Source organism: Salvia splendens, chromosome 7 (genome assembly GCF_004379255.2).
Source record: "Salvia splendens isolate huo1 chromosome 7, SspV2, whole genome shotgun sequence".
In the NCBI taxonomy this organism is placed as follows: domain Eukaryota; kingdom Viridiplantae; phylum Streptophyta; class Magnoliopsida; order Lamiales; family Lamiaceae; genus Salvia; species Salvia splendens.
In genome coordinates this window covers 16,002,687-16,063,634 of record NC_056038.1, presented here as the reverse complement: position 1 = coordinate 16,063,634, position 60,948 = coordinate 16,002,687, and the positions used below count along the sequence as shown (strand labels likewise).

Here is a 60,948-nt window from a genome sequence, read left to right as displayed (position 1 = left end):
ATCACACTGATTAGCCGGAATACCAGACTCGGGAAATCGACACCCGAGGGTAATGTTTATGATTTTTGACGCAACTTTTAAAGTTCATGGAAAAAAACAAATTATTGTGAAAGTTCATAATTTTAAAAGCAATTTACCCTAAAACTTTTTAAAAAAAAACAACTTTTTAAAACTTGGTGATACTATGCGTCGATATTCGTTTACAAATTTTGTATCGAAACTAGATTTTGCTAGAGCCATTTCAATCCAAACAAAAAACTAGATTCGCTGGACCCTTTCCTTTCCCTAAACAAGATCAGCGAATACTAACGGAATCGACGGCTCACTATTAAATTACGGTAATACTAATTCTGCAGTTAAGATTTCTGTCCTCTCTCTCCAACACAGCCGGCAGCCCTGTTCAGACGCCTCGACAGAATTCTCGTGGCACAAGTGTGTGTTTTGCGTGAAAGAATGGAGCTCAATGGGTGGGAAATGTGGGTGGGAGAAGCCATTGCCAAACTCCACTCCCTTCAAATTTTACGCTCTCTCAGACCCATTCTCCAATCCGCCTCCATTCCCAACCCCGACCACCAATTTCAAGTTTTTGACGCTCCCAACCAATGGGACAGAGCTTCTGTTGAACTCCTAATTTCTCAATCCACTTTCCAAAAATGGCTCCACAACCTCCCCAGTTCAGGTATTCAATCAATCTCTTTTTCTTTTAAACAAGTTGGGCAAATTTTAGATATAATTCTTTGATTGAAGAACTCAGTAACCCTCCCTTTGTTTCCGATTTTGTTGAGTTTATAGGGGACGATAACGATGTGGTGTGTGAAAATGGGAAAGCGGCTGATAAAGCAGATGGGGAGTTTAAGAAGTTAATTGTCTTCTCCGGAAATGATTACTTGGGATTGAGTTCGCATCCCATGGTTAGGGATGCTGCAATCAAGGCATGCCTGGATGGACATCTCGAATTTCATCACCTCTAACTTCATTGTGTCTGATGTTATTAGTACTATGTATTTATATAAGTCTGCTCATTATCCAGGCAGCTCAAGAACATGGAATGGGTCCTAGAGGCTCTGCTTTGATCTGTGGATACACTAGTTACCATAGGCTACTTGAATCATCGCTCGCCAATCTGAAGCGAAAAGAGGTATGACTTCTCTTACTAGTTCTAGTGAGATCATATTTGTTGGTGAATTTTCAACTGTTTGATGTGTGTAGATGCTGATACTTCGCGATGCCTAACTATCCAAATTCTGAAACTTTGTGGCTAGAACAAGTCTTCAGCTTCCAGTTTATTGAACTCTGCATAGATGTATGATTTGATAAACTATTCATGTATTTATAAATTATCACTGTGTATCCTTGTTGTGTATATTTTTAGCTATGACATAGAATATGTTGATACTGAATAAGGTATCTCTTCCTGATTATTCATGCCTAGATTACTCGCTGCATCCTTCACTGCAGAAAAAACTCCTTGTTAGCAGAAGCAAGGATATTTGCATTCTGATGTTGATTATAATTTATATACTCCCTCCGTCCCCTAAAAATAGGAACTTTTAAACGGCACGAGTTTTAATACAAAATTGGTAAAGTAAAAGAGATAGAAAGAAAATTGTGTTTATGGAAAATGGGTCCCGCCTCATTAGAGAGAAAGAAGTTTCTTAAATAGAAAGTTTCTATTTTTAGGGGACGGACCAAAAATGAATTATTTTTTATTTTTAGGGGACGGATGGAGTAGTAAATAAAGAATAACTTCATTTATAATTCTAATCTTAGAATACACACGGATTGTAAAATCATGGCAGTTCTGATGCTTATGTTCATTAGGCATAGTCTTTAGTGAATCTGGTGACAATCCTTTTTTACATATATAAGGCTGTAGTTTATCCTTTTATTTACTCTCATTGATTAGAACGTACTTGATCGTCATCCCCTGCTTCATGCCATCATTTGTTTTACCAAAAAATTGTCACTCATTGTTCTAATCTTAAATATTAGGATTGCCTTCTTTGTCCAACAGGCTTCTCAGCCAACATGGCCTTCATGACAGCAGTTGGAAATATTGGTAGGCTTATGGCTGGTCGCAAACCATCAAAAGATGAGCGAATTGCTATATTTTCTGATTCCCTAAATCATGCATCGATTATTGATGGTATTCGCCTCGCTGAGAAACAAGGAAATGCTGTGGCATTTGTCTACAGGCACTGCGATATGTACCATCTCGATGAATTATTGTAGGATTCTTTTGATTTTATTATTCCTTTGCCTATATTTTCTCTTTTTATAAAATGTAAGCTGGAAGGCTTCCACTGACTGCTTGGTTAAAAACAGGTCAAATTGTCCAATGGAGAAAAAAGTTGTAGTAACTGATAGGTCAGTCACTTATTGCAATGATTGATCTGAAAATATTTTCTTAGTACTCTGCATTCAATATGTAAAGTTGTTCATATAATGATTTCAGATAGGATGTTGAGTTTTGGGGGAAATAGATTTGATAAAATACATAATGAAGTAAATTTTGTGCCGTCAGTTCACACCTTGTCAAGCTGAATTTTAATATTGTGCTGTTGGAACTTGGATATTTTTTTTCTTGTGAATATCATATTTGTTGAAATCTAGTTCAAATCCAGATTGGTTGTTGATGAAAGGATGTACCTTGCCTCCTAGATTGAGAACTTTAGATCCAGAGACATTGAAGCTTCAATGTTTTATCGTCTTCTCTATCATTGAGATGCAAATGTTTTGCCACTTCTCTAAGAAAACCAGAAACATAAATGTGAAAGAAACAATTCCTCTGATGGCGAGTGCTCTGTGCTTGATATGTATAGGCTTATCAGTTTGCTGATTATTACACTTTGGATACTTGGTTTGTTCATTTTCCAGTCTGTTTAGCATGGATGGAGACTTTGCACCCATGGTTGAGCTGGCAAAGCTCCGTAAGAAGCATGGATTTCTGTTTGTAATTGATGATGTAAGTTCTATTCATTTATTTCAATTGAATAATCTAGGAGAATTCTGCCAAAACGAATTGCATGCTGACTAGCTACTATTGCTGTAAAAAACAGAAAAGTTCTTGCTTTCGTTAAAGAAAATAGCATCAAGGAACACTCTGGAGAGAATTTGTGATGCTGCGTTCCTAATAACGCTCTTGATAATTCCAACATAGTTTGTAATTGTTTTCCACACGTATTGTTGGCATGGCTCATTTTTCTTTGAATTTCTAGGCCCATTCTACCTTCGTTTGCGGACAAAATGGTGGTGGTGCAGCTGAAATGTTTGACTGTGAAGATGCCGTTGATATTTCCATAGGCACTTTGAGTAAAGCTGCGGGTTGCCATGGTGGATTCATTGCGTGCAGGTAGTATTAATCACTTGTAATTCGTTTTAAGATATCATATCGTATGCTAGTGTCCTAGACTCAACCGTTTCTATGATTCTGGATTCAATTTTTTCAACTTGTGGTTCACACAGACACATAGAATTTCAGATAGCAACATGGATTCTGAATTCATCAAATTATGAACTCAGCTGCAAGTTAAGGCTGAACAAGTTATGCATTTAGTGCAACTCCAAATATTGTATGCCAATGTTGGATTGGATCATAGGAAGACTTAAAATCATATCAAATACAAGTGAAGTGCTTTAAAAAAGAAACTCAACCTCATTGATTTCATGTGCTATGCACTCTTGTAGTCTGGTTTGGTGACCACATATGAAATTACTAATCCCCTCGTCCGCCAATAGATGTCTCATTTTTGACCGGTTCGGGTTTTAAGAAATCGTTTGCCTTTGTAAAAGAAAGTGGTAGAAAAGTTAGTGGAAGGTGGATTCTACTTTTTTTATATTGATTTTATAATAAAATGTGATTAGAGTAAGATAGTGGAATGCGGGGACCACTTGACAAAAGTGGTAAAAGTGAAATGAGACATTTATTGCCAAAAAGACAGAGGGTTACTTGTTTAATAAATCACCGAGTAAATTATTCATGTATTTTATTTCATTTGGATGGCAGTAAGAAATGGAAGTTGCTCATCCAATCTACTGGTCGTGCTTTTATATTTTCAACTTCTACGCCAGTGCCGGTTGCTGCTGCTGCCCATGGTTTGTTTCTTATATTTATGTCAGCACATATTTCTCATTTAGTTTCTACTGTATAAGATGAGGATGGGGACTCTTGATTTTTGTCCTCATATTTAGTATGATTAATGTGTAATTACACAAATTTTATCCTACATAATATGTGCTACCTTTCTAAGAGATCGAGATTGTTGCTCTTTATGAAAACTCCACTTTTGCATTATATAAATGGGTTCATTATGGTTGATAATTAGGATATAGTACAGTAAATTGCAGGGGGCTTTCATTTCCAAACGATTATCCTTATATTTTCCGTACTTGCAGCTTCGGTCATTGTTGCGAAGAAGGAAGCATGGCGTAGGACTGCTATCCAGCAACGGGTGCAAGAGTTCCGTGTTTTGACAGGATTTCCTGTAGAAAGTCACATCATTTCCTTTGTTGTGGGGAGTGAAGAAAAGGCCCTGAAAGCAAGCAGGTCAAACACGCGTGATTATTATCAGGCTTTGCGTCCACGCTACCTAACATGTTTGTCTTGATGAAACAGGCATCTTTTGAAATCAGGTTTTCACATAACGGCAATCAGACCTCCAACAGTAGCGCCAAACTCGTGCAGGTATGTGAAATTTCGTCTTAAACCGACCACAAATCAGCTACTTTGTTTGAATTTTATGTAAGCTATGCTTTGGCAGATTAAGAATAACTCTGAGCGCTGCTCACACAACGGATGACTTGACGAAGCTGAGGAACGCACTTGCCGAGTGCGTTGATCTAAACCAGATCCAGCTATTTACTTGCTCCAAACTTTAATCTGCCTTTAGCTACAACACTTTTATTTCATGTCTTGCCTTCTACTGATTATTTGTGTTTCATTTTGGTGACTGGGTAACTCTAGTGCACTTGGATAGTATAATAGTAAGGCATACAGAAAACTAAGAAAAGTCACGCTTACTAGAAATCTCTATGTCATTCAAGAAATTAGTCATCTTGAATGGAATAGAGAGATTAATTATTGTTGACTTTATTCTTATTTGAATTTTGTTACAGGTTGTGGACTTTCAAATTCAATTTGTTTGTCATATTAACATTCACACAATATGACGAAAAAGTATTAGTACAGTATATGTTACTTAAATTAACATTATGTCCGGTAAGTAAAAAGTGAACGTATATTACCTCAATGACATGCAATTTTAAGTAGAACTCCCTCAACTTAGCAAATGTTATCCCCATTTGGCTTGACACAAATTTTAAGAAATGTAAAGAAAAGAGAGTTAAAAATGTTAGTGGAATGTGAGTTCTACTTTTATAAACTCCCTCCATCCCACTCTAAGTGGAGCATTTTTATTCTGACATGAGATTTTATATAGTGTTGTTTTGTGAGTTATGTGGAGAGAATACAGTTAGAGAGATGAAAAAGTAGCGAGAGTGTTATTTCTGTTTTTAGAAATATGTCATTTAGAGTGAGACATCGTAAAAATAAAAACGGTTCACTTAGAATGAGACTGATGTGGTAATAACTTAATAATAAAATGTGAGAGTAATGAGATAGTGGAAAGTGGAGTCTACTTTAAAAAGTAGAAAAAAGTAAATTGGACGGACCAAAATGATAAAAGTTAGTGGAATATGAATACTATTGACACATGTACCGTTGTACGTAGCGACAATCGTAGTGAAGCAACAAGCTGATCCAGCTTTTGACTTACGCCACAATGGTTTGGCTCAAATGTGATTGTTCCATCCTCTTGTTGGCTATTTCATTAATTTCCTTGCAACCCCATTACCAAAATCAGTAATTTAAAGATTCAATAAAAGCTAAATGCAAGATTTGGTTCACTAATAAGGCATGTCACCAGAGATTTGTATCCGTTTAGTAAGGGTTGTTCATGGAAATATTATTAGTAAAGTGAATCCTTGATGGGCTTAGAAATAAGGATTCGGATTTCATAAAATATATAGAGATGTTTTTTTTTTCTTTTTCAAATTAACTCAACAAACAAATACAGAGCAATTGGAGTTATTTTTCAAATATCAAGGTTAAAGAAAAACTACACTTCAAAACTTAGTTGTTTTTCTGTAAAAGTGATTTCAAGATAGACTTCTATACTTCATCCAGTCAAGGAATACTCTCTACTAATAGTGACGAATTTAACAACTAAACAAGACCTTAACGGATGGACTAATTTATTAATCTTCTCCCCCTTATGGATAAAATCATTCATTAATAATCATTTTCTCCCCTGATGGAAGTAATAGTACTATTTGACTAATGATAGAATATTTTCACTCGTTAAGCATATGAATAATTATTGCATCTTCAAACCTATTCGATGCTATTTTTATAATATTCAAAACGTGTTAAATATATTAAAATAGTCATACATACTAAAAAAAAGCCATATACGTTCAACATAGACACCTAGGGAGGTATGATTATTCTCGGAAGATAAACTGTTAGTACATACTAAACAGAAAGTCATGCACAACATAGAGACTTAGAGCTAGATAGGTATGAATATTCTAAGAACGTGAGCCAGCTACCAGTTTTATATGTGCATAAACTATATGGATGTAAAACTTTGAGTGGTTCAAATGAATAATTAAAAAATTTCACTATAATTAACATAGTAGTCTCCATCATTAGTTTAAATTACTAATTCACTAATCAGTCATCACTACTCGGCCTGCTGCACAATTGCCATACTAGCAACTGATTGGTTCATTTTTTGAACCACAAGAGAAAATCTTCAAAAAATAAATAAAAGGTGGTGTGATTAATTTTATGTAAAAAGGCACGAGTTTATCATTTCATATATAGCAATAACTGATCTCTCTGAGAAATTTCTCTTTAAAATTTTAATAGAGACCGTTAATTATTTAAGTGCCTCATGCAACTATAAAAGGTGACACTTTAACCTCTTTAATTTCTTCAAATCTCATACACTATTGCAAATTAAACTTTCTACTTCCATAGCTAAAATAGTTCTCTCTCTCCCTGAATTTACATCGATGGTGGAATCACAGTGGCGTTTCGGAGGAAACTCGAAAGTGATCAGAGCAGGAGCGATGACGTTGAGAGGGGTGATGGACGGAGTTATGAAAATTTTAGATGAAAATGATGGTAGAGGCGTTATTCATCTAAGCCAAGGCGATCCCTTCTCCTTCCCTTGCTACCGAACAGCTGCTTTCGTGGAAAATGCAGTCTCTAATGCCCTACGCTGTGCCAACTTCAACAGCTACTCCTCCACCGCCGGTCTCTCCGCTGCCCGGAGGTATATTATATATACACAAAATATTTTGCATGAGAAATTACATGCATGCATAATTGTTGTACATGTTTCGGTTTAATGTATTGTATAAGGTCGTGTCTTATAAATGTTGTTCGATTAAATAGATAGAGCATGATACTTAATCTCGTGACAATGTCAACATATGATTTTTTTTTTTGATAAAAAATAGTAAACAATTTCATCCCAATTAAGTCTCTTGATAAATAAATCTATTACCAACATACTTAATTATACACTCAATAAAGTTGCAATCATATAGTAATAACTAGCAAGTAACATCTCTATATATTTTGGCAGTGCTGTAGCAGAGTATCTCTCAAAAGACCTTCCCTACAATATAGCAAGTGATGATGTTTTCTTAACCAACGGATGCACCCAAGCATTGGAAGCCGCTCTAACCGTCCTTGCCTGCCCGGGGGCAAACATTCTGCTTCCCCGGCCGGGTTACCCTGACTACAAGGCCAGGGCAGCCTTTGCGGGCCTTGAGGTCCGCCACTTTGACTTAGTCCCTGAAAACGACTGGGAGGTTGATCTGGCTGCCATGGAAGCCTTGGGAGATGAGAATATGGTCGCCATCGTTATAATAAACCCTGGAAATCCATGTGGGAATGTTTTCAAATATGAACACTTGAAGAAGATTGCAGAAACATCACGAAAGATGGGGATATTAGTGATTGCAGATGAAGTTTATGGCCATCTTACTTTGGGAAGCAATCCATTTACACCAATGGGAGTTTTTGCATCAATTGCTCCCATTATTACACTTGGATCATTGTCTAAGAAATGGATAGTGCCAGGTTGGAGAATTGGTTGGCTTGTCCTAAATGAGCTAGATGGCATCCTCACTAAGCATGGGGTACTTTTTTATTTCAATTCTATTATAGTTTAATAAAATTTAATGACATTTTAATAAGTTAAAAGAGATTACACTAACTAAATTTTCTTAACTGCAGATTGTTGACACTATCAAGGGTTTTTTTAACATTTCATCCGACCCTGTGACCTTTATACAGGTTAATTCCTCAATTACATATTGATTTTGTTGACTTCTTTGTTATTGTTTCTATAGTATTGCTATGTGCTCGTTATTTTTGGCTCAAGCATTTAATCTGTATTAATGTGAATAATGCAGGCGGCGCTTCCCGAGATTTTATTGAAGACTCCAACTGAATTCTATGACAAGATTGTAAATCTGTTTAGAAAATCAGCAGATAAATGTTACAAACTTACCAATGATATTCCAGGCATTAGTTGCCCCATCAAACCTCAAGGATGCATGTTTCTTATGGTAATAATCAAATGTCCATGAGGAATATTTTGAATCTGTTTAAAATAAATTTTTTTATTGGTATGACTATAAATAATGAGATTTTAACTAAATTACATGATCAGATCAAACTGGATTTGTCGAAGCTGGAAGGTATTAAGGATGATTTGGATTTCTGCTGCAAATTAGCTAAGGAAGAATCGGTTGTACTTGTTCCAGGTGAATTTTTGTGCCAAAATCTATAATATACTAGTAATATAACAAGAAAATAGATGAAAAATAATTGACTTGTGATTGATCTTATCAGATTTTTTACAAGATTAATTTGTTGGTGGGTGCAAGAGTTGGATGAAAAATTGGATGAGAGTGACATTTGCTGTGGAGGAATCATACATCGACGAAGCCTTTCGAAGAATGAGGGCTTTCTGTGAAAGGCATGCCAAGAAACATACCAAAATATCATATCATGTTGAATCACCTATTTTTTATTTTATTTATGTTTAGACATAACAAATTTAGGTGATTGATTTAGTGTTATTTTATAGAATATGTATGTTTACCTAGTGTTTAGGGGAAGAGGTTGTTATTAACTTATTAACGTAGTCGATGTAATTTCTATTTACATAAGTTCCTTTACATTACACTTGGTAATAGAGTATAAGAGGCTACGTAACAGTGTTAGAATCAATCAATCGATTTCTCTCGGTTCCTTTCTCGAATATGGTCTGAAAACCGCTAGTGGCCTATAATTGTGTAACGTCCCTTATTCAATTATTTGTAGAATTGGAAATACTAATTTATCATTACTGTATGTAATTGATCTATTTAGTGAGGGTTGATCTATTCATATTCGTGTAAAAATGTGTTAGTAAAGTGAATCCTTTATGGACTTACAAATTAATACTCCCTCCATCCCACAATAAGAGTCACACTGTTGAAGTTGAACGTCGATCTCGATCAAGAACTAAGCTAGAAGTTTTAGGGTTTTGAGAAGAAAAATGCATACACTAACTACCGAGAGTAAAGAAAGTATTTTTGATGATGATTGTGAAGTTGTTACCAACCTTCTACTAAAAACAAAGCTACACATTTATACTCATCTAAGCTAAGTGAATGATGATTCACTCGTCAGTTAAAACTGTGAAGAAAACCACCACCAACAGCTAGTTCTCTAACAAACTCTCAAGCTCCATTGATCGGCTTCATGCTTCCTCACGCTGCGTTGCATGGACGTCCGCTGCTATACTCAGCCACATATCATAACACATACTTTGTCATTTTAGTCTGTCCCACAATAAGAGTCACACTTCATTTTTACCATAAATGATAAGTAGGTCCTCCCACATTCCACTAACTCACTCCCCTCACATTTTATTATAAAACCAATATAAAAAAGTGGGTCTCATATTCTACCAGCTCATATTCTTTACATTTCTTAAAACCCGCACCCACAATAAGAGTGACTCCTATTGTGAGACACAAGGAGTAATTCAAATTTCATATAATGAATACTTATGTTTTGAGATATATTTTTCTTTTTCAAACTTGTCAAAATGATGAAAATTTCGAGTTATTTTTCAAACAACAAGGCTATAGATAAACTACACTTTAAAACACTATAGATAAACTACACTTCAAAGCACAGCTGTTGTTTATTGCAAAAATGATTTCAAGATAGACTTCAAAATTCTTGCATCCGGTCAAGGAAGACTCTTTACGAATGGTGACGAAATATTAACCAGGCCGGGTTAAGATGAAATGTGTTATAATATTTCTTATAATATTTTATTAATCATATGGATAGAATCATTCATTATTAATAATTTTCTCCCCTTATATATAGAAGTAATAGTATTTCACGACTTACATTTCATCAATGGTCGCTCTATAGAGTTGGGAAGATGGAGAAGATGAACTATTAAACTTAAACGAATATACTAATAATAATAGAGTTGAAAAAGTCAAGTCCTTTCTCACTCATTAAATGCTTGGATGTGGCACGTTTTTAGATTTAAAAAAATTTAAAAAGTACCACCAAATTTAAAGTTATCAGATCCATCCGGTAACACTTTTAAAAATTGTTTCCAAAATGACACTACCGTTTTTATTCAAATGTGTAAGATTGAAAATTGAAAAGGGTTTCTCTTGTTTAGCCCTACTTGTGTTCGAAAAGAATTAAAATAGTTAAATTTGTGTTGGATTAATTTTTATGTATAACATATTTGTGCATTTTTATAATTATTATTGTAAATGATACGAATTTTAATATACAATTGGTAAAGTAAGAGAGATTGGAAAAAGTATGAAAGAGGAAAGGTAGTAGAAATAGTGTTAGTGAATTGTGGTTCTACATTATTAGTGCTAATTTATAAAAAAATTCATATTTAAACTCTAATTTTGGTGGATGGCCTAAAATGGTAAAACTAGTTTTTTTTTATGATGGATGAAGTACTCCTATTTTTTTTATAATATATACTCCCCCCGTGTGTGAAATGTTGTCCAAATTTGATTCGGCAAGGAATTTAAGAAATATGAAGAAAAGTGAGTGAAAAAAGTTAATTTAATTTGGATCCCACATTTATATACTATTAGTTTTACGGTAGAATGTGAGTGTAATGAGTTATTGGAAAGTGAGGTCCATTTATAAAAAATATATTAAAAAAAATAAAGTGGACAATTCGGCGGACCAAAATGACAAAAATATAGTACAATAAATTTTTTTAGTAAAGCCCTACTAAAATTTATTCCTACGTCCGCCACTGATTCATAATTTTATCATAATCTTTTTCCTATGATATAAAATGATACGTAGGAGAAAATGAAATTGTATAAAAGGGATACTGATTATATGAATGATATGATATTAGATATAATAGATATTTTTATAAAAATAAATTTGGCGATATTGTTTATGAGAGAAGATGATATTATGCAAGAGAGAAAATAATATGTTTTAAATGAGATAATAAGTAGTGATATTAGATGATATTTCGAATTATATTTCTTTAGGAATATGTTTAATGATATTGCATAAGACTATAAGAGTGATGTTGAGAAATTGAGATTACATGCAAGGAATGATGTTATAAGTTCAAAAGAGATGATGCTCAGTTGCTCATCAAAAGAAGAACTCATAATATCCATTCATAAATTATAGTAATATACTTATTTAACGTATTCGACATCATTTCTCACTTATACAATATCAACAAGTCTGTTCCTAATATCATTTGATAATATATCGGAAACCTTTGATGTATTTAATTACAATTTCGTTAGAATCATAGAATTGCCATTAATTTGATACAATCAATGTTTATATTCTCGAATTTGAGGTCTATGATAATGGTGGTGTTTGGGTTCGAGGATTTATTTGAGTTTTCTCGAATTTTTATTTGTTGTATGTAGAATTGAGGTGGCATAAAGTAATGCGCCGAATGCTGCAAAAATGAGAAGGACAACTGTGATCCTGATTATGCGAATCTTTAATATTTCTGTATACATCGAAATTTGTATGAAAAAACTAGACTCCCAATATTGATATTGTAGACAAAGTTATACCCGATTGGAGACTCTACAAATAAAACGACTCGGGAATTTAGAGTCCGATGCGATGAAGAGCGATATTGAGGAATATCCTGTGAGTGAAAACACAAACAATGTACTAGTATATAATATCAAAGTAACAATATGATTAGAAAATTTATTGGCACAATAAATCCTATTCTTATTCGGAAAATATGAAATCGAGTTAAGTATACTAACAGGAATTCTTAACAAGATTGAATAATTTCTTAGAGTTTACTAATGACACTAATACATGCGAGATCAGTACTTCCTCCGTCTCTAAAGAATATGCACTTTGGGTTTGACAAGAGTTTTAATGCAAAATTGATAAAATAAGAGAGATGTAGAGAGAAAAAGTAATTAAAGTATTGTTAGGGTGTCCACAATGGTGGCCCTTGAAGGCCACCAAAGTTGGCTTGGCCACCAAATGTGGATCTCCACAATGGTAAAACCCAAAAATAACAAGGGCCACGAAATGTGGCCTTCTCCAAAATTAAAATTAATTTTGTTTGCTTTTTTTAATGATATTTTTTAATTTAAGTACAATAAATTTTATTAGCCTATAATTTTATATTTATAAATTTAATTTAAATAAAATAATTTGGATTGTAACTAAAAAAAATTTCACAACCTAACCAAAAAAAAGTGTAACAAGAACATCGTTGTATTATATTAATAAAATAGGAAAATTATACAACGAAAGTTTTATACTTTAAAAACAACAACCCGAAAACCCATATCACTATGCGACGCTCCTTCTACGGTTCTAGACCTCTTCAACTATATCAGCCTGCAGTGATGTATGCGATATTTGGCTCCGCATATCCGTGTACCGCTGGATCAAGTATTCATTAGTACGTGGTACACCCATCTTCAGGGGCTCCATGGCAATACCCGAGCTCGAACTAGCACCATCTTCCGGTGTTCATCGTCGGAGTCCATATTTCAGAAGTTTAAGTAAAATAGATTGGAAAGATTGGAGAGAGTGGTGTTTGAATTGGGGTAGAAAAATGGAGGAAAAATTAGGTGTATTTAATAAAAAAAGGAACAAAAAAAAATTAAAAAATCGCGGCCCAACCGCGAAACGTGGCCCGCTGCAATGGTGGGCTGCGGCCACGGCTCCCTTTGGCTCTCGGCCCTCAGCCATCATTCTCAGCTCTCTGCAGTGGGGGCCGCGCAACCGAGCCACGGGCCGCGGCTCCCCCACTGTGGACACTCTTAGTGGAGAATAGGTCCCTCCTCATTAGAGAGAAAAGAGTTTTCGAAATTAGAAATTGCATATTTTTGTGGGACGGACTAAAAAGGAAAGAGTGCATATTCTTATAGGACGGAGGGAGTATTATATTTTGTTGCATCAATTGTATTATTTGTTACTATATTTTAAAGATATATGGAAAATAAATGAGGAAATCAAATCTTGTACTATATCAAATAGTATTCTAAAAATTTATATTTAATTTTATCAATTAAGTAAACATATCCTCCCCCGTTCCATAATAATGGAGTCATTTTGCTATTTTAATACGTTCCTTAGTAGTGGAGCCAATTCCCTTTTAGGTAAAAGTTAACACATTTTTTCTTACTTATTTACTAAATCTCTTACTTTATTTTCTCTTAATTTGTCTACCTTTTTCATTTTCTACTTTATTCTTCCTTTATTAACTCATTTAACACAATTTTTCTTAAATCGCGTGCCGAAAAGAAACACCTCCACCACCGCAGAACGGAGGGAGTAGCTAATTTAAAATACAAAAAATAATTTAAATAATTTAATTCCCTAATTAAATATTCTCATACCCTAGTGAAATAATTTAATACTCTTTTAAATGTAGCGACTTTGGGGGCTAGCCTTTATTAATAGTGTCATTTCTCTATCCCCTGGAGTCCGAATAATTAGGCCAATATGATACCCCACTTCTCAATCATCGACTTGCATTAAAAAATACGTACAGATATTAAAAACTTAAATACCCGAAAAAGTAAATATCAATATTTTACAAAAAGTTATACCTGCACACTCTACTACCAATATGGATGTGTTGAAGGATAATAATTTATTAAGAGAAATAATCAATTTAATTTTGTCACTAAACTACACATCCCCTTGGATCATGTACTATCATCAAGGCTCATAACTTAACAAAGGGAGAATGATTGTATTATGGCTATAATCAAAGCGATGTTGTTACAATAGTAAGTTATTTTCTTTCCAGTCGGCGGGCCGTCTTCTTCCCGCCTTGGTCGAACCTCGGGACAACGGCAGAGTAGCCGGCCGAGTTGTAGAATACAGTGATGTTGATATCTTGGTAGCTTATAGGAACCACGGCCAACACTCTTGAATTTGAGGTCTATGGAAATGCAGGTGTTGAAGGTTGTGGAGTTGTACCTTGTAGAATTGGTGAGGGCAGGAACGTACAACTCTTGTATGTAGAGTCTTGGTTCGAGGCCCACAAAGTTGAGGGTCATCATGGTAATAAAACCGAAGATCAAAATCACACTTAGGGGATGTTCGGTTTGCAAGATTGTATCCTGAAATTAAATATGTAGTGTGCTTGGTTCATGAGATTAATAACACAACTCAATCCTAGATGGATATTAATCATATGATAATTAGTCATAGCTAACCCCATATGACTAAAATAATCTCACAACTCTATCCTAGATTATATCTTGGTATTATTTTATCTAGAAAACCGAACACCACCTTACTGAACAATTACATGCCCAAAATAAACATAGAAGCCCCATAGTTTTGTATTAATGAATTGAATGAAGGAAATCTAGTTAAGGTGTTAATGTATTTGTAGAGATATTGGACATTAGCTGAATTTGTAGAAAATGTTCCTAATTTAGACTGAGTTGAATGCATCAAAGTTAACTTAAAAAGTCATAGAAAACCAATTATATGTATTTGGTCAACAGGCTAGGTGACTATGTGTAAGATGGTGTGGGTGTCACTAAAAAAAACTCACATTTTACCAATGAAATAAACCACGTCTGATGCTATTAATAGTTGATTGGTGACGAAATTTCCTCTTGGAAACTTCATAGAGGATTTTGGCTTCTTGATTACACGCTATAATTGAGTGAAAAACAATGATTTGGTCAGACTTTAGTCTACCACGTGACCTGACCTTAAAATAAGCTGGACAAATTATGAATTTAGTCAAAAAAAATTTGTTGTAACTGTCATCGAAACAGAAGCCGGTGAAATCTTACATGGAAACAACGTTAATTTGGTTAAAAGGATCGAAAATATAATACATGACGTGAATCAAATGTTCATGAATCAAATTGTAGTCCTAGAACAAAAGACCAAGCCATAAGAGAGAGCGGGGAAAAGAGAAACTGTCTGAATCTTAACAATAATCAGCCCTCCAAGATTAATTTCAAATTCTTCTACAAGGCCACCATTGCACTCATCTTCGAAAGAACATCGCATCGATACCTCGCACGCCTCAATCAGAGTCCAGTAGAAGAAGATATGATTGATTCACAAAGACTGTGCATTGCAGTGAAAAAACGCACGACTCGGGCGATATTTGCCCGACCGAGCAATTTGGTAGCATGCCGCGAGTCAGGAAAAATGCCCGACTTGGGCATTTTCTGAACCATAAATCGCCCGATCGGGCAAATGTTACTGGGCCTGCTTTTGAGCTCTAACTATTTAAATAGCTAGGGCATGACTTCTAAAGGACTTTAGGCAGCTGGAACGATTTTTTAGAGAGAATTTGGAGCTTGGAAGTCACACTTGAAGAAGGAGAGAGAGATTGAAGCTTCATCCACCCAAGCCTTGTCCCCCATTGTATCTTTAGCTTGTTTCCTGTTACTATGACTACCATGGGTGGCTAGAGCTTGGAATTACTCCTAATTTGTAGTAGAATTGTTGAACATGAACTTTAATTGAATATTTATGATTTCCTTTACTTTTTAGTTCTTATCTTTGGTGATTATTCTTATCATTGTTGATTTGAGTATGTAAACTTAATTTGGGAATTACCTTAATTCTAATGCCTCTTTAACTTAGAATAAGGAGCAAACAAAGATAAGGAACCTTCGAGTTAGAATCAATTAGGTGATAAACGGGGGTGTATCCTTTGGTTTGAATCGTGTTAGAAGCTAATCTATAGCCTACTATGCGTCTTGTAGGGGTGATAGGTTAGTGAGTAAAGCCTAGGAGTCATGATCAGCCTATCCTAGGTATACTATTCCTCGATCAGTGATCAGCTGCGTATCCAACATAGAACAAGGGGGTACAATTGTACCGCCAAAATAAGATACTAATAATATGTATTGAGATAAATTTGATAAAAATCCTCTCCGGTCCAGTGGCTCTACTACTCATTTTCATAGCTCAGGTTCCAGGTTCGAACCCACTTGGTTCATATTTTGATTTCTTTACCTTTCTTGTTTTGTTTTATGCTACATATTTCTTCACCTTTCTTGCTTTGCTTTATTCTAACATATAAAAGCTTTGCGTATATCATATTACTTATTCAATTATTTTTTGTTTTAATTTTGTTGATACAATGTGTTTACTTATTTCATGTTTTATTTTATTCAGAGAATTAAAATTTTATAGCCTTTTACTTCTTTTTCTATCTTTTTTATTGCTAGAATAATGAATTTACTTTTTTGGTTTACTGTTATTTAAACAATTGAAAGAATAGATGTATTATCTTTTTTATTAGTTAAAACAACTGAAAAAATAAATTTATGTACTTCTTGATCAAATTTTCAAATAATCAAAAAATTTACTTTAAATCTAATTTATGATTTTATCTATTTTGCAGCAATTATGTGCACATCTATATAAAACATTTACAACTAATAAAATATCTATAATTTTTTAAAAGTAATTGACATTTTTCTTAAATTATTTATATCCACAAGGTTCAGTTCTAAAAACTTTTAATCTATTAATTTTTTTTAAATTTTACTTAAATAAATTATATCAAAAAAATTTATTTCCAAACTATATAATTTATGTCTATATGCGACATTTGTATTTAAAAGAACAAAAATGATTGTTAACTTCTATAACTATTTTTCGTACCCCGAATAAAAAATTCTGGATTCACTACTGCAGAAGGATCAATGCATGAAATGAAATAAATGGAAAATAGAAGACATGATGTTTGAATTAGAAAGAAACGGATTTCAGTGTTGTAAAATACGTATCTAATTTATTTATTTTTTTTTTATAAAAGTGTACGAGATTTTGAGTAGACATTTATATTTGGTCATTAAAATGATGTCATTAAGTTCATTTTGTGTTGTGTTATTAAGGTATTAAACATAATTCAGTTTTTTTTATATATTATGGTATAATACAATTAATTAAATATTTATATTTTTTTCTTTAAATCTCTTACATTGCTTCATTAAGTTACGAGATCAAAAAGTGAACGTATGAATTTAGCATGAATATATGAATTTCCATAACTAGCCTCGCACAAAAAATCATAAAACTCTTTCTATGATTTTTCATTTATAAAAATAAATTATAACCATAGAATTTTAAGCCTTTAGATTACAAAGATATAGTAGTATTAATTTGGTCTTTGGTAATATATTCGGGATTTGTTATTCTTTTTACAATTCTTTCTCTTTATGTATAAAAGTCCAAACAAGATTTCTGTTGATTGTCCTCTTTTCCATCCTTATCTCTAGAGAATCTTTATTAATACAGATTTCACCATTTTTCATTCATCATTTTTGTCGTATATAATAGTTCATTTTATTTTTGGTATAAGGTCGGACTCATTCTCCACTAACATATCACTCTAATAACTTATTCTTTCGTCATTCTTCTAATATATTATTTATGCATTAAAATTTGTACTATCTTAAATATTTCTATTTTTATGGGATAAAATGAATATATCATATTAACATGATATGATGTGATAAAAATGGCATGTGAAAAAAGTATTCCATTTTAAACGAAAAATGATGAATAAGAAATGATGACATTCTTTTAATAGACAAGGAGATGGAAAAAAGAGAGAAATATTTATATTTTATATAAAGAAAAATTTCTTTATCCCTCAATTTTCTTATATTTAATTTTTTAATACAATTTTTAATATTTCAAATCAAAAGTATTCTGATTATTTAAAAGTGAGAAAATTGTTACTGAACTACGCGACTCTTGATCGCATAGATTATTGTATGTGAGTGATTGTTGCCCTAGTGCCAACCCTTATTCTCAAAAATTATTTTCTTCGTCCCGTCATAAGCAATATACTTTTCTTGGGCACGAAATTTTAAAAATTAATATTAAAGAGTTAAGGGGAGGGATGATTAATGACAAAGTTAAAAGAAAAGTAAATAGAGAATAAGTAGGAGAGACAATAAAGTCAATCCATCCGTCCATTATAAGAGAATTGTATTTCTTTTTGGGTTATCTCACTATAATTGAGTCGTTTCCCTTTTAGCAAAAAACAACACATTACTCTCTTTTACTATATTCTCACTCTCATACTTTATTCTCTCCCCCTTATTTTATTCTTTTTCCATCTCTCTACTTTATTCTCACTCCCTTAATTTATTCTGTCTTCATATCTCTACTTATTCTCACTCCACTTAACTCACCAAACATCATTTTCTTAAATCTTGTACCTATAAGTATTATTCTTTCTCTAAAAAGGAAAGTACTCACTTATGGTGGAACGAATGGAGTATATAACAATGAGTTACTTATTTAATACTTTGAATGAACTACAAAAATAATCTTTGACAATATGATTTACATATATAAGAGAATTGTATTCCTTTTTGGGTCATCTCACTATAATTGAGTCCTTTCTCTTTTAGCAAAAAACAACACATTACTCTCTTTTACTATATTTTCAGTCTCATACTTTATTCTCTCTCATTTATTTTATTGTTTTTTCATCTCTCTACTTTATTCTCACTCCCTTATTTTATTCTTTCTTCATCTCTCTACTTATTCTCACTCCACTTAACTCACCAAACATCATTTCATTAAATCTTGTACCTATTAGTATTATTCTTTCTCTAAAAAGGAAAGTACGCACTTATAGTGGAACGAATAGAGTATATAGCAATGAGTTAATTATTTAATACTTTGAATGAACTATAAAAATAATCTTTGACAATACGATTTACATATATAGATCACTATCCGTATTGAATTCTATTAACATAGATAGATCCTGGACAAACACTCCAAAAAATACTACTCCATTTACCAAAAACCAATTTTGCTACTAATTGTCATAATTTCACTAGTAAAGATGGTTAGCAGAAGATTAGCAAAAGATTTATACAATTGTTCATTTAGTTGTTGTTAAATTTTGGCAACATACTTCCTCAGTCCCATTCAGGGACACATTTTTCTTTTTAGGATGTCTATTCTGAATGACACATTTTTAAATATAGAAACATCACTCTCTCTACTTTTTCCCTCACTCTTACTTTGTTCAATCCACACTCACAAAACAATACTCCCTCCGTCCACCAACTATTTTGCCATTTTTGTCCTTCCACCAATAAATGTCACATTTGTTTTTTTTTTACTACTTTTGGTAATTGACTCACATTCCACTAACTTTATTTCACTCACATTCTACTATAAAAATAATATATAAAAGTAGGACCACCTTTCACTAATAATGTCAACTCACTTTATGCTACATTTCTTAAAACTCGTGCCTGGATAAATTGGCCTTGTGTTGGTGGACGGAGGGAGTATTACATAAAATTTCGTGCCAAATTAGTAATGCTCCACTTAGAGCGGAACGAAGGAAGTATTAAATTACGCTACTTAATAGTTTAGTACTAACTAATTAGCAACAGATCAAGTCTGTTGATAATTGAGCTCGAACAAAGAGAGGAAATGAAAATGCACTCCAAAATGTCTCTAGTCTACATAGTTCTTTGCCTAGTAGCCTGCTGAGTTTGTAGTCTATGAACACAACAGTCCGATGGTTCGAACTATCACTCCAGAATGTCTCTCGTGGTGTGTTGAAGGTGCACTGTCTCTCCAAAACATTGTCAGCGTCTCGCTGGGTTTGCATCATCCGCCCATAACATCTCCAACGGTTCACTAAGTTCGTGCTTTGCGTATCCAACGGTCCATTTAGGCGGATAACTAAGGCACAAATTCATATTTTTATTCAGCTTAAAATATTGCATGCGATTACGATATAAGACACTTGAGAAAAAATACAGAAGCACCGTAAAAGAAGGGGAATCAAAGAAGAATGAATAAACAAAGGAGGTATTTCTGTTGAAGTGAAGAATCTTCATATTCATCATTGGATTATCATGAATTTATGAGTTTTCCCTATGTTTGCTGTTGTTGAGTTCATTATGACCGAATAGATTTCCATTGTTATTCCTAGCATGTAATTAGACATGATATTCAACTAATTTGGTCTAATTAATCTTCATTCTATGTTTTGATTATCATCTATATGTTCTTTACTTGTAATCAACATTTTTGATACATTATGGTGGCATAAAGTCCTCTCGGATATTCATATAGGCTGAGTCATGCCAAAAACAATGAATGAGAAGACCTCATAAATACATATATTGAGGTCAAAAGTAATGATGGACGGGGAACAACGTGCCCCTGGAAAGTAATGATGAAAGGATTTATAGATAAAAAAGTAAAATCGTTAGATGATATTTTTAATTTTCCAGAGAGCTATACTTATAATATTTTCCTAATTTAGGAACCTAAATGGTGCAAATTTTTTTAGGGATCAAATTGTAGTGCATTTGTCCTCTTAATTGATAGATCGGTGGAAAATATCTTAATGCCAATTATTTTAAAATTCATCATACGTCCCAACTAAAATGACTCACTTTATAATTTGTCCCAAATGAGATGACACATTTTTATTTTTAAAAACTCCCTCTCTTTCCGGTTAATACACTCAACTACTTTTTTCCTCTCCAATTAAAATATTCAACTCTCTTTTTCTCTTTCCGGTTAATATTTACATACATCTTTTCTCTCTACAGTTAAACCCATTAACCAACAATTCTTTAAATTTCGTGTCGGATAAAAAATGTACATGGAGTATATTCAGTGGCGGACGCAGGATTTTGATGGTGGGGGGTCCAAACCAGTGGTCCTAGTACTATAGTATTTTTTAGCGTCGACGAATTAGAGAAACAATTATAAAAAAAATAGAGATATGTGTAAGGTTATTGTTGATAGATGCAATGCCAACGTATAAAAAAAACATTGTCGGAAAAGAGAGTTTTAAAAAATAAATAAAATAAACATAAATTATTAAAAAAAACAAGACTTAATTGAATTCTAAATCGTTGCGATGTAAAATGTAGAACAAGAAAGTGATACTATAAATATGAGCACATAAAACATAAAATAGAAAAATCAATGTAAAATTTAAGAAAAAATTAGTAATATCTGTTATAGTAAAAAAGTATAATTTTATAAGAATCAAACGAAAGTCCAAAGAAAAAAATAAGGAAAAGTAAAGTTGTAAGAAGAATCAGCAAAAGAAATAAACTATGTAAAATGTAGAACAAGAAAGTGATACTATAAATATGAGCACATAAAACATAAAATAGAAAAATCAATGTAAAATTTAAGAAAAATTAGTAATTTCTGTTATAGTAAATTATAATTTTATAAGAATCAAACTCAAGTCTAAAGAAAAAATAAGGAACTGTAGAGTTGTAAGAAGAAACAACAAAAGAAATAAACTATGGTGTTGCTGGGAATCAAACTCGCACCTATTAGGTCATCCGCAACGCTGTCTCTTATCCGTCTCTTAACCGTCTCATCTCTTAACTATTCATGGGCCCTTTGTACTTTTCACTCCATCTCTTAACTAAGAGACAGCACATGCAACCTTCCATCTCATAACCATCTCATCCCTTAACTATTCATTCAATTTCATTTTTTATTTTTATTTCCAACAAATTCAATTAATAAAAACACACTTCATTAAATAAAATAAAATTACAACTTAAAATCCTAAAAAAAATACATAATTAAATTCGTGGCAAAATAAATAAAAAAAAGACATAATTTAAAATATAAATTTATAGAAATTATAAAAACTACTCTGTCGGCGAATCATCCGCAGAAGGCGGTGGCGGTGCACCGAATGGAGGCGGAATAGCAAGTTGTCCCGCCAGATACACAATGTCGGCATGATGGGCTTGATATTGGGCGGGCGTCATCTGGGAAGTGTCTGCCATCGTGGCGGTGAAGTACATGGACATTAGGGAGGAGGGCGGCCCTTGGGAACCCGCCTGGCTTGATTCGTCTCGGCCCCTCCTCCCTCTAGCCGCCTTCGTCACCTTGGTCCCTTGCGGCCGACGGAACACACGGGAGGACCCCCTGCATCGTCTGTCGTGCCCTCAACCTCCTACGAGACAACCTCTTGTGCGGCGCTGCCTGAACCGCCCCCACTAGATGAGTATTGGCCACTCGCCGTGTGCTTCGTGCGTTTCGAGGTCGAGCCCGTGCTGGACTGGACATCGCCGACCCACCTTTCGACGTCTTTGACGGCCTCCCAAACATCGACATGTTTGAATTCTTTGCCGTTGTCGTCGAAATAGACTCGCAAAGCCGATCTCAGAATGTCAGCTCTAGTGGCTCCGTTTTGGTAATGAGCCGCTTCATTCTTGTAGATGCCGCAGAATTTTTTGACATCTTTGTCGACTCGGTCAAAATGACTTCGGAGCATCTTGAATGTGCGGCGGCGGGACCCCTTCGGCTTAATCTTGTTGTAGGCCTCGGTGACCTTTTCCCAAAAACACTTCCGGGATTGTTGATTCCCGACGATGGGATCGTACGAGACGCTTATCCAGGCGTTGTACATAGCCATTGTGTCCTTGCGGCTGCACGGATGACGGCCTACATCCTCCTCCTCTACCTCCACGGCGTCGAATGCCCTGGAGCTTCCACTGCCTCGTCCTCCTTCCGGATTGGGTTCATCCGGATAATCCTCCCTAATTTGGGATAATCCCTCGGGGATACCTCGGGGTGGAGGGACGAGCGTATGCATCCACATCAAAATGGGATGGTTGGTACCCCGCCGGCGTCGACGAGCCTTGGGTGCTCGGCGTTGACGAACCGGAACCGGAACCACCCAACACATTGTACATGCCCCCGCCAGAGTTTCCGTCGCCGGACATTTTGTGATGAAAATTGGAGAGGAAATGGAGATGATTTGGGAAGAATAGATGTATGTTTGTGTGTATAATGAGGGTGGAATATGGGTATTTATAGAGGAAAAAAAGAAAAAATAAATAAAAAAACTGTCGAAAACGGTAACATTACCTTTTAAATTTATTATTTTTTTATTAAATTTGATTTAAAAAAAATGATTTATTGCGTCAGCGTGACGAAGCCCACTCATGGGCCGGCGAGTGGGCGTCGCGCGGGCGTTTGGCGAGCTGGCGCGCCAGCCGTTTCGGTGGGACGGGCGTCTCGGCGAGACCGGGACGAGACGGGATGCTGCAACGCGTCTCGCTGCCGTCTCGTCTCGGAGGGACGAGATACGAGACACCCGCGCGACGCGTTGCGGGTGCTCTCATTGTGATGACTGAGAAGGAAACCAACTGTGCTACTGAACTCTTTCATTATTGTTAATATGGATTCTATATAGTAATTCATAAAATAGTTGGAGGTTTCATGGGTCCCCCAAGACCCTCTTGAGGTCCGCTTATGAGTATATTAGAATCATATGTAAAAAGAAAAACAAAATACACAAAAAAAGACATTAATTTCTAGTGACAAAAAACTATACCAACGTGTCATCTATTTCTTAGACTTATTATCTCCACAATCCCAAATAAATAAACTTAAACCATTTTTTTAAAAGAGAGGGAGTGAAATTATATGGAATTGTATGAAAGTTGATATAGGGTAATGAAAGTCTTCTTGTTATAGAGAAAAGCTTAAAATAGGGTTTGTCTTTTCTCTTTGCATTCAATTCAAACAAGAAGAGAAAAGCTTAAAATAGGGTTTGTCTTTTCTCTTTGCATTCAATTCATTTCCCCATTTTTATACCATTGTCCTCTCTTTTGATTATTCCATAACCGCATCTCGCACTCCCTCCGAATTTCATTTGTCTCTATTTACATTATGTTGATCTCCAATTTCTTTATAAAGTGAGAACAAAATACTAGGTTTTGAGCAAGCAAGAAAAAAAAGAGTTCTCTCTCTATCTCTCTCTAGATCTCGTCTCTCTCTCTCTCCCTCTCATGGCTTCAAACAAAGTCAGCAGCAACGAGCTTCATCACTCTCACCCTGCACAAATAGCTCAACATCATCAGATGCAACAGGATGATCAAATCATCAATTATCAAAATCAATATAATAATTCCATGTTTTCATTTGGGATGATGCCATCATTCTCATCAGACACACCCTTCAATATGTAACCAACTTCCGCCTTATGTTTTATTCTAATTTATTTTTCAAATATATATTTTAATTAAGCATAATTTGTTGATGTGGAATATTTACACAATCAAAGAATCCGGCGCTTATGAATAAGGCTATTTGGATCAACCTCTCTGTCAATACCTCAACGACCAAGATCCATCTTTGTCTCAAGATCAATGTTGTAAACATTAATATACACCTATATCAATTTTATTTATTTTTGAGATTTTACAAAATTGAAATTTTTTCTTTAAGTTTCAATTTGTTTAGCCTTTTATTTGGTCTCAATTTGTATAACCTTTTTTTTATAAAAATTATTGTCCGATTTTTATTTAATTGACTAATTTACATACAATTAAATTAATTTTTTCTGAATTTATGCAGAGATGAGGCAGCACACGCTCAACATTTTCCCTTCTCAGCCCCTGCAAGGTGAACCAATTATTACGGTAATTAGAATTAAAAAATAAAAAAAAACATTTTCTTAATTTCATTATTAGCTTGTTTGAACTCTTGATTTATGATAATGGGGTTTTTGAATCAATTAATCTTGTGTTTTTGGTAGGGAATAAGCTGTGGTTCGAAAAAACCATTTGATGCATCTAACCCTAGAAATGATGTTCAAGAATCAGTCAGCGTAGTTCAGGTTATGACATTAAATCACTGCATTAATTAAATACAAAAAATGGCTATTTTTAATAAATCTAAATGATTCTCAATTAACTAAATTTTGAGATTTATAGTATAAGTGAAATTTTGTGCTAGGATTAATTAATTCCTTTATTTTGGTTTTTTCGTTTTAAATTACTTATTTGCAGCATTGGGTAGACCACCAAGGGCCTACTTCAAAGCAAGATGTTCCAAAACCAACTGATGCAAAGGTAATTTCGCTTAATATTTTTACACATTAAGTTTTTTAACAAATTATTATACATATTTTTTCTTGAAATAATTTTTTTCGGAAACACAAACATTGAGAAGGCTTGCCGAAAATAGAGAAGCAGCAAGAAAAAGCTAGTTCGGATTTCAGTTTTTCAGTTTCGGTTCGGTTTTGATTTTAGCCTGAATTCGGTTTTTCGGTTTCGGTTCGGTTTAGGCAAAAAACTAAACCGAAACCTGAATGCTCACCCCTAGCGGCTGCGTGAGAAAATCGCACAGGGCGTGACTCTCGAGGGTGTTGCATTAATTAATGAATTAATGAATGGATTCCGCAGGTAAGGCGCTATTTGATATGGAGTACGCACAATGGCTAGAGGAGCACCACTGCCTGACGGTGGAGCTGAGGGGTGCGGTCAACAGTACCGGCCGGAGAACGAGATGTGTGTCGCCATCGGCAAATGGTTGGCCCACTATCAAATGGTAGACATAAAACTATGTAAATATACTTTATGCACATAAATACTTTTTCTCTTTATCTTTTTATAAATACATCATCTAATACGGAATTTCCTTATAGTCAACATTACTATTCACAGGCACGCGCACGCACTATACACTTCACGCACGCGCGCACACACACACTAAAACACACATTGATGAGGCTTGCTTAGAATTGAGAAGCAACAAGAAAATGTAAGCTTAGAAAAATGGCATGTTTTTAATTTAGTCAAAAAAAAGCAAGAAATTTTTTGATTAATTACCTAATCTATGAGAATATATATAATGGGGTTTTTGAAACCAATTAGTCTTGTGTTTTTGGTAGGGAATGAGCAGTGGTTCGAAAAAACCATTTGATGCACCTAACCCTAGAAATGATATTCAAGAATCGGCCAGCGTAGTTCAGGTTATGACTTTAAATTATTGCATTAATTAAATACAAAAAATGGCTATTTTTAATAAATCTAAATGATTCCCAATTAATTAAATGTTGAGATTTATATTATATTTGGAATTTTTTGCTTAGATTAATTAATTCCTTTATTTTGATTTTTTCGTTTTAAATTACTTATTTGCAGCTTTGGGTAAACCGCCTAGGGCCTACTTCAGAGCAAGATGTTCCAAAACCAACTGATGCAAAGGTAATTTCGCTTAATATTTTTACACAATAAATTTTATAAAAAATTATTAAATATATTTTTTCTTGAAATAATTTGTTTTCAGAAACACAAACATTGAGGAGGCTTGCTCAGAATAGAGAAGCACCAAGAAAAAGCATGTTCGGGTTTCGGTTTTTCGGTTTCGGTTCGGTTTTGATTTTAGCCTAAATTGGGTTTTTTGGTTTCGGTTCGGTTTGGGCAAAAAACCGAATGCTCACCCCTAGCGGCTGCTTGAGAAAAGTCGCACAAGGCATGACTCTCGAGGGTGTTGCATTAAGTGATGAATTAATGAATGAATTCCTGAAAGGGCAGGTTTGTGTGCAGGGTCGTGTAATCAACTGATCAGGGAGAGATCCCAAAATCTAGTCGTGTTGCTGGCACGAGGACCTAAAAACCTGTTATCAACAATATACCTCAACCCACTCTACTGGCTAGTATAGTGGAGTAAGGGTCGAATCCCACAGAGATGGAAGAGTGCGAAATGTGATTGAAGTGATAATCTGGAAAGGGTTGGTTAGCTACCACGCTTTGGGTTGAGATTTACCTAGACACAAAACTTAAACGGGACCTATACTATCCCGACTGGTAAGATGGTTTCATATCGGGAAAAAGTCGAGTACGTGAAAAGCGGGTTTGGTTTGTAAGACTGAAGTGCATGTGAAAAGTGAAAGTTTACTAAAAATGGACAAACAACGACTGCCACGAATATTCGTCTGAACTGGCTGACGAACTGCCAGATCTGTAGAAAAGCTGGCGAAAAGCAAAGGACAAAGGTAAAGTAGCTGAAAAGTGTAAAGTGGTCCACAAATTAGATCTGTGTGTTATCTTCTCCAACAAGCATGCAACAATTGCAGAAAAACAAAAACTCCATGAACAACAACTTGAATCAACATTTTCTACAAATTTGGATCTAAAATTAAAAGCTAAATCGAGAAGATTAAAAGCGGAAATCCTAGATTATGCAAACTGACTAATGCAAGGTGACGAAAACTACGCGATTAGATATTTCATGCATTGCACTTCGAAGTAGACGATCAAACACTTGGAAATTTACTCAAACCAGATCTAACCTATCCAAGAGAATCCATGCTCAAACAGTTGGAAATTTACGCTAAACTACTAGATCTAACTAATCTAGGCAGGAAGTAAACATTTGCAACCAAAAGATAAACGAAAAGTAAATTTCAACTTCATAACGATCAGATCCAAGACAGAATACGTAAAAATCTAAGTAGCAACGACGATCAACAAAAGGCCAACCAAATTATGTAAAACTAGAGTTAAACTACGGAAAGCGAGTAAAGATTGTTTGGCCCCTCAGGCGATAAAACAGTGTTCATGACAACTACAACGGCTGGATGGAACGATGGTGAACTCCCACCGGCAGAGTACCAGAGTCTTCAAGTGATCATGACTGATGGTCGGGAACGAGAAGTGGCGGAGTTAGTCTCCGCGGTAGGAACTTGGGAATTCCGAGAGTGAAGTGACCTTTTTTTATCTAAGTGAGCCTCTAAGTGTGTATATCCTTCTCCCTTCATGTGACCTTCTATTTATAGAGTGGCTTGCCCTCATTCTTAGGAAGTAATCCTCCCTTCTCCACCTCGAGCCTTGTGGCATGCATCCTGACCTGTATTGCACCCTTCTGGCGTCCTTTTCACTTGAATCTTCCGGTTTCTCTCTTACTGACTTGTACCCCTTTTCCTGCACACTTACGCAACTTTCTTGCAGATAATGCACGTTAAACTCATCATACTAACCAGTAACCAAGGCCTAGAATGTGACTTATCAATTCCGCAGGTAAGGCACTATTTGATATGGAGTACGCACGATGGCTAGAGGAGCACCACTGCCTGACGGTGGAGCTGAGGGGTGCGGTCAACGGGTACCGACCGGAGAATGAGATGTGTGTTGCCATCGGCAACTGGTTGGCCCACTGCCAACGGGTTGACATAACTATGTAAATATACTTTATGCACATAAATGCTTTTTCTCTTTATCTTTTTAATATTTAATTTGTTATAAATACATCATCTAATACGGAATTCCTTATAGTCAACATTACTATATTAGGATTGGTATACTGAAAAGCATATTTCGAGCATGTTGCACGGATAGAATTGCTTGTATATAATAAACTCTACAATCCACTTTTAACCCAAGGCGAGAAGAAGTAATTTTATCGGATTGATGTTTGCTTGTGCATTTATAAGATGTTTCTCAAACATTTAAATGTATAAGAAGCAAACAAGTCTAATTCTTCTACATAGTAGACTGGTCGTGAACAACGTTCATAGAAGGTAACGCAGTGAGTTATTTGTAGAAGAGAAATATAATTTCACAACCTAGATAGATTTTGGCTACCTATCGTGAAAGGTTGCAATGTCAGTCCGCATGTTTTTTTACCTTTGGAAATAAACGACACTGGTGTGGTAGCACTGAAGGATCTAACAGTTGAGATAAGTTTTTCTTGCTATTTACTGAAAGACGATGTCTCGGTGATTGTTATTTATTAATCATTGTTCACATAACATTGAGCTTACGATATTGATTATGCACTACTTTGATTTATCAAATGGTGCGGATTTTTCGCAATCCATGAATCATGATATCTTGAGTAGTGGTGATAAATGTCTAGAGGTGTTAGTATTGTTATTGCAATGAATCATGTGTTGGGTGAGTCCAGTTTGATAATATCCTCAAGAGGTGTTCGAAAAATGTTTTATTATTCAGAAACCCGGCCGGTTGGAATTTATTCCATAATAATAAATAAAGATTTTGAACTAGACAACTCTTGGAAAAATATACTAATTAATTAAAGTCAAATGGCATACTTAAATTAATCAATAGATATTTATATCTTAAACATGGGAAATAATAAATTAAAGAGGTAAAGACTGGATTACTCGTAATTTGGGATTAAACGGGCAGTCAATATTATTATACTATAGTGGATGATAATAATATTTTGTTTGGACTTGTATTAAATTGGGGCTCAATTTAATTAGTAAAAGTCTAACAGGTATGGCCCAAGTCCAACCTCCATGGATCCTTAATCTGACCCATCATAACTCTATATAAAGGAGACTAAATAGTAGACTAATTTAATGATTTTTAGCTTAAATTTCGTGCCCCCTCTTTCTAGAGGAGACGAAAATTTTCATTCTCTTCTGGAGGGAATTATGTCTTCTATTTAGTCAAGCCGTTCGTTTCTGACAAGCTTTGCCCACCCAAAGGTCATTATCTGAGTTCGGGATACAGATTAGAAGATTCATGGTCGAGTACGAAGATCTTCATGTGGAGAAGGAGCAAGTAATCGTCGATTCTTTGGAGAATCAGATCGGTAACCCTAGACCGTAGAATATCATGAATTAGGTTTTAATTCCTTAAGCATGATTTATGTACGTTCTTGTATGCAATTCAATGTTTAACATGTGATTAATTGATCCCATAATCGGTCAAATAGATCTGTGATGCACTTTTTATTAGCACTAAATAAACCTGCAAGTATACAGAGTATATATAGTATAGCTAAAGGTCAATACCGGATATCGAACACAGGGAAAACAATCACAAATTGGCTACCTTCTACTAAGCTTCGTTCACTATTTGGAAAACCGAAAGTTTTGGAGATTTTGAAAACTAAAAACAGTTTGAAAGTAATAAAACAACTAATTGCAAATAATTAAAGAGATAAAATATGAGAGACAAGAGAATTCCAGGGATGTGCGTTCACAGTTATGGTTATACAAATTCCAACTAATATACCATAGCACAGTTTATACTTCGATAGAACGAGTCACATAAGTTTTGCCCATGCGGTACAAGCGTAGATTACTAACACTAGGGTTGTCAATCTTAGATTCGTAACTTCTAAAAGCTCCTAAGACCCTTGAAAAGTCCTCACTTTCAATTAACAGTGCCGTTTTAAGGGAAACTAATTATAGTGTCTACTAAGTGGATCTAACTCGTCAACCTCCTCTCACGATTATGTAGCAAGTTATATTTAATCATCAACGAATGTGTCACTCAAACGTGAAATATTAAGGAACAACTTAGGGAACAAACGAAGTAAAAATAAAATAGATATTAAATAGAAAACGGAATTGTATAACCAAAGTCGTTACTAACACATCCCTAGAATCCTATAAATTTAGTTACACATAATTGAATAATCTAAAAACATAGAATGAAGGGAAAACAAAGTGAACATAAGAACTAAAGCAATAAAACCCAAAGGTTGAATCCTTGTAGCCTTGATCTTCTCTCGATTCCTTCTTCAACCTCTTGCACAATGAAGAACTCTCTCAAATTTATGCTGTAGAATTATAAGGCAAAAAGAAGATCCTAATGAAAAGGTTTGAGGGGATATTTATAGAGGAAATTTCGAGCAGCAGAAAATAATGTAAAAGATGGCTAAGTTTGGTAAATCTTGGGGAGAAAGTAGGTCAAATTCGTGCGCCGCTTTTTTCCAGCGGGCCGCTGCGCCTTGGACAGCAGTCGCTGCATGTTGATCCGTAGCTTCTGCCTCTTGGATAGCGGTCACTACACTATGTTGCAACGGTCGCTGTGAATAATCCTGTAGCTTCGGAAACTCTTTGAGCGGTCGCTGCACACTCCCCAACGGTCGTTGGACGTGTTTTTCATTTCAGCACAACTTTCTCCGGAGCGGACCGCTACTGGCTCAGCGGTCGTTGGGCCCAGCGGTCGCTGTGCATGTTGCAGCGGACCGGTGGGCGTCTTGAAAGCTCCAGACTTCCAACTTTGATTTTTTGTTGTCCTTTTAGGCCAAATATGCACAAATCTCAAAAAAACACGTCAAAATACCAAAATAGAGAAAATATTCAAAATATGGACATGAATTGTGATTTTGACATTAAAAACAGACCAATTAAAGGCCTTAAAATAGTGCAAAATCTGAGCTTATCAACTCTCCCAAACTTACATTTTTGTTTGTCCTCAAACAAAACAATAAAGACACAAAATAGACGCACGGAATGCACAAGGACTAGACGTCATAATTGTCTCAAAGTATGGAATAGATGGATCAAGCATGTATTAACGCCATCAAATCAAGCAAGGCTTATTAGTGCACTTTCATTACTAACTCGTGGAACACCTTGAATTCATGCGCTCACATGTGGCAAACTTCCAAAGATGGGAAGTGATTCTTTCTCTCACTCTCAAAGTGTATAAAAGTAAAGTGTATAGCACTCAAATCATGCATCATGCAAAGTTTATCATAGGCTTGCTCAAAGTCTAATCCCTCCTCTACTCGACGTGATTAAACATCAAAACTCCGAAAGGTCTTTATTTTTTGTTGTAATGTAGGCTCTTTGGTAGGTGAGGAATATATGGCTAAAAAGTGACTCAAAATAAAAATATCCAAAATAGAGAAAAAATGACTCCACTTTTTCAAAAAACCCAAGACAATTTTAACACTTATTTTTCTCCTTTGACTCACTTTTCCAATCCTTTGATTTTTTTTCTCTTCACAACCTTTCACAACTTTTCTTTTCTTCTCATAAGCATCATTTCTATATCAAGCACACATTTTAAAATTATCTATTTCACAACTCGTAGTTTTCTACAATTAAGCACACTACTTTTTACAACTTTCCTCCTTATCTCTCCAATTCCTTTACAAAAGATAATAAATAATATACTAACCCAAGGAATTGTCCCCATTTATTTTGGCTTCCAAAGAATATGCTTAAAGGCTCAAAATTGGCTTCGAAGGGAAAAATTTGAGAGGGTCGAAAATTTAGGTATAAAAGTAGCTAAGAAAAGATGGTCTAACATCCTCCCAAATCAACTTAAACACTATGTAAACTTAGGCAGACTAGGAGCATGTTCTAGAAACATATAAATGAATTCAGATAAATCACACATGAAAGAAATTAGGCTCAAATCTCACAAGGTATAAGCATGATTCAAGGCGAACAATCAATTCACTAATTATGCACCTTTTCACCAAACCATCATATTAAAACGTCAAGTCATACTTAATCAAAGATGAAAAGAACTTCATATCATTGGCAACTCGGTCTAATGTGTCCCTAAACATGCGTGTTTCTAAGTTCTTCATGCTATGTTCATGACATGGACTCCCCCAAACTTACATTTTTGTTTGTCCTCGAACAAAACAATAAAGACACAAGAATAGACGCACAGAATGTACAAGGACTAGACATCGTAATTGCCTCAAAAGATGGAATAATAGATTAAGCATGAATTAATGTAATCTAATCAAGCAAGGCTTATTAGTGCACTTTCATTACTAACTCGTGGAACACCTTAAATTCATACACTCACATGTGGCAAACTTCCAAAGATGGGAAGTGTATTTATCTCTCACTCTCAAAGTGTATAAATGTTATTGTGTATAAGCACTCAAGTTATGCATCATACAATGTTTACCATAGGCTTGCTCAAAGTCTAATCCCTCCTCTACTAGATGTGATTAAGCATCAAAAGTCTGAAAGGTTTTTATTTTTTGGTTATAATGTAGGCTCTTTGGTAGGTGAGAATATTTGGCTAAAAAGTTACTCAAAATAAAAATATCCCAAGTAGAGTAAAATTGACTCTACTTTTCTAAAAAATCCAAGACACTTATAACACTTCATTTTTCTCCTTCAACTCACTTTCCAATCCTTTGATTTTTCTTTTTTCTTTTCTTTCACAACATTTCTTTCTTTTTCTTTTTCATAAGCATCTTTTCTAAGATCAAGCACACATTTTGAATTTTTCACTATTTCACAACTTGTACTTTTCTACATTTAAGCATACTACTTTTATACTTTCCTCCTTATCTCTCCAATTCTTTTACAAAAGATAATAAAAACTATTCTAATCAAAGGAATTGTCCCCATTTATTTGGCTTCCAAAGAATATGCTTAAAGGCTCAAAATTGGCCCCAAAGGGAAAAATTTGAGAGGGTCAAAAATTTTGGGTATAAAAGTAACTATGAAAAGATGGCCTAACATCCTCCTTCGTCAACTTAAACACTATGTAAACTTAGGCAGACTAGGAGCAAGTGCTAGAAACATATACATGCATGCATATAAATCACACAGGAAAGAATTTAGGCTCAAATCTCACAAGGTATAAGCATGATTCAAGGCGAATAAGCAATTCACTAATTATGCACCTTTTCACCAAACCATCATATCAAGACGTCAAGCCATACTTAATCAAAGATGAAAAGAATTTAATATCATTGGCAACTCGGTCTAATGTGTCCCTAAGCATGCGTGTTTCTAAGTTCTTCATGCTAAGTTCATGACATGGATTCACCTTTGGGATTTTGAAAACAAAAACTAGACAAAAAACCTAAAACGAAACCCTAAACTCACGGTCCACCAATTTATCCCCCCAAACTTATTTACAATAAAGTGTAAAATAAGTTTGTAGAGTCGGTAGGGACGTGAGTAAACTACTAAAAAGAAAATATACCTTGAAAATTTCACGTAGTGGCTGGACGGGGCGAAAATTCAAAAAATTCAAAAAATCACGCTGGAAACTGCATTTGGGTAGCGGTCGCTGGGTGTCCACCAGTGGTCGCTACGACGATTTAAAACCTTTCCAGAAGGTGGCCAGCGGGCCGCTGCGGACACTGCAGCGGTCGCTGGGTGTCCACCAGCGGTCGCTACGACGATTCAAAACCTTTCCAGTAGGTGGCCAGCGGGCCGCTGCGGACACTGCAGCGGTCGGTGGCGAGAGTCCAGAAACCCGCGAAAATTTTCATCAACACAAAACGAAAATTAAACCAAAAAAGTACTAAAAAACCAAAGCAAAAATTGTCAAAACACAAAAATAAAATTGTCTTAAAACAAAAATAAATATGATACAAGTGCCCATTTAAAGTCTTGAGCTTGACTTCTTCATTCTTGAGGAGGAGGGAAACGAGCATTGAGGTCTTCAAAAGCGCCATTGAGGTCTTGAATTCAGATAAATCACACATGAAAGAAATTAGGCTCAAATCTCACAAGGTATAAGCATGATTCAAGGCGAACAATCAATTCACTAATTATGCACCTTTTCACCAAACCATCATATTAAAACGTCAAGTCATACTTAATCAAAGATGAAAAGAACTTCATATCATTGGCAACTCGGTCTAATGTGTCCCTAAACATGCGTGTTTCTAAGTTCTTCATGCTATGTTCATGACATGGACTCCCCCAAACTTACATTTTTGTTTGTCCTCGAACAAAACAATAAAGACACAAGAATAGACGCACAGAATGTACAAGGACTAGACATCGTAATTGCCTCAAAAGATGGAATAATAGATTAAGCATGAATTAATGTAATCTAATCAAGCAAGGCTTATTAGTGCACTTTCATTACTAACTCGTGGAACACCTTAAATTCATACACTCACATGTGGCAAACTTCCAAAGATGGGAAGTGTATTTATCTCTCACTCTCAAAGTGTATAAATGTTATTGTGTATAAGCACTCAAGTTATGCATCATACAATGTTTACCATAGGCTTGCTCAAAGTCTAATCCCTCCTCTACTAGATGTGATTAAGCATCAAAAGTCCGAAAGGTTTTTATTTTTTGGTTATAATGTAGGCTCTTTGGTAGGTGAGAATATTTGGCTAAAAAGTTACTCAAAATAAAAATATCCCAAGTAGAGTAAAATTGACTCTACTTTTCTAAAAAATCCAAGACACTTATAACACTTCATTTTTCTCCTTCAACTCACTTTCCAATCCTTTGATTTTTCTTTTTTCTTTTCTTTCACAACATTTCTTTCTTTTTCTTTTTCATAAGCATCTTTTCTAAGATCAAGCACACATTTTGAATTTTTCACTATTTCACAACTTGTACTTTTCTACATTTAAGCATACTACTTTTTATACTTTCCTCCTTATCTCTCCAATTCTTTTACAAAAGATAATAAAAACTATTCTAATCAAAGGAATTGTCCCCATTTATTTAGCTTCCAAAGAATATGCTTAAAGGCTCAAAATTGGCCCCAAAGGGAAAAATTTGAGAGGGTCAAAAATTTTGGGTATAAAAGTAACTATGAAAAGATGGCCTAACATCCTCCTTCGTCAACTTAAACACTATGTAAACTTAGGCAGACTAGGAGCAAGTGCTAGAAACATATACATGCATGCATATAAATCACACAGGAAAGAATTTAGGCTCAAATCTCACAAGGTATAAGCATGATTCAAGGCGAATAAGCAATTCACTAATTATGCACCTTTTCACCAAACCATCATATCAAGACGTCAAGCCATACTTAATCAAAGATGAAAAGAATTTAATATCATTGGCAACTCGGTCTAATGTGTCCCTAAGCATGCGTGTTTCTAAGTTCTTCATGCTAAGTTCATGACATGGATTCACCTTTGGGATTTTGAAAACAAAAACTAGACAAAAAACCTAAAACGAAACCCTAAACTCACGGTCCACCAATTCATCCCCCCAAACTTATTTACAATAAAGTGTAAAATAAGTTTGTAGAGTCGGTAGGGACGTGAGTAAACTACTAAAAAGAAAATATACCTTGAAAATTTCACGTAGTGGCTGGACGGGGCAAAAATTCAAAAAATTCAAAAAATCACGCTGGAAACTGCATTTGGGTAGCGGTCGCTGGGTGTCCACCAGTGGTCGCTACGACGATTTAAAACCTTTCCAGAAGGTGGCCAGCGGGCCGCTGCGGACACTGCAGCGGTCGCTGGGTGTCCACCAGCGGTCGCTACGACGATTCAAAACCTTTCCAGTAGGTGGCCAGCGGGCCGCTGCGGACACTGCAGCGGTCGGTGGCGAGAGTCCAGAAACCTGCGAAAATTTTCATCAACACAAAACGAAAATTAAACCAAAAAAGTACTAAAAAACCAAAGCAAAAATTGTCAAAACACAAAAATAAAATTGTCTTAAAACAAAAATAAATATGATACAAGTGCCCATTTAAAGTCTTGAGCTTGACTTCTTCATTCTTGAGGAGGAGGGAAACGAGCATTGAGGTCTTCAAAAGTGCCAATGAGATAGGTGATGGCCCTCAACTTCCTCCTCCTCCTCCTCTTCTTCTTCTTCTTCTTCTTCTTCTTCTTCTTCTTCTTCTTCTTCTTCTTCTTCTTCTTCTTCTTCTTCTTCTTCTTCTTCTTCTTCTTCTTCTTGTTGTTGTTGTTGTTGTTGTTGTTGTTGCGGCGGCGCCCCACTTCCTTGAGCATGCGAATGCTCTCCGCCCTCATGGTATTGATCGATGGCATCAAAGACGGAGTCCTCCTCGGGGTCGAAGACGGGGTATGCAATGACATGTTTCTCTTCTTGAACTCCCCTTGATGGGGTTAGCCTCAATGGCTCTCCAGTGGGCGGCGGTGTCGAGCTTCCAACTAGGCTTGTTGTCCCACGTATCGACCTTAGTCAAGTATGAGATTGGAATGGGAAAGTGATCCCGCTCCACTTGGAGAAAGATAGCTTACCCACTTGAGTGTGTCTTCAAAAGCCCCACCGCAAAAAGCACTTCATAGGTGATGTACATCTCACCCATGTTCGAGGTGTTCGGCAATCGTCGTGATCAAGCCCCAGCAACAAATAGTGCTCCCATCCTTCTTCGAGATGCGGTCGACGTAAATGGTGAAGAGGATCCCAAAGTTGATCCCCTTCATGTTGAGGAGACTCCACATCACATCCAACTCGGTTTGGGAGAAGCCTCCACCGTCGGTCCCAGCAAACATCAATTGAGTCATAGCCCGATGGAGATACCTTAGGACGGGGTTGCGGATGGAGGAAGACTTGGCATAAGTCGGGATGAAGTCCTCTCCCTCTATAGTCATGGTACCCCAAACACCGGAGTAGTCGTACTCCACTTCTTCACCCGGGTTGAGGTTGTAGCAATGAAACACCTCGCATAGATCCTCCACGGAAAAGGAATGGTTGTTGTTTCCAAGGTGGAAGTCTATCGTCTCGGGGATGCGGGAACGGTGATTTTTGTGCACCTTGAGGGTGCTAAGAAACTCGATGGTGAGTCTCCTATAGGACGGCCACCTCCCTTGGAACATGTGGCTTAAACCATTCCCGTCCCCGACGTTGCTCAACGCCCAAAAATCTTCAATAATCCCCAAGGTGGCGAGGGAAAGCTCGTGAGGGTACCGAGAAGGCATCGTATCTCTAGCCGAGACATTCTTCCACATTGCCTCGTGGACATCCAACGGAAGGCTAATTCCATAGCTCTTCGCGTTTTCAGGCTTACCTCTTGTTGCCATCTTCCTACAAAGAAAAACAAGCTCTTAGAAGAGCACCAAACAAATAGATAAACAAGGGTTTCCCCCAAACTTGCACTCAACCAAACATAAATAAAAAATCAACAAAGACGTGCAAGTTTGTATCAATATGTGTTCTAAAGTGTAGAATGTGAACATGTAAATCAATACCAACACAAAAGAACTATAACAACCCATCCCCCAACGTGAATTAATCCCCCATGCAGAGACGTATCAACATAGATATCACAAAACAACAATCTCTATAATCTACACATGTATTGCAATTCATGGAAGTAATAATAGCCTCACAATGCTATGAACATGATTGCAATTTATAAACAATAAAGAACAAGAGGGAATTTACCAACAAAAACCGACAATTCACCACCCTAAGCAAAACTCTAACCATGAAAAACAAGTAGAAACATCATCACACTCATCCCCATACTAAAACATGCTTTTCATCCGAACAATTCAACAAAAGAGAGCCAAAATCCATGAAAGAATTGGAACTAAACTCAGAAATCAAAAATAGGATTCATACCTTGTGTTGGAGTGAATTTGCTTGATGAAAGCTTGAGAATTGAGATACAATGGACGAATGAGAGGGTGGGTGTGTGTAATTGATAATAAATTTGAGTTGGGGTTATGTGCAAGAGAGAATGGAGAGAAAAGATGAAGAAAGGAATGAGAAACATACCTTTTAAAGAGGCAGTTCGCGTCACTGGCCTTCGCGCAGCAACCGCTGCAGGTCTTCTGAAAATGGCGCGCTCTCCTGGGCCGTTGCGGCTCGCTCAACGACCGCTGCGGCCCGCCCTAGGGCCCGGCCCGTACGTACGCACGTGTAAAAGGGTAGCGACCGCTGTAGATTGTGCAACGGCCGCTACAAGTTAAATTATTATTATTATTTTATGTGCAGAATGCACGAAAATTGCAAAAAAATGAAAATAACGAAAAATAAGGAAAACAACAAATTGGGTTACCTCCCAACAAGCGCCTTTGTTTTAAGTCATTGGCTCGACTTGAAGTAACCGAACTAGGTGGGCGGATCGACGACCCTAGTGCTAAAAACCGCGAATTGAACCAATTTAGTGCCCAATGTTTTCCACAATTTATATTTTCCTTTCGCGGTCTTGATCATATAGATTTCGTGGTCGACTTGCGGTTGAGTTTTCTTCTTCTTCTTCTTTGGTAATTCCTGCGATGGAACCTTAGGAAGCTTAGGCATGCCCCTTTTAGGAGCTTGAGGCAAAGCATTAACAACAAAAATAGAAGGGTTAGAAAAATCTTCCCCTTCTAGTGGTCCACGAGGCTTGGTTGTGTCGGTCATCATGATCACCCTGCATTCATACTCCATCTTAGCTCTTTGCGCCACTTCATACTTAAGCATCGCGCTCTCTATCTTGTAGGTGGACTTGCTAACATTGTCACTAATCGTGATCTTCCCCCTACCGACATCAATAAGAGCTTTGCTTGTAGCTAGAAAATCTCGGTCTAAGATTAGAGGTACATTCTTATCTACTTTCATATCAAGAACAATGAAATCGGCAGGGAAAATAAAATCATCTATCTTTACCAACACATCCTCGATCATGCCCACCGCATTGATTGCAGAGTTATCGGCCAACCTTATGATCACGTCCGATGTTGAGCTTTTCATAGTACTTCAATGGCATGATGTTTATGTTAGCTCCTAGATCGCAGAGAGCCTTGTCCACCTTTCCTTGCCCAATTGAGCACCTAATGATGAATTGACCGGTATCCCTTTACTTTACGGCCTTCTCCCTTTGAATGATTTCGCTGCAGTGATGAGGCAACTTAAGGTCGGCTTTTGTAGGCTTCTTCTTCTTTAACACGGCCTCCCTTAGTAGCTTTGCATACCTAGGTATTTCCTGCAACGATTCAACAAGAGGAATATTAGTATGAACCTTACAAAATATGTTTAAAAAGTGCGTGAACTGCTCTTCGAGCTTAAACTTCATCTTTGGCTGAAAAGGGGGTATTATCCCATTGTGCCGCACGAGTCCATCGTTCCTGGGTGCTTCTGCCTGTTCGATAGCGGCCCGCTGCGGCTTGTGCAGCGGTCCGCTAAGCGTCGGGCAGACCCCAGAATTCGTCTCGGGGTTGCTGACTGATAAGGCTAATTTCATGCATAGGTCTAGGGCTTTAATTCGTGAAATTTCTGGGTCTAACACGCGTTTTAAGCCAGGTGTGTGAAGATTTACGCCAGGTCCAGCAAAGAAGGGAGACAATTGCGTGGACCTAGGAAGAAGGCGAAAGAGTGGACATTATGCGGAAAATTGCTCGACGGAGGAAGCCTCGGAGTTGAAGGGTAGAATAGAGATTCTACGAAGACTCTAGAAGGTTATGTCCGCGTCTATAAAAGAGAGAAGCATGCACGCTGGAGGGATCTTCTCGGTTGGAGACCTCGCCAACAGCTGGTAGCTTAGTTCACTTTTCTTCACACACTTGGGTTCTTTCGTGGGAAATTCAGGGCATACTTGGGGTTCACTTCTAGCTTACACACTTTTCGATCTGGTGGTAACACCGTCCTACTTGAGGGCGAAGAAACAATTTATTTTCTGTTTACGTTTCTGCTGAATTCGCCGAGCTTCGCTGTTCGAGGCTCGGACCTCTTTGTTTTCTGGATATTCTCTGTGTTTATGCAAGTTTCGTTTTAGTTTATGCCGACTGTGTTGATCTTTGTTTGTCGATTATGTTTACTTGAATTCTGAGTTGGATTGTTGGAGTTGGTTGTTTTCTAGATTATCGCAGGTTTGTGGTTGGATCTGGGAGAATGGAGTTTGTTTGTGGATGAATCGGGTTCTTAACTTGTTGATGTCGTAGGGTTGTCTGTGATTGTTGGGATCTAGAGTTGATTTGAGTAGATCTGTGAGAATCGGAGCTATGGAGTTGATTGTGCTGGGTGTTGAGTTCGGATGTCTTGGATCCGGAGTGGATTAAGCATTCGACGTGAATCTGAGCCGTGTTGGTTTAATTTTATGCCTAGCTTACATGTTTTCGTTTCATTTCGTTCAGTTTATGTAGATATGATGTACTTCCGATTCGTAGCGAGTTTCCGGCGTCCCGATTTCTATATTCTGTTCGAATCCAGGAGTATGCTCTGTTTTCTTCATTTACGTTTCTGAGTTGGATAGGAAATTGCATGAGTTTGTTAGTTGCAGCTTTTACCGTACTTACCTTATTCGAATGTCCTGGTCCCCACTTTTTAATTTTTCCTGCTTAGTCATATTTAGTTAATCATTTACACGGTCTAGCGAGTTATTGTTTCTTTCGGTGTTGATGTCTGATTTTACAAGTATTCTGTTTCTTAGGTCTAGAATTTAAATTTCGTGCCTAGGTCTAGTGGTAGTTGTTATAAACCTCAACCCTTTGCGTGGCAGCAGCCGCTTGTTTCCAGAGTCTCTAAACACTACTCACGAATCCATCTTCGTGGGATCGACCCCACTTCCCTATACAAATTTAATAGTAATTTGGGTTGAGGGATTAATTTTTGAAGGAGAGTCGTGTGTGTCCAACGACAACAACACTCTGTGTTCCTTGGGTTCCTGGACCTAGTGATCCAGTGGATTTAAGAAGCGCGGTGTCTTGACCGAGCACTTGTATTAGTGTTCCCTGTAAGCACACGAAACACACACAATCCGACTCAGCTACTCACTTCAAATTGCGCCGTTGCCGGGGATGGATGGTGTGCTTAGTGTTAGTGTTCAGAGTCTGTGGTGTAAATAGTTTTGATTTGTTTTCTTTCTCTTTTGTTTGTAGTTTATGAGCAGAGGCTCAGGATCTACCTACTGGAGCAACTCGTCTGGGAGGAAGTACGGCCAGTTTACTTGGCAGGTTAAGGATACAGCCTCTACTGTGACCACCAGATCAGGGTTCACCACAGGAGATCCGTTCCCGAGTGAATTAACTAGCGATGAATCTTGGACGTCGTCAGGACGTGAAGATCCAGAATCCCCACCCGAATCAGAAACAGAGTCAGAAACAGGGGAAGCAGAGGAGATAGTCATGGCGCAGGTAGTAGATCCAGATCCAGAGATCGGTTCTCTCACTGCCCATTTAGATGGAGAACCAGCTCAAGCTATAGTGATGAATCCACGCCAGAGGACTATTGAGATCAAGACAAACGTGCTCGGCATCTTGCCGACGTTCTCTGGGCGTAGAAATGAGTGTCCGTATGAGTTCTTAAATGAATTCAGTAAGTTGTGTAGTATTCAGAAGAGGCCGAATGATGCAACAGATGAGGATTATCGCCTACGTGCGATTCCGTTTACCTTGAAGGGGAAGCTAACACGTGGTTATTAAGGTTACCCCTGGATTCTATTCGCACATGGAGGGATTTCAAATTGAAATTCCTAGATTATTTCTTCCCATCCAACAAGACGAATGCACTGAAGAAAGAAATATTAGAGTGTAAGCAGGATTACGACGAATCCTTGAGTCAGTATTGGTCGAGATTTAAGGAGTTGTTGGATGCATGCCCAAACCACCGAATGATAGAGGCAGAGACCTACTCTCTGTTTTACGAAGGAGCGACTCCTGAGTCAAAGGATTTAATGAATTCCTCGAGTGGGGGGAATTTCACAAGAAAGAGGGGAAGTGAAGCAAGGGAAATTCTGGGAAAATTGATCGACGCTAAGAAGGCGTACGATAACCCTAGCAATGCTGTGAGAAGAGGGTCGGTGCATGCCGTAAGAGAGCAAGAAGATGATAAAGTGGAGGCAAGGATTGATAGGCTCGAGAAGGCTCTTTTGAACGCGATTGAGAAAACGAATCCACTGACTTCACAAGGGAAGGAGAAATCTCCGGGTCCAGGAGATAGTCAAATTCAGCAATATTACGGGACCCAGGAAGGAGATTATCAGGCCCAGGTCAATGCAATGGGTAGTTGGAATCCCGATGGGAGCTGGAATCCAGGAAGACAGAGAGATGCACCTTGGCGGAATCATCCGAATTTCAGATGGACTGACAATGAGCAGAATCAGCCAGTACCACAACAAAGTCAGCAGTTTGCACCTCAGCCCGAAAGGCAAGGTAACTGGTCAGGAAGGAATCAAGAGGGGCAGGGCAGCTGGATCAATCGGAACCAAGGAAACCACTCAAGCTGGGGGAACAGAAATCAGAATAATCAAGGGAACTCTTATGTGCCAACGCACCAAAGGAATTTTCAGAATAATTACCAGGGCCAAGGAAATCAATACAACAACTCTTCAAGCGGTCAAGGGAACGCTCGTCAGAATCAAGCAAGTGGACCGACGCTGAGTATATGGCCAGGGCCCAGTCAACCACAAAAGTCACCAAAGAGTATCGATGATATGGTGCACGACCTCGTCAATTCTCAGCAACATATGCAAAGCAACCTGCAATCGAACAATGACGTAGTGCATAAGCTTCAAGATGCTCAACAGGAGCAAAAGGCAGCCATGGATATGCTGGCTAAACAATTGTCCCAGATAGCCACTGCTTTGAGTGATATGAGAGGAAACGAGGGAAAGATTCCCGCCTCAGTAAGACCACCAGATAGGGCGAATATAAGTCAGGTTACCTTGAGATCCGGGAAGGCATATGATGGGCCAGTGGTGAGAACGAAGGAAGCGATAAGCCCCAAGGAAGGTAAGGAAGAAGATACTATTCCTAGGTCTGGGAACTTGGAAGGAGAAAGTTCTTTGGTCAAGGATGACCTTAAGATAGGAGATTTGGAGAAACCCTTGCCTAAGTCAACTGAGCCATTCTTCCTCGATCCAGAGCCAGTATTTGAGAACGAGGCAGAAAGGGAGGAGACTGGAGAATTCTCAGCTGACAGTTCTACAGGAGCAGGAAAACGATGAAGCCTTTCCCGAGCCGGGGGGAAGCCAAGAAGAAGAAAGAAGAGCCGGTGGATTTCATGGACATTTTTGGGAAACTAGACATTAATCTACCATTGCTGCAGGCCTTGAAATTGCCGGTGTTTAGCAAGTTCATCAAGGAATTTATAGCTGGAAAGGCTAGACCCAGTGGGAAAATTTTGATAGGCGAGAATGTCTCGGCAGTGATTCAAAAACGGAGGATGCCTTCAAAATGCAATGATCCAGGTATGTTTACCTTACCCATCTCTATTGGTGACGTGAAAATCGAGCATGCTATGTGAGATTTAGGTGCGTCGATAAATGTGTTACCGCTATCTGTATACAAGAGGTTAGTAGGGGTAGGCATGGTGGACACGAAAGTTGTGATCCAATTGGCAGACAGGTCATGCATTTGTCCTGAAGGTGTGCTTGAGAATGTGATAGTAAAGGTACATGATTTCTTGTACCCAGCTGATTTCCATGTGATAAGGATGAGTGATAATGAGTCTGCAGAGTCTGGCGGAGTACTTCTAGGGAGACCTTTTCTACGGACTGCTAAAACTATCATTGATTTTTTGACGGTACTATTTGCCTTGATTACAATGGGGAGAAATATACATTCAGCATAGATGAGGCAATGAAAAGACCTCTTGACGTTGAAAATTTGTATGCTATAGATGTTATTAACCCCTTGGTCCAGGAATATCTTGAGACAGAGTTAATGCAGGAACAGATCGAGAATTCTGAGATGGGTCATGCCATTAATAGAGAAGTAGCCAGTTGGTGTCAAACAATGAACACAAATGAGTTATCAGATGAGGAACTAGCGGAAGCAATTCTGGAATTCTGTACAAGTTCGGAGCTAGTTAGGTCAAGGAAGACACCTTATGTGGCGAGCATGAACAGTTCTGCTGAGATTAAGAAAGGAATGACAACAGAAAAAAATCCCTTGCCCCAGGAACAAGATATCCCCAAGAAAGAATTGAAAACACTTCCACCGGGGCTCAAGTATGCTTATCTGGAGGAGAACGAAAGCTTCCCGGTGATTATTAACAGCAGCTTGACAGAGGGACAAGAAGAGGAACTGCTGAATGTAATTAGGAGAAACAAGAAAGCCATTGGGTGGACGCTCTCTGACTTGGTTGGAATCAGTCCAGATATGTGTATGCATCACATTCGTTTAGAAGAAGGAGCAAAGGCTTGTAGGGATCCGCAACGCAAGTTGAATCCGAACATGAGGGAAGAAGTGCTGAAGGAAGTATTGAAGCTGCTATCCCTAGGAATCATATATTCCATACCAGACAGTGAATGGGTTAGTCCCGTACATATGGTACCAAAGAAGTCAGGAATACATGTAGTTAAGAACGATAAAAATGAGTTGGTCCCTACTCGACTTGTTACTGGGCGAAGGATGTGTATTGACTACCGGAAGCTGAACGAGGCTACTAAGAAGGATCACTTCCCGCTACCTTTCATTGATCAGATGCTGGAGAGGCTGACAGGTAAGCAATATTTCTGTTTCCTGGACGGATATAGTGGATATTTTCAAATCTATGTGGATCCCGAGGATCAAGAGAAGACAACTTTCACGTGTCCCTTTGGAACGTACGCTTATAGGAGGATGCCGTTTGGTCTCTGCAATGCGCCAGGGACTTTCCAGCGGTGTATGATGAGTATTTTCTCGGATCTCCTAGAGGATTGCATCGAGATCTTTATGGACGACTTCACTGTGTACTGGAATTCATTTGACTCGTGTTTGGCGAGTTTGGATATAGAGCTGAGGAGGTGCCATGAAAAGCATTTGGTTTTGAATTTCGAGAAATGCCACTTTATGGTCCCTGAAGGAATTGTCCTAGGGCATGTGGTATCGGAAAGAGGCATACAGGTAGATCAAGCAAAAATCGATGTCATCTCGAAACTGCCTTACCCGACGAATCAGAAAGAGGTGAGAGGATTCCTAGGGCATGCAGGATTTTATAGGAGGTTTATAAAGGATTTCGCAAAGATTGCTCAACCACTCACTCACTTATTGCATAACGATGTGGAGTTTGAGTTCGATGAGGAGTGCAAAAGGGCTTTTCAGTTGTTGAAAGATAGACTAGTATCTGCCCCCATTATTAGAGCGCCCAACTGGAATCTACCCTTTGAAATTATGTGTGACGCAAGCGACTATGCCGTGGGAGCAGTGCTAGGTCAAAGAATTGATGGAAAAAGCTATGTGATCTTTTATGCATCCAAAACACTGAATCAAGCTCAGAAGAATTATGACACCACCGAAAAAGAAATGCTGGCGGTGGTATACTCATTTGAGAAGTTTCGCTCGTATTTGCTGGGGTCGAAGGTGATCGTTTTCACGGACCATGCAGCTATTAAGTACTTGCTGGCAAAGAAGGAGTCTAAACCAAGATTAATCCGTTGGGTATTACTTTTACAAGAATTCAATTGGGAAGTTAAGGATAAGAAAGGAACTGAGAACAAGGTGGCTGACCACCTAAGTCGTATCTTTCAAGGAGAGACCGAGGAAGCAATTCCAGATGCATTCCCCGAGGAGCATTTGTATTATCTGGAAGAACTCCCTAGACCCATCAATTGGGAAAAGCTCATGGCATTAATAGGTCCAGGGGATGCCGAGAAAGGGAAATGTCAGACGAACACTGAGCCATGGTTCGCTGACCTGACAAATTACTTAGTCACTGGAGAGGTACCCAGTTCCCAAGAAATCTCCCGGGCCCAGAAGATGAAATTGAAGAGTGAGGCCAAGTACTATTTCTGGGATGACCCGTATTTGTGGCGAATGGGAGCCGACCAAGTTATCCGGAGGTGTATCCCAGAGTGGGAACAGAGGGATGTGCTGAACCATTGCCATACCCTAGCGTGTGGAGGTCACTTTGGACCTAGGAAGACCGCAAGGAAGGTGTTGGACAGTGGGTTTTACTGGCCCACGTTGAATAAGGATGCTTTTGAATTCTGTCAGAACTGTGTGAGGTGTCAACAGACCAGGGGAATCTCTAGGAGGGACGAAATGCCACAAGTTCCAATAATTGTATGTGAGATCTTCGATGTCTGGGGGATGGACTTCATGGGTCCATTTCCGTCTTCATACGGAAACACCTACATACTTGTGGCAGTAGATTATGTTTCGAAGTGGATAGAGGCAAAAGCAACCGCATCGTGTGAAGCTAAAGAGGTAGCGAAGTTCCTTAGAGCTAACATTTTCAACAGGTACGGAGTACCCAGAGCTATAATATCTGACAATGGGACGCATTTCCGCAACCGGACTATTGAAGCTCTAATGAGAAAGTACGGAGTTCACCATCGTCTCTCCACACCATATCATCCTCAGTCCAACGGCCAAGCGGAAATATCAAATAGAGAAATCAAAGCGATCTTGGAAAAAACGGTGAATCCGTCGAGGAAAGACTGGAGCAAGAGAATTGATGATGCATTATGGGCATATAGAACAGCATATAAAACGCCCATTGGAATGTCTCCTTACAGGTTAGTATTTGGCAAGATGTGTCACCTACCGGTGGAAATTGAGCACAGGGCGTACTGGGCGGTCAAGGAGATTAATATGAGTCCTCGAGCTTGTGAGGGAGAGAGGAAACTGCAACTCCAAGAGTTGGAAGAATTGCGACTTGAATCTTACTAGTCAGCAATGTGGTACAAGGAAAAGACCAAATTGTGGCATGATAAAAATCTCCGGACCAAGGAACTGCAAGTTGGGCCGAAGGTTCTCCTGTTCCAGTCCCGACTCAAGTTAATACCCGGCAAGTTAAAGTCCATATGGATTGGGCCATACACTATTGTGAGTCTGCGTGCAAATGGAGCAGTAGAAATCCAGGGAAGTTCTTCAAACTCTACTCCTTTCCTTGTCAATGGTCATCGTCTGAATGTGTTTAGGGATGCCTCGGAGATGTGTGTAGTGGACGAAGTGCCGCTACACGTGCTTCCTGATATCCGCAAACGGGTCTAGGAAGGAAGTGTTCTTAAAGATTTCCTGGGTCGAGTGACTGAAAAGTTTTTATACCCTGACCCGGGGAATCTTGAGAACACTCGTAAGAAATTTTGTAAATATTTAATCGCTTTTCGTAAATCTAGAAAAACCCAAACAAAACAAAAAAAATAATCTTCCAAAAATATTTTCGAAATACCAGACTCTTTAGGAATGTTTTTGATACTGTCATACCCTAAAACCGAGGAGTCTGGCGTTTCAAGTTTTTGTTTAATGTTTTTTCCTAAGTACGGTTTTGCAGAAGGAATTTGCTAGGGCGAGGAGTTGAGAAGTAATGTTTTGGAGGGAGTTGGCACCGGTTCGAATTTCGAAGGACACCTTTATGGGAAGGCTTACAGTCGCTAGCGTCATGCCTGCAACGCCTGCAAATCGTCCTCTCCCATACCTATCGGTTAATAACCGTGTTCTCTTTTCATTTTCCCTTATTCACTCTCTCTCTACATCCAGAATTCCCCAAACTTCTCTCTAGGTTTTCTTTCTCTAACCCTAATCAAAGAAATTTCTGCCCTAGTTTTTGTCAAAATTTTCTACAGAATTCTTCATGGATAACAAGCCGAGTACCGGAAACACTTCAGGATCCGCCGATTCAAGTGCGGCGGCATTTATGGCGGATATACTACAAAAATTTGGGGGACCAGAAAAGGCGATGGAGGCATTTGCCATGTTCGCGGCGGTAATGGGGAAATCTGCACCAGCCGTTTCTACATCTGCGTATCACAACCGGGAACTTCAGGGGTTTCAACACCCAAACCGGTGGCTGCCGCAGAACCCACAACCGCTGTACCAGAAGAAGCCGTCACTGTTCAAGAACCAACCACCGCAGAATCTCACGAAGAAGAAGCAGATCTGACCACGAGGTTGGAGTTGTTGGCCGTAAGTGAGCCTAGGTTAGGTTCTGTCACTGAGGAGGTAAATCCTGTGTTTGCCGCCGTGGATTTTGTTGAGAGAGACACCCTGCCTGAATCTGTGGGGGTGGGTCTTTCTACTGTTACTGATAGCCATACACAGGGGGAAACCCTTGTTGTGAAGGAGCATACACAGGGGGAAACCCTTGTTGTGAAGGAGTTTACAGAGGGGGAAACCCCTGTTTTGGAGGAATTGGTCGAGGGGGAAACCCCTGTTGTTGGTTGCGATGTTCCAACGAGCGGCGAAGCCCTAACTTCTGAAAGACAATCGGCGGGGGAAACCCCAGAAGTGGTTGAGAGCACCGAAGCCCAATTTGTTACGGGAAGTCCGGGTGGGGTAGAGACCCCTATTTACATCGAGGGGACAACCCCATTGATTGGGAAGGAAGACGACCTCGCGTCTGGCGAGGCACAGGAACCCGTCGACGACGGGATGACTCTAATGGTGGATCTGACTGATGTCCCCGATGGGACCGATTCACCGGTAAACGCAAGGGAAGCAAGGAGGCAGGCTCGTCGGAGTCTGCTTGATGAGATAGACGAAACCGTCCAGCAGACGGAGGAGGACATGCTGGGTCGAGGGGCCGCAACACCTGAGCAAGCAGATTCTCCCAGACCTGACGATGGGGAGAGCAATGAGGAGGAGCGCAGACGCGCGGTCGAGAGGAAGAGAAAGGGGAAGCAGATCGCTCCTTCCTCGACCAAGAAAGCAAGAGGGAAGTCCGCCGACCATTCTCCCTCTCCACCTGCTAAAATATCGTCCGATGCCGAGTCGGAAAGCCCTAATGAGTCCAGTGACTCCGAGGAAGAACAAGGAGTGGAGCTCAATTTTGAGCCAAAAGAAATCTGGATAACTAATGAACTGCTGAATGCGATGGAGAAGTTTGATGACCCAAAACGTACAGCGATATATGCGGAGAAGAGTACCGTGGGGAAACATGCCAAATCGGGAAAGATGTACGATTCAGCAGAGCTTAAGGGGATCTCAAGCAATGACGAATTTCGGGGGTATATAGAGGTAATCAGCTTTGACTGGTTGCTAAAGCATAGCACCCTTGAGGTTCCGATAGACGTGGCACGGGAATTTTTCTCAACTTTCCGGTTTAAATCCACCACCGACTTGGATGCCGATTCCATTAACTTCAGGCTCTTCAATGAAGAGCATGTGATGAGTATCAGGGAGTGGACTCTACGGATGGGTCTGCTAACGCGTACGGAAGATGACGAAGGTTTATGGAATGAGAGAATGGTTAGTCCACCAAAACTCACGCCAGGTTTCAAAGCGCAGAGCGCATGGGAGTTCTTGACTCATCCGAGGGTGGGTCAATTTAAAACTAGTTGTTCGAAGGCTCACCACATTGAAGACAGGGTTCTGAGGTTGGCCCAAACCTTCATTAGCTACAACCTGATGGGCACAGCCAACACCGCCTTGACAACCGCCGACTTATACTTTACCTGGTGCATGGCCACGGGTGTACGTGTTCATTTGGGCTACTGGTTAGCTCAAGCCTGCCACCAAGTAACTGCCAATCCCTCCCGGCATCTATACACATGCCACCTTCTGCGAGCTTATTTGCAGCGCAATGTGATTATGAAGATCCACAAGGCTTGTCGGGAGGTGAAGATGTGTCTACCCCCCGAGGTTTTCAATATGGAGTACTTCTTCAACAAGGGGCTACTAATCATGCACAAGAGGGATGTCTGTTTTTACGAAGTTGGTAAATCGGAGGCCCAGATCAAACAGGAATAAGAGGTGGCGGGTGTGAAGGACGTTGCTGATGCAGGTGATGCCAGGAAGCCCGTTGTGGAGGTGGATGCAATGAGAAATGAAGTCAGTTGGATGAGATCCGAGATTCAAAAAGTGATGGAAGGGATTGTGGCCCTGCGGGGTAAAGGAAAAGACAGTGGTGAAGCTGAGAGAGTAAGGAAGAAAGTTGCCGGAGTACGAACGGGAATGGTAGAAATGAGATCGGAGGTTCAGAAGGTTAGGGAGGAAATGGTGGCCCTCAAGGGGCGCGTTTCTGATCTGGTGGCAATGTCGTCCCGATGCACTGAGAAGATGACGGAGGGTGTCGCGTTAATAATGGCAATGATGAAGTGGTTGCGCGAGAAATTCCCGGACGCACCAATATTACTTCCTGGACCTAGTGGAGGACCCAGGGCGCCAAGTCCAGGAGATCTATCTATCCGGAAGCAACTACAAGTCACCAAGCCTCTAATCACTTCGTCCTCTACTAGACCCATGACCTTGAAGAAGACCGTACCCGGACAGACTGACGAGAGGAAAGAGAAGTCGGAATCACCGGCTAGAAAGAAAGCTAAAGTGACCCAACAGGCTGTGCCGCCCAAGTCTGGCGCCCGAGGGGACCAGACCCCGAATTAATTTCCCCCAACCCAAGTAACTTTTACTTTTCGTCTTTTATTGCTTTCTGTTTCTGCTTTTTGTTTGTTTTAATGTTCTGTGCCAGCATGCTTGCTCTGTACATATGTGTTGCTACTTTCCACACTTAGCCCAATTTCTGATCTAAGTGTGAGAAGTTTGTTTGTTTTGGCACGTTGTTTATTTGTTTGGCTTTCTGTTTTACATGTTTGTACTTCCCTATTTACCCTCCTTCACTAGGATGGCTTGGGGACAAGCTTGAGTGAAATGGGAGGGGGAGGGAATAGGTGCAGTCTGTGACTGTAAGTCTTATAGTTTTTTTTAGGTCTTGTATGTGTGTTACGTGTTGCATGAGCTAGTGGATACAATAAGGCAGAAATATTCCCTTAGTGAGAGCGATTGAAGATACGACACACGTCAACTTTGATGCCCTCTTCCTTAATAAACTAAAAGCGGTTTGGATGAAGTGAGGACGATAGAGGATACCTTAGATAACCTAGCTGTGCAGCCTTACTATAAAGTGAGTTATAAGCCTAAACACTTTGAGCTAACTTGTAAAAAATGGGCAGCCACTTGATGCTTAGGGAGTAGAGTATAAAGGAGAAAAAATGGGTTATGAAGGAATAAGCTGGACAAAGTCCAGAGCTGGTGGTATAAGCTGTACGAAGTCCAGGAAAAGGAGGTATAAGCTGGACGAAGTCCAGGGGAAAAAAAAGGAGGTATAAGCTGGACGAAGTCCAGGGGGAAAATAAAAGAAAAGAAAAAGGAGCTTAATTATCTAAGGGCAGAAAGTGAAAATTACCTGAACTAGGAAATATTTGCCTTACCCAGAAAAGAGGGGAGATAATAAAAAGGGGAAACTCTCATAACCCAACGCATCAGTTGTGTAACTTTAACCTTGGAGCGTTTTTGGTCCTAACATCCCTGATGAGGAATGAGTGATCGAGCGAACCTAACCGCTAGGAAATCCATAGGTTTCTTGACAAACTGAAGAACTGTTTGGGTTGACGAAGGGAGAAGGAGGATTTGGAGACTGTAGACGATCGGAGAAGACTTAAGCTTGTGGGGACAGTCGCCTAAAAGTTGAAGCTAGTGCATGATTATGTGTTGTGTTTTGTGTTCTTTGTGTGTTACTTTCTTTTCTGAGTCTGTTAGTTTTCTAGGTCTAGGTTTTTGTTTTTGTTAAATCTTGTTTGTAGGATCGTTCTTGGGAACCGTGCATTGAAATTCGCCTTATTTCATTTTCTTGTCTTTCATACTTGAGGACAAGCATGGTTTAAGTATGAGCAGTTTGATAAGGCTAATTTCATGCATAGGTCTAAGGCTTTAATTCGTGAAATTTCTGGGTCTAACACGCGTTTTAAGCCAGGTATGTGAAGATTTTCGCCAGGTCCAGCAAAGAAGGGAGACAGTTGCGTGGACCTAGGAAGAAGGCGAAAGAGTGGACATTATGCGGAAAATTGCTCGACGGAGGAAGCCTCGGAGTTGAAGGGTAGAATAGAGATTTCTACGAAGACTCTAGAAGGTTATGTCCGCTTCTATAAAAGAGAGAAGCATGCACGCTGGAGGGATATTCTCGGTTGGAGACCTTGCCAACAGCTGGTAGCTTAGTTCACTTTTCTTCACACACTTGGGTTCTTTCGTGGGAAATTCAGGGCATACTTGGGGTTCACTTCTAGCTTACACACTTTTCGATCTGGTGGTAACACCGTCCTACTTGAGGGCGAAGAAACAATTTATTTTCTGTTTACGTTTCTGCTGAATTCGCCGAGCTTCGCTGTTCGAGGCTCGGACCTCTTTGTTTTCTGGATATTCTCTGTGTTTATGCAAGTTTCGTTTTAGTTTATGCCGACTGTGTTGATCTTTGTTTGTCGATTATGTTTACTTGAATTCTGAGTTGGATTGTTGGAGTTGGTTGTTTTCTAGATTATCGCAGGTTTGTGGTTGGATCTGGGAGAATGGAGTTTGTTTGTGGATGAATCGGGTTCTTAACTTGTTGATGTCGTAGGGTTGTCTGTGATTGTTGGGATCTGGAGTTGATTTGAGTAGATCTGTGAGAATCGGAGCTATGGAGTTGATTGTGCTAGGTGTTGAGTTCGGATGTCTTGGATCCGGAGTGGATTAAGCATTCGACGTGAATCTGAGTCGTGTTGGTTTAATTTTATGCCTAGCTTACGTGTTTTCGTTTCATTTCGTTCAGTTTATGTAGATCTGATGTACTTCCGATTCGTAGAGAGTTTCCGGCGTCCCGATTTCTATATTCTGTTCGAATCCAGGAGTATGCTCTGTTTTCTTCATTTACATTTCTGAGTTGGATAGGAAATTGCATGAGTTTGTTAGTTGCAGCTTTTACCATACTTACCTTATTTGAATGTCCTGGTCCCCACTTTTTAATTTTTCCTGCCTAGTCATATTTAGTTAATCATTTACACGGTCTAGCGAGTTATTGTTTCTTTCGGTGTTGATGTCTGATTTTACAAGTATTCTGTTTCTTAGGTCTAGCATTTAAATTCCGTGCCTAGGTCTAGTGGTAGTTGTTATAAACCTCAACCCTTTGCGTGGCAGCAGCCGCTTGTTTCCAGAGTCTCTAAACACTACTCACGAATCCATCTTCGTGGGATCAACCCCACTTCCCTATACTAATTTAATAGTAATTTGGGTTAAGGGATTAATTTTTGAAGGAGAGTCGAGTGTGTCCAACGACAACAACACTCTGTGTTCCTTGGGTTCCTGGACCTAATGATCCAGTGGATTTAAGAAGCGCGGTGTCTTGACCGAGCACTTGTATTAGTGTTCCCTGTAAGCACACGAAACACACACAATCCGACTCAGCTACTCACTTCAAATGGCGCCGTTGCCGGGGATGGATGGCGTGCTTAGTGTTAGAAATGAGATCAAGACAAACGTGCTCGGCATCTTGCCGACGTTCTCTGGGCATAGTAATGAGTATCCGTATGAGTTCTTAAATGAATTCAGTAAGTTGTGTGGTATTCAGAAGAGGCCGAATGATGCAACATAGGAGGATTATCGCCTACGTGCGATTCCATTTACCTTGAAGGGGAAGCTAACACGTGGTTATTAAGGTTACCCCCGGATTCTATTCGCACATGGAGGGATTTCAAATTGGAATTCCTAGAATATTTCTTCCAAGGTGGAAGTCTATCGTCTCGTGGATGCGGGAACGGTGATTTTTGTGCACCTTGAGGGTGCTAAGAAACTCGATGGTGAGTCTCCTATAGGACGGCCACCTCCCTTGGAACATGTGGCTTAAACCATTCCTGTCCCCGACGTTGCTCAACGCCCAAAAATCTTCAATAATCCCCAAGGTGGTGAGGGAAAGCTCGTGAGGGTACCGAGAAGGCATCGTATCTCTAGCCGAGACATTCTTCCACATTGCCTCGTGGACATCCAACGGAAGGCTAATTCCATAGCTCTTCGCATTTTCAGGCTTACCTCTTGTTGCCATCTTCCTACAAAGAAAAACAAGCTCTTAGAAGAGTACCAAACAAATAGATAAACAAGGGTTTCCCCCAAACTTGCACTCAACCAAACATAAATAAAAAATCAACAAAGACGTGCAAGTTTGTATCAATATGTGTTCTAAAGTGTAGAATGTGAACATGTAAATCAATACCAACACAAAAGAACTATAACAACCCATCCCCCAACGTGAATTAATCCCCCATGCAGAGACGTATCAACATTGATATCACAAAACAACAATCTCTATAATCTACACATGTATTGCAATTCATGGAAGTAATAATAGCCTCACAATGCTATGAACATGATTGCAATTTATAAACAATAAAGAACAAGAGGGAATTTACCAACAAAAACCGACAATTCACCACCCTAAGCAAAACTCTAACCATGAAAAACAAGTAGAAACATCAACACACTCATCCCCATACTAAAACATCCTTTTCATCCGAACAATTCAACAAAAGAGAGCCAAAATCCATGAAAGAATTGGAACTAAACTCAGAAATCAAAAATAGGATTCATACCGTGTGTTGGAGTGAATTTGCTTGATGAAAGCTTGAGAATTGAGATACAATGGACGAATGAGAGGGTGGGTGTGTGTAATTGATAATAAATTTGAGTTGGGGTTATGTGCAAGAGAGAATGGAGAGAAAAGATGAAGAAAGGAATGAGAAACATACCTTTTAAAGAGGCAGTTCGCGTCACTGGCCTTCGCGCAGCAACCGCTGCAGGTCTTCTGAAAATGGCGCGCTCTCCTGGGCCGTTGCGGCTCGCTCAACGACCGCTGCGGCCCGCCCTAGGGCCCGGCCCGTACGTACGCACGTGTAAAAGGGTAGCGACCGCTGTGGATTGTGCAACGGCCGCTACAAGTTAAATTATTATTATTATTTTATGTGCAGAATGCACGAAAATTGCAGAAAAATGAAAATAACTAAAAATAAGGAAAACAACAAATTGGGTTACCTCCCAACAAGCGCCTTTGTTTTAAGTCATTGGCTCGACTTGAAGTAACCGAACTAGGTGGGCGGATCGACGACCCTAGTGCTAAAAACCGCGAATTGAACCAATTTAGTGCCCAATGTTTTCCACAATTTATATTTTCCTTTCGCGGTCTTGATCATATAGATTTCGTGGTCGACTTGCGGTTGAGTTTTCTTCTTCTTCTTCTTTGGTAATTCCTGCCATGGAACCTTAGGAAGCTTAGGCATGCCCCTTTTAGGAGCTTGAGGCAAAGCATTAACAACAAAAATAGAAGGGTTAGAAAAATCTTCCCCTTCTAGTGGTCCACGAGGCTTGGTTGTGTCGGTCATCATGATCACCCTGCATTCATACTCCATCTTAGCTCTTTGCGCCACTTCATACTTAAGCATCGCGCTCTCTATCTTGTAGGTGGACTTGCTAACATTGTCACTAATCGTGATCTTCCCCCTACCGACATCAATAAGAGCTTTGCTTGTAGCTAGAAAATCTCGGTCTAAGATTAGAGGTACATTCTTATCTACTTTCATATCAAGAACAATGAAATCGGCAGGGAAAATAAAATCATCTACCTTTACCAACACATCCTCGATCATGCCCACCGCATTGATTGCAGAGTTATCGGCCAACCTTATGATCACGTCCGATGTTGAGCTTTTCATAGTACTTCAATGGCATGATGTTTATGTTAGCTCCTAGATCGCAGAGAGCCTTGTCCACCTTTCCTTGCCCAATTGAGCACCTAATGATGAATTGACCGGTATCCCTTTACTTTACGGCCTTCTCCCTTTGAATGATTTCGCTGCAGTGATGAGGCAACTTAAGGTTGGCTTTTGTAGGCTTCTTCTTCTTTAACACGGCCTCCCTTAGTAGCTTTGCATACCTAGGTATTTCCTGCAACGATTCAACAAGAGGAATATTAGTATGAACCTTACAAAACATGTTTAAAAAGTGCGTGAACTGCTCTTCGAGCTTAAACTTCATCTTTGGCTGAAAAGGGGGTATGATCACATTGTGCCGCACGAGTCCATCGTTCCTGGGTGCTTCTGCCTGTTCGATAGCGGCCCGCTGCGGCTTGTGCAGCGGTCCGCTAAGCGTCGGGCAGACCCCAGAATTCGTCTCGGGGTTGCTGACTGATAAGGCTAATTTCATGCATAGGTCTAGGGCTTTAATTCGTGAAATTTCTAGGTCTAACACGCGTTTTAAGCCAGGTGTGTGAAGATTTTCGTTAGGTCCAGCAAAGAAGGGAGACAGTTGCGTGGACCTAGGAAGAAGGCGAAAGAGTGGACACTATGTGGAAAATTGCTCGACGGAGGAAGCCTCGGAGTTGAAGGGTAGAATAGAGATTCTACGAAGACTCTAGAAGGTTATGTCCGCGTCTATAAAAGAGAGAAGCATGCACGCTGGAGGGATCTTCTCGGTTGGAGACCTCGCCAACAGCTGGTAGCTTAGTTCACTTTTCTTCACACACTTGGGTTCTTTCGTGGGAAATTCAGGGCATACTTGGGGTTCACTTCTAGCTTACACACTTTTCGATTTGTGTTTATGCAAGTTTCGTTTTAGTTTATGCCGACTGTGTTTATCTTTGTTTGTCGATTATGTTTACTTGAATTCTGAGTTGGATTGTTGGAGTTGGTTGTTTTCTAGATTATCGCAGGTTTGTGGTTGGATCTGGGAGAATGGAGTTTGTTTGTGGATGAATCGGGTTCTTAACTTGTTGATGTCGTAGGGTTGTCTGTGATTGTTGGGATCTGGAGTTGATTTGAGTAGATCTGTGAGAATCGGAGCTATGGAGTTGATTGTGCTGGGTGTTGAGTTCGGATGTCTTGGATCCTGAGTGGATTAAGCATTCGACGTGAATCTGAGTCGTGTTTGTTTAATTTTATGCCTATTTTACGTGTTTTCGTTTCATTTCGTTCAGTTTATGTAGATCTGATGTACTTCCGATTCGTAGCGAGTTTCCGGCGTCCCGATTTCTATATTCTGTTCGAATCCAGGAGTATGCTCTGTTTTCTTCATTTACGTTTCTGAGTTGGATAGGAAATTGCATGAGTTTGTTAGTTGCAACTTTTACCGTACTTACCTTATTTGAATGTCCTGGTCCCCACTTTTTAATTTTTCCTGCCTAGTCATATTTAGTTAATCATTTACACGGTCTAGCGAGTTATTGTTTCTTTCGGTGTTGATGTCTGATTTTACAAGTATTCTGTTTCTTAGGTCTAGCATTTAAATTCCGTGCCTAGGTCTAGTGGTAGTTGTTATAAACCTCAACCCTTTGCGTGGCAGCAGCCGCTTGTTTCCGGAGTCTCTAAACACTACTCACGAATCCATCTTCGTGGGATCGACCCCACTTCCCTATACTAATTTAATAGTAATTTGGGTTGAGGGATTAATTTTTGAAGGAGAGTCGAGCGTGTCCAACGACAACAACACTCAGTGTTCCTTGGGTTCCTGGACCTAGTGATCCAGTGGATTTAAGAAGCGCGGTGTCTTGACCGAGCACTTGTATTAGTGTTCCCTGTAAGCACACGAAACACACACAATCCGACTCAGCTACTCACTTCACTGACTTCGCCCGTTTTCTGCTTTGCAACCCGCTTTTTATTGATGTCGGTTACTCGTGCTGCTGCCTTCGCCTTGTCCTCCTCTATCTTTTGTTGGACTTGGTCCATTTGATTCTTGATGTTGGTGACGGCGGTGGCAATGGTGTTAATTCCGGCCTCGAGGTTGTTCAAGCTTGCTTCAACAAAGATACCGTGTCCATCCTAGAGGTCACGAGTTTGATCCCTGGGAGGCGCATCTTGGGGATTAATTTCCCTTGGGGGTGATGGGTTCACTGGCCTGGACCCAGGAGCTGGGGGAGGTAGCCTGTACCCATGTTTGGGGGAGGCGGCCTGGACCCGTGCTTGGGGGAGGTAGGTGGACTCGTTTGTTCCCACCCAGACAACGAAGCGCAGCTCGGTGGTATGACGCTTCACCTCCGACCGTTAGGCCCGGGGTCCGAGTCACTTCGGGGGGTAGATGGGGAGCCATCGTTGATCCTCCTTTAATGATAAAAAACCCCCAATCTTTGCGTCATTGGTCTTTCTATCTTGCACTAGCACCTCCAAGATCTTCATGATTCCTTGGTCATACTTCTCCTCCTTCTTCATGGGCACAACTACCCCACCTTTGCTCACATTAAACCCTGCAGGGGGTTGCAAGAAATTTTTGTTAGAATATGAATGGTTGGGATGAGGACGGTTCCCATTATAATTATTGAAATTACCGCCCCATGGCCAGGGCGATAATTGTTGTTGTTATAGAGCCTATTGGGACCACATCCTTGTTGTACATAGTTGACATCCTCGGAAAGAGCGGGAGGAGCGTCGGGTTTGGTGACCGCTATGACGGAGGTTGGTGGAACTAGATCCTCACTCCTTGATGTGTCCATTTGATCAACCCGCACTCTAAGCTCGGCCAATTCCTTAGCTAAAGAGCTATCCTCGGTTTCGTTGATGGCTGCCACTCTTCGCGAGCTATGTCTCTCCTTTGACCACCCTCTGCTATTGGTGGCAAACTCCTCAATCACCGCCATGGCTTCTGGTCCACTCTTCCGCAGAAATCCTCTGTTGGCCCCTGAATCCAACATAGCACAAATTTGTTCAGTGAAACCATTGTAAAGTATGCCTACTTGATGGTCCATGGTGAAATCGTGGTTGGGCCACTTGCGGAAGAGGCCTTTGAAACGAGCGACGGCCTCTTAAAGAGGCTCATCGGGGCATTGAATGAAGCGGAAGATCTCGCTCTTCAGTTTCAGAATGATGCCCGGCGAATAATACTTATCGAGGAATGTTACCACTATATCCTTCCATGTGGAGACTTGCTCTATAGGTAGACACTCAAACCACTCTTTAGCAGAATCAATTAATGAGAAGGAAAAGAGTTTTACCCTAATGGTGTCGTCGTCGACACCATTCAGTTTCAGAGTGTTAGCAATCTCCAGGAACTTCGAGAGGTGACGGTTTGCATCTTCTGTAGCCCTACATGCAAAAGGATGATGCTCAACCCTTTGTATAAGGGGTATTCGCAGCTCAAAATTATTAGCACCTACACGAGGGCCTTTGGGAAATGTGATCATGTTCCCGTGATTAAACATATGCATAACAAGAACTATCTCCCTGTTTTTCTTTTCTTGGGCCTCTCGGGCAACTTTTCATCCATCAACTGCTTTACTTGGCTCTCCAGCCTTTCCAACTCAACTCTAGTCTCGTCCTCCATCGTGTTTCGATCACTTCTTATTCTCCTACGTGTCCTTCCAAGTTCGAGATCGAGTGGCTCTAAGATGTCCTTCCCAGAACGCGTTCGCATACACTACCTGAAAAAGACAAAAACAAAACTAAAATAAAAATTAAAAATAGAAAGCAATTAAAATCCATATTAGCAAATTTGTCCGTTCGAAGATATCAATCACAAAGTGAATGTATTCCCCGGCAACGGAACAAAAACTTGATGCACTTTTTATTAGCATTAAATAAACCTGCAAGTATACATAGTATATATAGTATAGCTTAAGGTCAGTACCGGATATCGAACACAGGGTAAACAATCACAGATTGACTACCTTCTACTAAGCTTCATTCACTATTTGGAAAACCGAAAGTTTTGGTGATTTTGAAAACTAAAAACAGTTTGAAAGCAATAAAACAACTAATTGCAATTAATTAAACGGGTAAAATATGAGAGATAAGAGAATTCCAGGGATGTGCGTTCACAGTTATGGTTATACAAATTCCAACTACAATACCCTAGCACAGTTTATACTTTGATAGAACGAGTCACATAAGTTTTGCACATGCGGTACAAGCGTAGATTACTAACACTAGGGTTGTCAATCCTAGATTCATAACTCCTAAAAGCTCCTAAGACCCTTGAAATGTCCTCACTCTCAATTGAAGGGCTGCCAACCCCTTCAATTGGTATCAGAGCCAGGTTTTAGCTCTGATTATTTGGATTTAAATTTCGCGAAATTCATGTATGCATGTATTATTTGATAACGAAGCATGTTCTTGTTTTTAATTGTTGTTTTATAAGCATGATGAACCCAAGAACTATCGAATCAAAGAACTTGAATTGTTTGAAAATTTGAGACGTGCGATCCGTCGGCACTTTCGCCGAGACGGATCGCGATACGTATATTTAAGATGGGGATGTCAAAATAGTGGGAGTAAAGGGATGCGGTCACACGGCGACACGCAAACGAACAAGGGCTCGCGCCCGTCGCCGGATAGACCGCGAAACCCTAGCTTACTCCGGCGACTGAGCCGCGAAAGTGGGAGCAAGAGGCGTGCGATCACGGGTTGACGCGCAGACGAGCAAGGGCTCGTGCACGCCGCCGGCTGAGACTGTGGCACCTCAGGCGAGCCCTACAGCAGCGATCGACGTAGGGCAGTCGGCGAGAACACTGGAAAAACCCTAACCCTAGGCGGAACCCT

The 60,948-nt window shown here is 39.0% G+C and overlaps 2 protein-coding genes across 2 annotated transcripts; both read left to right on the top strand.

The window, feature by feature from the left end:
• Window positions 1-257: 257 nt before the first annotated feature.
• LOC121741111 (8-amino-7-oxononanoate synthase) lies at window positions 258-5,098 on the top strand. Its single transcript, XM_042133805.1, has 11 exons — window positions 258-679; window positions 793-932; window positions 1,031-1,138; window positions 1,993-2,228; window positions 2,326-2,367; window positions 2,878-2,965; window positions 3,219-3,352; window positions 4,007-4,095; window positions 4,396-4,546; window positions 4,616-4,684; window positions 4,761-5,098. Exons 1-11 carry the CDS (start codon window positions 454-456, stop codon window positions 4,876-4,878), a joined length of 1,401 nt encoding a protein of 466 aa, XP_041989739.1. The 5' UTR covers window positions 258-453; the 3' UTR covers window positions 4,879-5,098.
• A 1,979-nt stretch (window positions 5,099-7,077) lies between these two features.
• Window positions 7,078-26,979, top strand: LOC121810483 (probable aminotransferase TAT2). Its single transcript, XM_042211246.1, has 11 exons — window positions 7,078-7,340; window positions 7,656-8,214; window positions 8,312-8,371; window positions 8,491-8,646; window positions 8,751-8,854; window positions 8,970-9,093; window positions 25,167-25,247; window positions 25,420-25,482; window positions 26,304-26,384; window positions 26,557-26,619; window positions 26,950-26,979. Exons 1-11 carry the CDS (start codon window positions 7,078-7,080, stop codon window positions 26,977-26,979), a joined length of 1,584 nt encoding a protein of 527 aa, XP_042067180.1.
• The last annotated feature ends 33,969 nt before the right edge of the window (window positions 26,980-60,948 follow it).

Coding starts and splice junctions, on each gene's coding strand:
- LOC121741111 (XM_042133805.1), top strand. CDS start 454: ATGGAGCTCAATGGGTGGGAAATGTGGGTGGGAGAAGCCATTGCCAAA. Junction 680..792: donor CCACAACCTCCCCAGTTCAG/GTATTCAATCAA, acceptor TTGAGTTTATAG/GGGACGATAACGATGTGGTG. Junction 4,547..4,615: donor AAGGCCCTGAAAGCAAGCAG/GTCAAACACGCG, acceptor TTGATGAAACAG/GCATCTTTTGAAATCAGGTT.
- LOC121810483 (XM_042211246.1), top strand. CDS start 7,078: ATGGTGGAATCACAGTGGCGTTTCGGAGGAAACTCGAAAGTGATCAGA. Junction 8,372..8,490: donor ACCCTGTGACCTTTATACAG/GTTAATTCCTCA, acceptor TGAATAATGCAG/GCGGCGCTTCCCGAGATTTT. Junction 8,855..8,969: donor CTTGTTCCAGGTGAATTTTT/GTGCCAAAATCT, acceptor TGGGTGCAAGAG/TTGGATGAAAAATTGGATGA.